This window comes from Rhipicephalus microplus, chromosome 5 (genome assembly GCF_043290135.1).
Source record: "Rhipicephalus microplus isolate Deutch F79 chromosome 5, USDA_Rmic, whole genome shotgun sequence".
Taxonomy (NCBI): Eukaryota; Metazoa; Arthropoda; class Arachnida; order Ixodida; family Ixodidae; genus Rhipicephalus; species Rhipicephalus microplus.
The window spans coordinates 48,068,347-48,123,954 of record NC_134704.1 but is presented as its reverse complement, the minus strand read 5'-3'; the positions used below and the strand labels follow the sequence as shown (position 1 = coordinate 48,123,954).

The 55,608-nt window shown below is 44.0% G+C and overlaps 3 protein-coding genes across 4 annotated transcripts; 2 read left to right on the top strand and 1 right to left on the bottom strand.

The window, feature by feature from the left end:
* The first annotated feature begins 1,283 nt into the window (after window positions 1–1,283).
* On the top strand, window positions 1,284–31,202 carry pont (RuvB-like helicase pontin). The gene is made up of 11 exons (XM_037425581.2): window positions 1,284–1,538; window positions 2,116–2,202; window positions 8,080–8,212; window positions 20,520–20,603; window positions 21,503–21,660; window positions 23,756–23,800; window positions 25,968–26,136; window positions 26,756–26,954; window positions 29,506–29,608; window positions 29,699–29,790; window positions 30,946–31,202. Exons 1-11 carry the CDS (start codon window positions 1,398–1,400, stop codon window positions 31,103–31,105), a joined length of 1,371 nt encoding a protein of 456 aa, XP_037281478.1. The 5' UTR covers window positions 1,284–1,397; the 3' UTR covers window positions 31,106–31,202.
* Window positions 31,203–36,143: 4,941 nt separating this feature from the next.
* Nf-YB (nuclear factor Y-box B) lies at window positions 36,144–44,196 on the bottom strand. 2 transcript variants are annotated; one of them, XM_037425582.2, is made up of 9 exons: window positions 43,937–44,196; window positions 41,893–41,975; window positions 38,795–38,895; window positions 38,615–38,680; window positions 38,264–38,331; window positions 37,400–37,532; window positions 37,251–37,329; window positions 36,349–36,416; window positions 36,144–36,262 (listed from the first exon to the last, which is right to left on the bottom strand). In XM_037425582.2, the coding sequence occupies exons 2-9, from the start codon at window positions 41,972–41,974 to the stop codon at window positions 36,248–36,250; spliced, it is 612 nt and encodes a 203-aa protein (XP_037281479.1). In that variant the 5' UTR covers window position 41,975; window positions 43,937–44,196; the 3' UTR covers window positions 36,144–36,247. The 2 variants fall into 2 exon arrangements, with proteins under 2 accessions (XP_037281479.1, XP_037281480.1); XM_037425583.2 differs by having other exon boundaries at window positions 37,403–37,532.
* A 307-nt stretch (window positions 44,197–44,503) lies between these two features.
* Window positions 44,504–54,039, top strand: Sec61alpha (SEC61 translocon subunit alpha). Its single transcript, XM_037425584.2, has 11 exons — window positions 44,504–44,638; window positions 45,508–45,575; window positions 45,683–45,748; window positions 47,126–47,336; window positions 48,051–48,314; window positions 49,108–49,268; window positions 49,802–49,942; window positions 50,630–50,686; window positions 51,142–51,333; window positions 52,171–52,318; window positions 53,451–54,039. Exons 1-11 carry the CDS (start codon window positions 44,632–44,634, stop codon window positions 53,564–53,566), a joined length of 1,431 nt encoding a protein of 476 aa, XP_037281481.1. The 5' UTR covers window positions 44,504–44,631; the 3' UTR covers window positions 53,567–54,039.
* Window positions 54,040–55,608: the final 1,569 nt, after the last annotated feature.

Genomic DNA, 55,608 nt, shown 5'->3' with positions numbered 1-55,608 from the left:
TTGTGTGTGTTTATTATGTTATCCTTTTCAAGTTTTTTTTTTCATTTAGGAATCCAGCACCTTTAAATTATTACCTATATTACCTAATGAATTCAACCCTTCTTTTCAAGAAGTGAATTAATTTAAAAGCAAGGCACCGTCCCATTCATGGCCTATCCCCCTATATAGGTGGGTTGCCCCAAGTTGTTGAGGAACCAACCAAGCAACCAACGTGGCGGGCGGCTTCTTGTCTAGTCCAGTGTCCTCAAGGAAGCGAAGAACCACCTTGAAGACCTGGGTGTGGTGCCGTGCAGGAAAGAGAAGGTCCCTCTGTGTAGCCGTGGGCAGACCGTGGTGACGGAGTGCGGCGAGTAAGGCGCCGCGCTGTGTGTGAAGCGCTGGGATAACACACAACAGGTATGGTGGCTAGAGGGGGCCACCATACAACAGGTGCTCGATGGTTTTATCTGCCCCGCACGCAGTGCACGCCGGGGACGAGGCTCTGCCAAGCCGATGACGCCGGGCCGCAGGCCAGGAGCAGTTGATGCGTAAGCGAAGTAGCAGGGACCTCTCCCTGCTGGTGAAACGTTGATAGTTCCATCCTTGTTACACGATCGTCAGAGTGGCAGCGCAGCAACAGCCTCCTCAATGTGAGCCTCGAGATCTGAGGCGGCCACGGTACGACACACAGGGACGGCGGATTGATGCGATTCTTTCGTCAGGGCGTCAGCCTGCTCGTTTCCCTGGATTCCCACATTAAATGGGACCCAGTGCAGAGAAACATCGACGCCACTTGCAAGGAGCACATGCAGTTTGGTGACGAGCACCTGCGTTGCGAAGCCTGCCCGTTCCGGCTTTGCCAAGGCCAGCAACGCAGCTCTTGAGTCGCACGCGAAGGGCTAGACACGGAATGCAGTGCGTGTGGAGAGGAGGAAGAAACTGCCAAACACCTGATAATGTGCTGCAAAGGGCTTCACCCTGTAGTTCAGGATGATGGCGCAGAGTTTTTGGAAGCACTGGGGCTTAGGTGAAGTTCCTGGGACAGGGAGGGCAAAATAGATTTTAAGCGGATGGAATTAACTAGAAGGAGGTTGTTTGATTGGTGGCTAAAATCAAGGCACGAGTGAAAATCAAATCCTTCACTACAGAGTACCAGTCCTCAACTTCACTATTTAAAGGGGGAAAAAAAAAACGATATATCTAATTGTTGTTTCACCAAATACTACGGCTAGGTGGCGCTAGCCGCCACCCAATCTAAAGAGAACAGCCATATCAATCCATTTATTTATTCATCCATATCCAGCTTCGCTTCAAATTCTCTCGGGAACGTCGAACATCCCTCTATTGTTGTATCGATTGCGGTGCATTTGTGCATGGCGTTGAACTTGTGTACTCTTTGAGCCTTAAAATCTTCAACAATGAAGATAGAAGAAGTTAAGAGTAACACGAAGACTCAGCGTATCGCAGCCCACAGTCATGTCAAAGGGCTCGGGATTGACGAAAATGGCATGGCAATTCCTGTTGCCTGCGGCTTGGTCGGCCAGGAACAAGCGCGGGAGGTGAGCTGCCGTCGCGTGGTCTCGACACGCCGCAACGCGCACATCATCGCATCTTGCAGAAATGCAGTGTTTTCGACCCTCAAGCACGTTTTGACGCATATATTGCACAATCGCCCCCTCACAATAACGTTGCATGCCTTCCGCGTTGTGTTTCTACTTAATCAAGTTGTGGTAAACCCATCCCAACTACTACTACTAAATGTAAACGCACGAGTTTTGACGGGTTTTACTATCGACTCACTGTGTTAAAGTGCCAGTGGTGATCCGTTCTGCCGTCACGTGTGAGATTTTCAGCGCGTGTATCGCGTTGTCGGTTACGTTCAAGACTGTATTACTGTATGTGCGTGGCAGCGTTTCTAGTTAAGAGCTGCACCCGTGCTCGTTTGTGGGCTAATCGAAAACTCGTGGCTTTCGGTGGGTCTAGAGGTCCAAAATGCCAGTTGACCCATTTTACGTGTATGTGCTTTTTTACTGTCGCGATTTGCTTATCGGCTGTGATTGAAATGTAGTCGTTGCAATCATTGTGCTCGGTTTGATGGCACTAGTTTTGTCAGCTGCCGCATTTTTCGTCGAACAGGCGGCGGGAATCGTTGTGGAGATGATAAAGTCTAAGAAGATGGCTGGCAGGGCCGTTCTTCTGGCAGGACCTCCAGGCACTGGAAAGGTGAGGTTTTTTAAAACGTATATAGTACTGCAAGACTTACAAGCATAGGTCGACACTTTGAGAGACTACTCACTCACCACAATTTTTTCAGCCTTCACTCTCACTCATGTTCAAACTCACTTCTACTCACACTGAAAGTACTCACTCACGTTCATACTCACTCCTACTCACACTCATGAGTACTCACTCACGTTCAAACTTACGCCAACTCACACTCTAGGCCCTCACTCACGTTCATACGACTACTCACACTGATGAGTACTCACTCATTTCATACTCACGACTACTGACACTTGTGAGTACTCACTCACGTTCATACTCATACCAGCTAGCACTCATAGGCCCTCACTCACGTTCATACTCACGACTACTCACAATGATGAGTACTCACTTATGTTCATACTCACGCCATCTCACAGTCACTCACGTTCATACTCACGACTACTCACACTCTTAGAGAAACACGGACTGCTGGGAGAATTGGTAATTCATTTTAACTGAGGTGCGCGAAAAATTGAAGTGCAAAAGGAAGACACCTCGAGACAGAGTGCCCTGTCCAGGTGTCTGTCTCCTTTTTGTACTTCAAATTTTCGTGCACCTCAATTAAGACTCATAGTTACTCACTCACCTTCATACTCACACCTGCTCAAGATCATAGGCCCTCACTCACCTCCGCACTCAGATAAGAATTCACCTTCATACTTACGCCTACCTATACTCAGGCGCACTCACTCACGTACCTTTACATTCACATAATCATAAGCAGGACAAAGGCCTCTCCCCTGTTCCGCCAATCAACTGGGTCCTTTGCTTGCTGTTGCCATTTCATACCCGCAAACTTCCTAATCTCATCTGCCCACCAAACTTTGTCTCGCCTTTTTCCGGCTTTCTTTCTCTTGGAATCTACAAAATAACCGGCAGAAAACGAAAGTAATCAACAACGACCTCGAAAGAAAACAGCTCTTCGAGATAGGTGGCAGTGTACTTGAAGTTGGAAAAGGTATATACGTCTACTTAGGACAGGTAGTACCTGCGGAGCTGAGCCACAAAACTGAAGTAACTAGAAGAATATAAGAGTGGGGTGGAGAAGATTGGGAAAGGATTCTCAGCTCATGGCTGGTAGATTGTCACTATCCCCTCAAGACGAAGGTATATAACAGCTGCATCTTGCCGGTACTTACCTACTGAGCAGAAACCTGGAGGCTTACAAAGAGGGTTCAGCTTAAATTGAGGACGACACAGAGAGCGATGGAAAAGAAAATAGTAGTTCTAACCTGAAGAGTCAAGAAGAGAGCAGAGTGGATCAGGGAACAAACCGGGGTTAAGGATATCGAAGTTGAAATCAAGAAGAAGAAATGGACATGGGCCGGGCATGTAGCGCGTAGGCAGGATAACAGCTGGTCATTAAGCATAACTGACTGGATTTCCAGAGAAAGCAAACTGGTTAGGTGGAGACAGTAAGTTAGGTGGGCAGATTAGATTAGGAAGTTCGCGGGTACATAAATGGCAGAAGCAAACACAGGACCGAGCTTAGTGGCGGATCATGGGAGAGGCCTTTGTCCTGCAGTGGACATTGTCAGGCCGATGATGAATAATAACATTGAGGTACCGTTACGTGTACTAAGGTTACTCAAGAAACAATCGAGCTGAACAATTGTCGCTTTCTTTAAGGGTCGGTAGGCTCTACAAACAGGCAATGACTCAGCGCAATTACGATGCACCTGTACATTCATTTGTGTGCCATGATGCGTAGGAGACGCTGAGACATCGTTTAGAATCTCAGTAATGTGTTACAAGCACTCAAAACGCGCTTTCGTAGGCTACGACGCATGCGCGCGAAATAGAGACGCTCTCGACAGCTTCAGTATATTACACGGCCGCCGCTATGATTACCCGCCAGAACCCAAGACGTTGCCATGCCATCCGGCTCGGCCGCTTCGTTCGTTCCACTGCCCATAGCCCCTTCTGACTGCACTAGTGGGACAGGCGGGCCTCGGCGCCGCGGCCACTGGTAGGTGTCCTGTGGCCCGGCGCGACCGTCGAGATGGCGCCTCCCCTCTCTGCCTAGCCTTTAGATGGAATGCGTTGCGTACGGCAGTTTTGCATTCGAGAAATTGTGCGCATCTTCAGAGATGTTTTCCTTCCTCTGTGGGTCGCGTTCACGTGGAGACTTCGTTGGCTCCGTGCCGGCACTGACGATTGCAGGGGGCCTTATTTATGGATCTGCAGACGCGGTTAACGTTCATTGGCAGTATGTGTATGCAGGGTTATCGCGGACAGCCTAATGAAATGGTAATTAAATAGTTGCGTTATGTGTGTTTTTGTACTAGCCCGCGTTATGTGCATTATAGAATTAATTATCAAGGGTGATTGGGCACTTATTGCACATTGTGTCTGCACTGCTGAAGGCATAATAAGCCGTCGAAAAGTAAAGCGATTGTATAGGTTGAAACGGCGATGCGAACAAGGTCCAATTACGCTATCGCATACTATACTATTGATGGCGAAACTCAACCATCCTCCAAGCTTTCATTTTTTTTTTTTTCTTGATGGGGCACTGAGAAGGCGAAGTTTGCACACAGCTTCCTGCTTGAGAAATCATGAGATCACTTAAGATTTTCGTTCAAGGCAACCTTCACTTGAAGGACAAGGCAGAGATAGAAACTGCAAAATCACTGCGCACACAATGTGCGTTGGGCACACAATGTGCTTTCTCTCGCGAGCCATTTCGGCGTTTTCTTTTCTTTCTTTTTTTTTTTTTTTTGCCGTTTGCGCAGTGCATTTCTTTTTTCTGAACCGGCTCGCGCGGCGATTTTTGTTAAAGGGCTTCTCAAGACCTTGTTGTTTTATATGTATTATCAGCGTGTTGCGTAGACTGAAGGCACAAGAGGTAAGTGCAGCAAGAACGGTAGCTATAGGGACAGGCACTTTGAAAGTTATTCAGCCTAGAAAATTCAAATTACAATAAAATGGACGGCTACCCTCAACTCGATTTGCTGTGCGGTCACCTCGCCCCCCCCCATCTGTTGTAGGATGGCTCCCCCAGTTTCCAAACTAACTGAAGGCTTTTACGTACAGGAAGCTTGCATGCCATAGTGTCCGTTATTTCCAACGTATTGAGGACGCCGTTGCGATGGTTCTAAATATTCATCACACTCATAGTAACTAACTCATGTTCCTACTCGTTGCTGCTCACACTCACAGCAATTCACTCACCTTCGCAGTCAAGTCTACTCACACTCATGAGTACTCACCCACGTTCGTACTTACTCCTACTCACATTCATGAGCTTTCACTCACTGCTAATCACACTCATGAATACTCGCTCACGTTCAAACTAACGAATACTCACACTCATCAGTACTCACTCATGTTCAAACTCACTTCTACTCACACTCATGAGTACTCACTCACGTTCAAACTAACGAATACTCACACTCATCAGTACTCACTCACGTTCAAACTCACTTCTACTCACACTCATGAGTACTCACTCACGTTAATACTCTCTCCTTCTCACACTCAGTGTACTCCCTCACGTTCATACTCACTCCTACTCACACTCACAAGCTCTCACTCATTCCTACTCACACTGATGAATACTCACTCACGTTCATACTCACGGATACTCACCCTGATGACTACTCACTCACGTTCAAATTCACATCTACTCACACTCATGAGTACTCACTCACGTTCAAATTCACTCATACTCACACTCAAAGTACTCACTCACATTCATACTCACTCTTACTCATACTAACAATACTCACTCACGTTCATACTCAATTCTACTCACACTCAGAGTACTCACTCACATTCATACTCACTTATACTCACACTCAGAGTAGTCACTCATGTTCATACTCACTCCTATTCACACTCAGAATACTCATTCACGTTCATACTCACACTCATGAGCACCCACTCACGTTCATACTCACTTCTACTCACACTGAAAGTACTCATTCACGTCCATACTCACTCTTACTCACACTCACCATGTTCAAATGAGTATGAATGAGTGTGAGTGAGTGTACTCATGAGTGAGTATGCCGAGCTATGCTTACGAGAGGCGAAGTTTGCGTGTGTTCACGCCTTTAGTCGAAGGAGCACGTTCGAAAGTCCACACTTGCACACTTGGACATCAAAGTTCTCCAGATGAGGTCGTGTACCTGCACCATTTATGTGAAAGTAATGTGCGAGGTTGTTTTTATGGAGTCGCGCACTAATTTCCAATACCAGTCTTATGACATAAGTGGCTGTGCTCCACTGGGACATAGAAAAATACAAAATTACACAAATTCAGGTGCTCTGTATTGTCGTATATTTTCGAATTATAGCTCCACTAGTTCCCGTTACAGGCACCCAAAGTGGCATGTAGCGAGTAGTTCACATGACAATGTGCTTAATTTACAGTCATCTATACTCAGCAACTGTTTGTCAAACTTGAATATTCCTCAGAATTTAAATAGTGGTGTTCTTGTGATACACAGCAATCTGGCCATGTTAGGGGCTCTGCACGTCTTGTCTAGGATACCACGTTTTGACAATAATATGACAGTGGGAGTTGCATGAAATGTTCTGTATTTTAAATGTTATTTAGACATTGTTTTTTAAGCTAGCATCAATAAACTTAGGATGCGATTTGCACTGTTGACATTTACAATGCTGTCGCATATCAGCAGTCGCATATCGGCTGTAACATATCATCATAAGCAAGCTTTGACAAGGTTATTATGTGTTTTGTAGCTACTCAAGCAACTGCTTGTGCATTTGTTTCAGTTGTGAGGCAACAAAAGAATAGTTCAAAAACCGTGTAGCCCCAGTAAGGCTAATTCTTGTTGCATGTCACTCTATCAAGTGATTTCCCGGGAGTCTGGCTTTTGTGGAATGGTGTGCGTTGCTTTCACTGATCACCTCAATATACTGTTGCCCGCCTGAAATTATTCACGCGAAGACAACTCGACCGGCTTGTCCTGCGGCCTTTTTCTGCGGAGAGGGGAATGTTGCTCATATGAAAGTAGACAATGAAGACCACGGCGAGCGTGCTTGCCACTTCAGGTTAGAAGGGAAAAAGAGGATCAAGTGGATCTTTAACTAGTCCGGCACTCCTGAGCTCCCCCTCAAGATGTAATAAACGGCCACTCTCAGCCTTTGATGGTCTGCCTCAAGCGTAACAATACATTCCGTTCCCGATGTGTTAACGTTTACCTAGCATGGATTCCTCATGGTGCCAAGTCACTCTTCCCAACAAAGAGCCTAGTAAAAATTCTAACTAGCGACCTAATGTGATATCTCTCACATTTGATGCACATTCTACATTAGAAGATCCTTGCGGCCTTCTTAAGTGACATGTTTGCTTCTTAATAGGCAGATTCCAGCAATTTAGCTTTAATAAATTTTAGTCTGCAGAGATTCACTCGCCGTGGTAGCTTGCCAGGTAAGGTGTTTCTCTGCTAAGTTCAAGGATGTGGGAGGGATTCCCTGTTGCAGCTGCCAAAGTTTGATAAGGGAATGCAAGAACGTAAACTTATTTCCACGTTAAAAAACCTCAGGTGGTCAGAATCAGTCTGGAGTTTCCCATTACGGGTGCCTTACAAACAGTTTGTGGCTTCGGAACAAGTTACAACCAGAAATTATTTCTTCAGATAATGATGCTTAAAGAAATAAATCAAGATTGGAAAAAAAAAGCTTTGCGAGCTAATGAATAGCACAAATGTAACTTGTATTGTGTGTAAGTATGCTAGCTCCTAATAAAGATAACTTCTCGACGTCCAGATGTCCGATTCTTCAATGCTGTGCGTTTAAGCATGCATGAGCAGATGAATAAGCATGCCTGAATGAGTTTCGGACACTTATTACTGTTGTTTTCAGACCGCCATTGCCCTTGCAATATCCCAAGAGCTGGGAAACAAAGTGCCATTCTGTCCTATGGTTGGCAGCGAAGTGTATTCATCCGAGGTGAAGAAAACTGAAGTGCTGATGGAAAACTTCAGACGGGCCATCGGTAAGTACGAACATTTCCTTAAAGCAACAGCTTTTGTGTGGCAACCTCACAGAGGTCAGTATGCAATGCATTCCACTTTTTAAAGAAAACACATTCACAGTACAGTCAATCCCCGATATATCGCACTCGAAGGGGATCCCGAAATAGTTTGATATATCAAGAATTTGAAATAATAAATAGGCATATTTAAGGCCTAAATTGAAGAATTTCGGGCCTCAGAAATCGTTACAAGAGCTAACATAACGATTCGCTCAAAAACAAGGTGCGAACCGCAGGTTACCCCACTTTATTTAGGCCACAAACTTGCCTTGCTTCTTGCACGCCGCCAACTTCCAGTCATCCTTAATATCATTGAAACTTTTCAAATGAGCGAACTTAGCTCCTTTGGCCACAACGTTCATTGATGCAGAACGCCGGCCGGTGCAAGCTTTCTAGCGGGGCAAAAGCTTGGTTAGTGGCATAAGCGAAGACGTTGACACATTCATAGCCGCACGGCTACACTTCCACGGCATCGGCAACGGCAGCCAAAAAAACTCAGCATCGATGCAGTCAGAAACGTCTTCATCTGTACTGATTAAGTCGCTACCGTCTGAGATGGTGCCCGGAAACGCTGATAAGTCGCAGAATTAACTGAGGCATCGTACGCCGTTGTCAGCGGTCATGATGCACCCGAAGTCGCGGTCATGATGCACCCGAAGTCGTCACCTGGCCTGCAAGGAACGTTTACGACAGTGTTTTACTTGACGTCGCTCAAAGCGCCAGTCATAATTTTTATCACTACCTGCGGGTCACTGTTCAGTTCAACTCCCGAATGAGGAACGAGGTGATGTAGGGGGCCTGCCCAGAGGATCGGAGCCAGCCACCAAAGTCTCTGGGAGATGTCGAGGAGAGGAGCCCGGAGCTGTTAACAGTAACGTTTAATTACATTATTTACAGGTAGCGTGTTGCTACATGATGGGGTTGGCATCATGGAAGCCTTCGAGCTTCTGTGAGCTTGTGAGAGCTTGTCAGGAGCACCTCGGCGCTCGCGTTTTATGTCCTGGCCTTCCCAGGATTCGCTGCAGGAAAAAAACAATGGGGGCCAGGACAGTCCAATGAAGTTTGTCATCTTCACCTCCACCCCCGAAAGGGGAAGGTGAAACGCCACCTCTTTCCGAACCTACGAAAGGGGGAAGAGGCACGCTTAGTTCAGCCCATGGCGAGGGAGAAAACACTGCGCACAGGACAACACGAAGACTTTGAGTCTGTTGACGTCAATTTCGTAGTCTGTTGCAGTGATAGGTATGCGGCGCCAGGCAGACCACAAATTGTGGAAACAGCGGCATCAAGGCACCATGGAGAACGTAAAAAATGCATCCGCAGACGATTCTCAGACGCTGGGCCTTTTGCCCGGGGGCACCTTGACGACAATGCAAGCCCCCTCGACAGCCAACAACTCTTCCTACGGTCGAAACCCGCAATAGCGAAACCCCGCGAGTACGAAATCCCCGCGGCAACGAAATATTTCCGGATCCCCGGCGAACGATCATAGAAGTCCATGTATTATGTATCTCGCGGCAACGAAATGTTTTTGGACAGTGATCCCGCATTAACGAATTTTCTACCACGGTGTGGGCCTTATTTTACCCTCCCGTCAAAGGTTAGCTGTCGAAAATATGCTCTTATGCGTGTTATGCGCACTCAAAATTTGTAAACATCTGCTTTTGCTGCACTAGCATGGGTACCGCCGTTTTTGTTCACTTAGATCGGGGATGGTGTCTGTGTCAGGCAACATGCCTGGCCACGCTGCAGCAGGCGATGGCAAATGATCATGCTGCGATGGCAAATGATCACGCGGACTTCACCACCACCATGCAAGCATCACGCACGGATTGCACTTCGGCCTCACCAGACGAAGATTTGGACAAAGGCGCACTTGACGGCGAGAGTGGTGGCAGTGCAGTGCCTCTATCCCTGATAAACGTTTGGGGGGGAACTTCGAGCCATTGACATAGTCATCCTAGATGAACTGACCGTTGATGCGTTCGTTCGCACCGATGATGACGTAGTCATGTACGAGGAAGTGACCGACGAGGCCGTTATCGAAAGCGTGCGCGAAGCTGACGACACCGAGGACCAAGAAGAGACGCACGTGGAGAAACCCAACCCGTGGGTTGTTTTGGATGCGCTGGATACCCTTCGCTCCTTCTCCGGCGCACATGACGACGACGTAGCAATGGACCACTTTTTCCAGTTCGAAGGGAGAGCTTTGAAGTTGTTGCATGGCAAGGGTCGGCAAAGTAAGTTGACCGACTTCTGGCAATAAATTATTGTTCTGCTGGCCATATCACTGTTTTTATGTCTCACACTCGCGGCAAAGAAATTCTCGCGAAAACAAAATTTTTGGTTTCCCCGGCGATTTCGTTATTGCGGGTTTCGACTGTAATCCGTCAGTCCGTCAGGCATGTCCAAAGGGTTTTACGAGGGCGCCGACAACCTGGGATAACCAGAAGAAGGATTTCTCTGCTGTCGCCACTCTTGGTGCATCTCTGGGAGCGCTGACTTGGAAGAAATCAGGGTAGGCTCAGCAACAATGTCTGATGCGTCAAAGCGGCGTCAAGCCAGGCAGGCCGATAATAACAGCGTGTTCACCGCCACAGAAGGTCTCTAAGGGGTTGCAGCACCAAAGCACTCCGCAGAGACCATAGATCTGCTCCCTTGTAGACGTTGACGCAGGCTGTACCAATCTCTGTACTTGAGCCATGGCCAGCAAACACCAGATACAAACCACGCAAGACCCGAGGCCCAACAAACAGAGAGCACTCAACAGACCTCGAGTAATGCCAGGTTACAGTTGTGGTAAAACTCCTTAAAAAATTCTATTGGTGCGCTCACTCGTGAAAATCAAGAATTACATAACTAAGCCATAGCAAACTCAGACCTACTACGTGCGAAGCAAATCAACAGCCTAACGTTTTGTTTCATTTCCTAGTGAGATTCACAGCGTTTCAGGCACGCAGGTGCTACGGGGGAAACAAAAACGAAAGGAAGGAATTAATCGAAAACGCTTCTCACGGCATAAGTAAATCTCATAATCAAACTCGCATGTATATTATAAAACGGGGAAACAAAAAACCTACACTACACTGGTGTGCATACCAACAAGTATGCTGCAAAATACACAAGGTTTATACAGAGGCTTTTACATTCAGCCTAAATCTCCTATTAAAATCAACTTGCACGTCAGGCATAAAATAAACAGAGAAAGAAAAACATATACTACATTGCAAAAACAGGTTTATACAGAGGCTTTTAGTCAGCCTTCTTCTCTGTTTAACTCAGTGCAAAAGCCCTCTTCCTGAGCGCAAGTATTTGCTAAATGTAAGCAAACCAATAAATCTCGCATTATCTGCTGTTAAGATGAGGAGGAAAATAAAACTTTCGAAAATTGACATACTCCTTGTTCATCGGCAGACATACAACCATTAAAAGTAAAACAATTCAAAACTGGATACAAGAGAAATCCTTGGCATCCTTACACTGTCCGAAACATGGGGAACCCTTTGAGATGGACTCAGGGCGGACACGCATACGACAGCTGTCGATAAGCCAGATCCCTACGGAGGGACATATAGCCAGCCAGTCCGAAACTACCGAAGCACTCAGTGGCGGCGACCTTTGTTTCGCGGCCCCCTAACTCGGACAAAGAGGCATACGAACGCTTTAGATTCCTTGTTGTAGGCCTCCGAGAAAAGTGGTCACTTTTTCACGAAGGTGGGGGACGGCTTCTGTCGTTAGAGCTGCGTATGCCCCACCTCGCTTCGCTCCTACAGATAGTCAGCACAACATATGATGAAACCGGGCGACCACTTTGGCGTCTCAATTTCCTTGCCTGCTTGACACGCTTCATGCCAAATCTCGCTTTCAGGGGGACCGTCAACTTTTGACTTGCAGCCCGCTTTCTCAGGATTTCTAGCCTCCGCTCGAGGCAACTTCAACCCTTTGCGTTCCTTCTACGTTTTCGCCGGCGCCTTTTTTCGGGGCGGCACTGAACGCTCACTGACCCGGCAGTAATACTCGGAAGTACACTGCTCAAAACTCCAGGCGGCTCGACTGGTTTATCCTCGGCGTTATTTCTAGCTGTGTGCTGTTTGCACTTTCGAAAGAACGCTACAATTGACACTTGCTAAAGCAGACGGCTCGCCATCAGATGTCTCTCCTTGATGAGAGTCATCACCTCGCGCTAATCTAAGCACTTTATCACCTCGCGCTATGTTAAACACCTCTCCCTCTCGTGATAAGCTAGGCGCTTCATCATCTAGACTATTACAGTCTACTTTCCACGAATTCACGCTTTCTGCTGCCTGAATCTCAGGAGCCGACTCAGAGGCCATCGGGTGCGTCAGAGCTGTCGCTGATTCCTCACCAAAACAAAGGCCTCTCAAAAGCATATCCTCGTCATTCTGAGAAGGATAATGCCTAGGCAGGTTTTGGGACACCACAGTTTCCGTTCCGAGCAGTCTGTACGGTCCCTCACTCTCAAATCGGGCTAATGGCAAGCACACACTTTTATTTTCAAGTACTTGCCGTGCACACTCGCGTTCTCCAGTGGCCACCTCATTTTTCACGGAGTAGGGATCAACATCATTGAGTGCTGTGGCTGAGTCCCGCGGTACGTTTTCCTGAACTAATTCTTGAATATGGGGTTTCAATTGCTCCCGCTTACTGTCGCTGCTGTCCACCATAAAGAGAACACTCTTAGGCTTACGGCAGCCAATCGCTATGTGACGAGGCTCTTTGAAACGGTGGCATACGACCGGGCTCTCTAGCCTTAAGCATCTCCCGTTTATAGGGATGTTCTGAGCGGCTCACTGTAGATGTTGACTTGGCAGGACTGCATTTTCTTGTTGGAGGATGCTATCCCATTAATCAGGTTGTTTGAGGCCTGATAAATTGCTAAAGCCAATCGTAGTTTCTCGTTTATCCTGTCTTCTTCAGCCCATCTTTAGTTCTTTTCAACCTCCTCCCAGCTTTTCTCAATTTCATCACTCTCCGCACTGCATTCCTCAATAGCCTTAATCAGCTGCGACTCTCTCTCTTCTCTCCCAACCTTAATTCCCTGCTCTTCACACAGTAGTAAGAGGTCTGGTTTCTGTAGCTTCGTTACCAAATCCATGGTATTCACGAGTGAGGACCGTCTATTCGCCGTGACGTTAGGTAGCAAACAAGCGAAGTCTAGACGCACGGTAATACTGCTACCAGCTTTAGATTATGAAAGCTAAAATTTTGGTGAAAAGCTGCAACGTATGGTAGCGGTACAACGAAGCCTATACGCACAGAAGATTACTCACAAATTTAGAAAACTTCAAAAGCTAAAATCTGGCAAAACTCTAAAGAAAGTCAGGCACTCACCATATTGCTGAGGCCCGAGTCAAGCATGGGCCATCCCATTGCTGCTAACCAGTTGATGTGTTCCGGTTGTCAGCAGCATCACACCGCTGCCATCCAGTCGATGTAGTCGGGGGTGTGCCCATAGGAACGGAGCCAGCCAGAGTCTCGGGAAGATGTCGAGGAGAGGAGCCCGGAGCTGTTAACAGTAACTTTTAATTACATAACAGGTGGCGTGTTGCTACATGATGGGGCTAGCATCATGGAAGCCCTCGAGCTTCTGTGAGCTTGTGAGAACTTGTCAGGAGCGCCTCGGCGCTCGCGTTTTATGTCCTGGCCTTCCCAGGATTCGCTGCAGGAAAAAATAATGGAGGCCAGGACAGTCCAATGAAGTTTGTCATCTTCACCTCCGCCCTCGAAAGGGAAAGGTGAACCGCCGCCTCCTTCCTAACCCACGAAAGGAGGAAGAGGTACGCCCAGTTCAGCCCATGGCGAGGGAAAAAACACTGCACACTGCGCACGACACAGGACAGCACGAAGACTTCGAGTCTGTTGATGTCAATTTCGTAGTCTGTTGCAGTGATTGGTATGCGGCACCAGGCAGACCACAAATTGTGGAAACAGCGGCATGAAGGCGCCACGGAGAATGTGGAAAATGCATCCGCAGACGATTCTCAGACGCTGGGCCTTTTGCCCGGGGCACCTTGACGACAAAGCAAGCCGCCTCAACGGCTAACAACTCTTCTTAATCCGTCAGTCGGTCAGGCGTGTCCAAAGGGTTTTACGAGGCGCCGACAACCTGGGATAACTAGAAGAACGATTTCTCTGTTGTCGCTGCTCTTGGTGCACCTCTGGGAGCGCTGACTCGGAAGAAATCAGGGTAGGCTCAGCCACAATGTCTCGTACGTCAAAGCGGCGTCAAGCCAGGGAGGCCGATCATAACAGAGGTGAGAAGGCAAAAGACGCAACGCCGAGTTCGTCGGAGTTCTCACTGTCGGCATGTTGGCGATATCGATGTCACTGCGACTTTGTAGCTGGCAGCTGCTGCTTTTAGCGTCTTTGATGCAAAAGGATATAAAAAAAAACGTAGCCTCCGAGACGCGCATTGTTGCACAAGGTTTACACATCTTGAAGGCCACGCTTTTCAGTCTTGCATGCCATTGTGCGCTAACAAACAAGGATGGGAATGCGAACCACATGCGACACCGAGTCACCTCGTATTCTTTCAGTGCCCTCGGCAATGGGTCTTTCGGAAAACACCATGCCCACGCAGTAAGACCTGTAGATCATGCATAAAACGCACCGATGTACACGCAAGTGCCGCTCAACGAACCAGATCAGTGTAATAAAATGACACTGTTTTTTCGTCGCCTGCGCGCGAAGAAGGATCTGAGCTTGTTAGAATGTGGCCTAAAATTGATCAATATTTGCTAAAAAAATGCACTTTCAGGGCTTCGGCGCAGCGTTCGATATAGCAGATGTCTCGCTGTGCGGGAGTTCGATATACGGGCGCACCGGTCCGATACTTTTGCATGGGAAATTCAAGGGGATTTCTCAACTGTTCGATGTAGCCAATAATTCTATATATCCGAGTTTGATATATGCGGGATCAACTGTATCACATCATCAATCACAGCTGAAATGTGGCGCAAGTCCAGCTGACAATTTTTTTCCACGGTGACAGCTGTAATCAACTCGCTTCCCTGGACCCTATAAGATTTGTTGGGGCAGAACGTGAGAGGACTATTGCGGTGCTTTGCAACAATTCTGTGAAGTTTCTATAATTCATGATGATTAAAAATCCTAGCCCTAGATTGACAATCAAAATGTTCAACTTTCATATCTATTCATCATATGCCACAATATAAGTGGGGTACTATGCCTGCCCTCTTGAGTACTACTCAATGAAATGGTGGGCTAGTACTCGTCTTGGTAGCTTGTCACTCAACCATCACTACGGCAGACAAACTTCAAGTCGGAATATGTGTGTCGGGTAAAACTTAAATGCCTCATCGGAGATGTAGTCAGTGAAATTGGCGATCATCTCCCGCTCGGACCATGATGCAGCGGTAGCGTGGAGCTCGAACAGGTCAAACCAGTCCTGTACAGGTCCATCGTCTGCTGCTCCGGTGTACTTGGGGATGGGAAGGTCAGTCGATGGTTTTCTTATGATGCCGGTAACTGCATGCGCCTGAGATCACCTCTTCTGTGGTCGATATTCAGGTGAGGCGTATTGCCGTTCGCTTCGTGAATGATTTGAGGCTGATGAGTGCCGGCCAAGTCTTCATCCTGTCGACTCGTGTGACGCTATGATGAATGGAAGACTTGGGCCGGCTCATACGCCATGTTTATTCCATTCTGCACTTCTTCCTTCTCTGCTTCTACGAACCATCGCTTCATATGTCACACACACACACACACACACACACACACACAATTGCGCTATTGCGTCACAAAAAATTAATAACCTGAGTCAGGATTTTGATAGTGAAAGGCACTTCATAAACGAATTGAACTAAACGTATACTATTCTCACGAACCTGTAGATACTCAGATGAATTTTGTTTCCCACAAAGCTAATTACTTAATTATATTTAATTACCAATTTTTCAAAATTATTCGTTAAAAAACGAGAATATACCCATTGAGCTGTAGAGCACTGTCAGAAACCACCGGCTCAATTGTTTTCTGTACGATATACGTGTCCCGCTGTTATTAATATTGGTTTTTTTTGGCGTTGTAAAGAAGACACGATAAAGCTGAAAATCCGCGTGACGGATGGCGAGCATGCTTTTGGTGGCTTTTTCACAACATGGAAAAAATAACAGCGTAACACATATCATGCAGGAAACGATGGAGTCGGTGGTTTCTGAAAGGGTCCTACAGCTCAGACATCATATTTTAGGGTTTCAGTAAATAATTAATTTTTGGTAATTAATTAATTAGCTTAGAGGAAAATAAAAAATAGTCCAAGTATCTACAGGCTAGTGCGAATAGTATACATTCGATTCAGTTCGCCTCTGAAATGCCTTTAATTTTCAAAATCTTGGCTCAAGTTGCAGCACAGACTATATATATGAAGTGTTACTATGAATCCATTTTTGGTGCCATCGAATAACGTTATATTTTTCGTGTACAAAGAGCAATGCACATATCTCTCGTATCTTCGAATTTTCTTTGAAAGGTATTTTCTCAGAATAGCCGTTCCATCTCTGTGACTAAGTTGTCTATATGGTGACGAAGCAGATCACAGGATTTCAGAGATAAAACAATGGAAGCCACACCCGGAACGCACGTTATCTATTCTAGAAAAACTGCTTTTTACGGCATATTCAGTTGTTAATTGTGGTGAGATGATTCCGTCTACAATTAATAAATCTAGTAAATTGTAAATACGATTGTGGTATTTTGTGTCAAAGGAAGGATGCATTCCAACATAAAACATAACTGTTTAACATAAAACAAAACTGTAGCAAGTGGCCGTGTCACGCTGGGCTAGATAGTGACGAGACGGAGGCTGCGCAAGATTGTGCGCAGTGGTTGCCACATCATCCCCCGCGGAGTGCAGAGGTCGCAGGGTCTGTAGAAATCAGGGAGGCGTACCAGTTTTCCAGAGCGTGTCGAAGAAAAGAGCAGGCTGTGACGTCAGCGGCTGCAGAAGGAAGGAATGGCACTGCCCAGTTTGTTCGCAGCAAAGTATGCGTGCTTGAGCCGGTCAATCGAGACTGTTCATGTGCAGAGGGAAGTTCTTGTCGTCGCGATGGACGACTGCCTTGAAAACGAGCTGGTTTGGTCGTGCGCTGCACGTGTTTTGTACGTGTTTTTGCAGGTGTCATGGCACACGAGGCGTGCTAAGAAGATCCACCTAATTGAGGGCTCCTTTCTTTTCTGCATTTTGGTGAAGAAGCAGCGCATACTCAGCCTTGTGGGAGATGGGGAATAGGTGATAGCAGACGGGGAGTGGCATTCAAAACGCCGAAGAACAAGAGGCCGAATTATTACAAGGCCGAATGTCAGAATGACGAAAAATTGGAATGTCAAAAAATATAAATGCAGAAAACTTAAAATGCTGAAAAATCGAAATGCCAAAACATCAACACACCGAAAATACCAGCACCTTGCTATAGTAGAAGATAGTGTTTAGCCGTGATTGAGCATCCCCTGGCTTGTGTGCTTTTGCTCTCGCTTTCATCCTCTTTTCTAATGGCCATGAACTCCCTTCGCATATGGGTCAAGCCTTCGAAAACAAGAAAAATATATTCCCTTGTTTATTCAATTTCATACAGATAAATTTAGTGCAATGCCTCGCAGAAAACTTAGAGCATCCACAATCTTCCGATTGGGCAGCGCAGCTACCAAACGATCTTGGACAACTGATGTTTCATCACTTCTGCGAAGATTAATCGCCAAAGAGATATTATTGGAAAAGTGGATGACGGAACCTTTATGTTGCCCATATACTTTATCTTCCACCATAGCTAGGCGATGGGGTCTTCATGTTTCGGCATTTTAACGTTTCGGGGTTGCGATTTTTCAGTATTTAAATTTTCGGCACCTAAATTTTTCGGCGTTCTTACGTTCGCCTTCTAATGATTCGGCGTCTTGATTTTCGGCGTTTTGATAGGGACGCTAGCAGACGACATCATCCTGTTCTTGCCCCGCCGTGGTGGTTGGCTGCTGGCCTGCAGGTCGCGGCTGCTCACCACTACGGCGGGGCAAGGTACTCGGCTGCTGACCCGCAAGTCGCGGGATCAAATCTCTGCTGCGGCAGCTGCATTTCCAATGAAGGTGGAAATGTTGTAGGCCCGTGTGCTCAGATTTCGGTGCACGTTAAAGAACCCCAGGTGGTCGAAATTTCCTGAGCCCTCCACAATGGCGTCTCTCATAATCATATGGTGGTTTTGGGACGTTAAACCCCACATATCAATCAATCAATCAATCGTCCTGTTCTTGATGAAGTACTTTTGCATAACGAAATGTTTGTGGTGGAACTGAGAACGAGGAAGAAAAACGAAAGAAAGCAGGGCAGGGAATTAGACTGGCTACATTTATCCTAAGAGACAGGTTTGAGCTGTTTCCCATAAAGTATGTTTGCTATAAATCCTTGTCGCCTCTGCTGGCTGCCGTGCATTTCCATCGGCACTGCCCAAATAGACAAAATATATCACCGTACAACAGAAACTCGACACCTGTGCACACGCTTTTCGATAGCGCATTCTCAATGATACAAAATAATGGCAGTAGTCTAAATATGGGATGGTACATACTTAGTCAACTAACATATATCAGATTTCTTTCGTTTATACAGCATAATGAAAACCAACGGATAAAAGCCATGGAAGATACAGAGGATGTAAATTTTACTGTTTTAACTGCATTGTAGTAATTGTGATATATATTGAAAAAAAGTATAATGTACGAAAACACAATTAAAAAGCTTTCCTTTCGTAGAAGACAGGCAGACGAATTTTAAAATAAGTTTATTAATTTATTCTATCATCCAGTTTACTGTTTTCACATTTGGATCGCAATGACTGCGATACAGGGAAAGCTGTACAATTCAAGCCCATTCCACATTCCTTGGCTTCACCTGTTCGTTTTTATTGAAGTAACATTTTAAGTAGGCATATATTATATATGGAAGCACGAAAACTTTAGTGTCTATTAATATGACCAATTGTGTCACTTAGCATCACCATCTGGAATTCTATCAACAAATTGAATTATGTAAGTTGGCTCTGCGCCACACTGTATATAGTTTATTTTTAGTTAAAAAAGAGGGGAAGTTGAATGCACTGTAGTAATTTCTCGGGCGTGTATCACCCAGTAACTCGATTGATCAGCACAGTTGTAAACAGGAATGAACTATGGTTATGTTCAGTGCCTCGTACAGATACTCATTTTTGCTGCACACTGACCTTTGACCACGCACTGCTAGCTCAGCGTACATCAGATATCCGCCCAGTCATCTGGCATTTATTCGAGTGTAAACAGAATTTTACTGGTGGAATCAATCGCTTCGTGTTTACAATACTGCTCTAGCATTTCAACAAGTCCCCTGTCGGGGTGAATTCACAGAACGAAGAGTGTTCCGAGCAGTGACCTTGTCCACCATGCATTCGTCATACCAGAACTGAAGGCGCTGATCCTTGTCCCCATAGCCTGAGGAAGCAAATAGCACCTTCTTTCATCTTCTTGAAAAGGCTGCTGAAAATGTGGGACAACCTCTCAGGCAGCAGACAGCTGTCAAGGCACATAATTGGCTTTGTTGAAGCTACAGGTGTGGTGTGACAAAAGCGAGAAATCAAAGGATCGCCAGGCTGTAAATAGTTTTGACCCCGCGGCATCATTCGCTACGGTTCAGGCAGAAAAATTTGGAATGTTCTCAGACAAAGTGGTCACCGCGTTATCAAGTAGTGCCTGCCGGGCAAGTTTTCAGCAACGGTACTTTCACATGCGGAGTGACATTTCATTGTCCTGGTTAGATTTAGACACCTAGAGCGTGCTCAAACTTCCCACTTTCTTATAGTGTGTAAGTGCTGTCATCTATCAACACAAAAAAATCAAATCTGACTTTTGCTGGTGACTCCCCTTAACGCACAAAAAAAAAACTTCCTTTTGTTGAAAAGTGGACTCCAAAGGTTACGAATCATTGTGCATAATAATTTGCTCCCACCATCTCATTCTGGCTCCAAATTAAAAACATGGGCATGTCTATAAAGCCTGCTATCAGCAGTTTATTTTTTATAAATATGAATAAACATTGAATTATGTTTTACTTGTTCACTGCCACTAATGGAGTTCGCTTCTGGGAGAGAACAGTATTGTATAGCTTGCTTTGATTTTAATTCACTTCTTAATATCAATGTTTAACAACAATGTAACTGTGCCATACATACTATATGTTACTGTTTATATTAACTGAATGAACTTGTTACAGGTTTACGGATCAAGGAAACCAAGGAAGTGTACGAAGGTGAAGTAACAGAACTGACACCGTGCGAGACTGAGAATCCTATGGGCGGTAGGTTATTTTCAGCACCTGATCCTTATTGGTGCTTAGAAATTATCGATAGTGGTTCTGAATAGGTGTGCGATTGGCCGGGACAAGTCATTTGTTCTGAGCAAAAAGTCCTGACATACACAGAGACAACTAGTCCATCAACAAGCAGTTAAATTATAGATGAACGTCAACGCCACTTCTGGGCACGCACTTAATGAAAAAAAGATAAGGAAACATCATTTTCGATATTCTGTATACTCAAATAGACAATGACACCCAATGTTTGATCGTAATGGGGGCTGTGTTGGTTGATCCTTGCGCGTTCACAATCAAGCTGGCTAAATTTCAATGAATTAGCTCGAGCACTTAATCAAGAACTGCATATATTTGTGTAAGCAAGCAAGGGTCGGCCAACACTGGCCCTCTTAGAAACCGCGACATAGTGCAAGTCTGCTTGCTGTGCAGGCATGCGAATTCTGGTGAACGATTTTGCTACATGGTTTGTTGCTTGTTCATTTGAGCTATTTCAGCTTTGTTCAACTTTCCGTTGGAAATACAGTTTTTAGCAGCTGAAACGATTCCACCGCAGCGCAGCAGTAATGCGTTGACTTAGCTCATTTGGTAGAAGACAATGACTCTGCTCCATGGAGTGAATGGTGTCACGCATGCCATGGCAAAACAGCTATTGCCTGCGATGGGTGGGGTTTAGAGCCGGTGACTTATAGGGCTTATTTTGCACTGAAATATTCTTTTTCAATCCATTTATATACATGCATGGCCATAATAGACCTTCTATTTCTATTTTTCGCTGAAAGCCGCAAGTTATTATTTGATCGTGTCGTGTAACTTTTAAAGAAAAATTTCCCACGTATCTGAATTGCTTCGTTACGTTCCTGAGTTGTTTTCCGTCTCCTCTTCAGGTTATGGCAAGACTGTCAGTCACGTCATAATTGGCCTCAAGACTGCCAAGGGCACCAAGCAGCTGAAGTTGGACCCTACAATTTACGAGAGTCTGCAGCGCGAGAAGGTTGAGGTCGGCGATGTCATCTACATTGAGGCTAACAGCGGGGCTGTCAAGGTGAGGTTCAATGCCTAACGGGATGTCCAGTTTTCTTGTTGGTCTATTTGTTGAGTTCTTGTTTCTCTAGGATCTCTGTGACTTTTTTTTGGTATAGCAGCAGCGTGAGAATATCCTCCCAGGTGGTACCATGGTTATGACGTCCAGCCATAATCCCAGCCGGAGTGGTCCTATTCCAGTGTAGGCGAAACACGAGGCCCATGTACTGTGTGAAGTCGGTGCACATTAAAGAACGCCAGATGGTCCCAGATTTCCGGAACCCTTCACTACGGTGCTCCTCATAGTCATATTGTAGTTTTGGCATGCAAAACACAAGATATTATTACAAAATCAGCATGACAAAAGCTCTATTCAAAAACATAAGTAGTAACTGCGAACCCCAGTCGAAGGTGCAGTGGACTGGTGCTAAGAAGACGCAGTAACGCTTTATTGGTGCAGATGCTGTTTGCCCTTCAGCCTGTTACCACCATACGTGTGGAAAATTCAAATTTTTGAACTGGTTTCTCTCTAAGTGTCAGCAGCCGATGATATTGCTGCTCTATTCTAGCACTGCAGAGCGAATGATTAGAGTGCCTCATTGTCAAAAACCAACAAATCTTGAAATTCATGAGCCTTGGCACCTATCACCAAGAGTCATTAAATTGGCTTTGTGCCTCTCCCGCTTGCCAATCTTCCAATCTCGGTATAAATTTATTTCACTTCAAAAATTTATACTTTCATAAAGTTTATTTGGCATAGATTTATTAACAGTATCCTCAAGTTTATTAAAGTCCCATGCTTTTCATTTTCAATGCTAGCACCATGGGCACCCTACCCTAATTTATAGGTTCAAACTAAGAGGGCTGCTTTGCATTCTGCATCTTTGCAGCTGCAATAATTTCTTATTAAATGCTTACACATTAGTCTGGTAACCATACTTGATACGCTTTACAAGTTAATTTCTTAAACTTAAGTTTCGGGTCACCGTGTACAGTGCAGGACTAGATTTCATAGCATTCCCCCCTCTGAAACGTTTAACTTTTCATCAGGGTTTGTTATTGTAGATGATCTGATTAACAGACAATATTACACTAGGAACTGCAGTGTCACTATTAAATGAGACATTATTATAATTGAAATTAAGCTCATTAGTGATTTTATTAGTGTAATTCATATTGGAAAGAATGAATAGTTATTGGGTTTTTAACATTTTCCGCTGCGGGATAGTTCGTGTAGTTTTTGTCAAATTAAGTCCATTGGTGAAAGGGTTTTATTTATTTTTTCCCAGCATGTGAAAGACACCTGATCCTTGTGATTGCATCTTTGCCCATATTCTGTGTGCACCATAGATGAGAGCCAGGGCTCACGCTTGCTGTAGTGTTCCCGTCTTGAAGAAGGAGTTTCGTGTTCCAGCTTCTGGATGCCACACTGAAGTCTACACATAGCCAATTACCAACCGGCCGGCATCGTATCGTTAAAATATATTTGCACGTCAGGGTGCCTCTAGAGTGTTCAAGAGGGAGCGACCACAACAGAAAAAGCCGCAGTGGCTCTAAGAAAGACTTTTCGCAAAGATAATCAATATTGTTAGATGAAGCAGGCCACGCAAAGCACCCAGTTTTTGCCACGTAGCCGACGAGCCAGTGTAGGAGACGAGTTCTCACATTTTGCAGCTGTAATCAATTTCTAGCAGCAGTTTTCGTAAACAGGACAGAAAACCGACAAAAATCTTGTGCTTTTCTCGGTATTTAACCACGACATGGCTTGTCGGAACCATTTTTTGCTTTGCACTGCTTCTAACAAAGTGCGCACCAGCAAACACATGCCGACAACTGTGGTTGGCGTGACTGTCAGTGCCTAACACAAAATTAAGTGTCCGACAACAGTACCATCACACTTTAATTATGTTGGAGCACTGTGATAGGTTTATAGGCTTAGTGTGAAGATGTGAGAGCACACATTCGCAGTCAGAAGTGATCATAACTTTAATTAGACCATCAACACTTTTTTATTTACCCCATTAAAGGGATGTTTCAGCTTGTCCTAGCAGTGTTTGCCGGGCTAAGCTTTTAACTCTATGCTCACCAATTCCTACGCTTCTGCTTTCCACTTTCAGAGACAAGGAAGATCTGATGCTTATGCTACAGAGTTTGATCTTGAGGTGAGTTGGACAAATTCATTTTATGCTTAGTTTTACCGTAGTGCCACCACAAAGCATCATTACTGCATCTTTCTTACTTGTGAAATTATGGTGATCATTGCAACACTGTCTTACCCATATAATGTATGTCAATGATGTCATGCCTAACGACTCGAGAGACAGTTTTCATGTAAAGTATGTAATGTTAGACTAGACAGATGTCCATTCACTGTACAGTGGCACAAAAACTATAATTAGATATCTACTTGATGGCATTTACTTAGTGAACAGCTGTCCGGCTGCTTGCTGGTTGGATGGTTTGTGTATGTTTTCAACATGCCTCTAAGTACTCGCATTTATTGTCACCGCAGCTTTGTTTAATTATGGGAATGTTAGTTCCAGCCTTGCATTCAAATATTGTAGTGTTTTTTTTTTGTGTGTGTGTATGTTGCAAATATTAATAGACATTTGGTATCGAAATAGTTACAGTGAAGGAAGAACATAGACAGTTGAAGCACTGTTGCCTTTCATGTCCTCTATTCTGTCTTTTTTTTTTTTTTTTTTTGCTGTAACTGTTTCAACGTAAACAATCAGCTCGCCCAAAGAATTGCTCTCCAAATCTATTTTATTTGTGACATTGCAGGCTGCTGGATGTGATTATGAACATTACATTTACCTTACTGGATAAATTGTCTGTAGGGCACAGGCTGCATAAAATTTTTCTACTGGCAGGAAAAACATGAGCACACAGTGAATGGCGGTAGTCTTGTGACACCTAGTCCTCTGCGTGCACCTGTAGTGAATAGCCTGACAGCAGCCAATTCGACAGTTAGTCCGCTTTCTGCTGAAGATTAAAAACTGTGTGATCCACAAAAAGCTACAGCATGGTCGCACTTCAGCATAAATGTGGCTCGGCATTTTGCTTTATATATTTCACAGCCCGTAGATACCAAGCTTAGGCAGAGGAATGAGACCAAATGTGTGCATTTGTTGTTTATAGTGCTGCCATTTCTCTAGTGAAATCTTTCAAGGATTCCGCTTGCAGTCGCTGCCTTTGGGATCCTTGTCTGCATGTTTTTTTGTATCGATCGTTGTAAGTTGAACTGTAATGATCGAAAACTGAAACCTAGAACACGACTACAATTATCATTAGCAGCATGTGATGATCATTCTTGGTTCTTCTTTCAAACTAGGTATGTGTGTCTGATGTTATTATTAGCAGAAACAATGTACTCGTGGCCCTTAAAAAAGTGAGCCTGCAGAAATGCATCTCCCGCATAATCATTGTGATGCCAATATCGGCCCTGAACTTCTTAGTGAGGTGTTGGTTCTTTGGTGTGGGTGTGGTATTTCACTCGTGAAAATTGATGCTTTCGTGACAGTGTATCTAGTTGCTCATAGTTATCATGACACCTCTTCAAATCAGCAGCCATGACTTAGGCTGCCTAGCCATGCGTATTGCGGCCACCAGTGTGTTGATACCATCTGTACTCTATTACTACTTAGGCAAAAGATGTTAGCTCTGCACACAGCCATCGCTGTGCTTCCCATGGGAGAATTTACACAGGTATCACTTAGTCGTTTTTGTGACGTGGAGCACTCGGATGTTACAGATAGCCGACTTTTCCATGAAGAGACAGGATTGTGTTGAATGCTTTAGATTAGAAACTTGAATGTCCTGTTAAACATCTACAGCGATTTTGACATCACTTCTCACCCAAACATAATGTTTTAGATTGTAACGCAGAACCTGTAACGAAAAACACGGCGCAGAGCGCTTTTCCTGTGTCCCCCTCGTTTCTTGCGCCGTGTTTTTTACTGTGGTTTGCTAACGGGCCCAAATTCACGCTATTGTAAAAAATGTTTGACTATTAATGTGCATGCTGCGGCTTTCTGTGGGTAAAGTTGCCATTTTTTTCTTAGTTTGTATCTGAGCAATGTTGCCTTATGTTCACGTACAGTTCTTGCATTCCACAGGGCTACACAAAAGCGTCTGTTGTGAATGAGAGCTTTGTTGTAAGCTTTGTAATCCCTACCAGAGAAATAAAGTAACAAGAGAAAGCAGAGCACCATTGTTGCCACTGCTGTCAGCAGGCGTAATTCTGATGGGCCAGAAGCGGCAGTTTTTATTGCGAACCCCACTTTATGAACAGCCATCGCAACCATATTTTCGGTGTAACCATTGCAGGCAGAAGAGTACGTGCCACTACCCAAGGGAGACGTTCACAAGAAGAAGGACGTCATACAGGATGTGACGTTGCACGACCTGGATGTTGCCAACGCCAGGCCCCAGGGTGGCCAGGATATCTTGTCCATGATGGGCCAACTGATCAAGCCTCGCAAGACAGAAATCACTGGTGCGCGAGTTTGAACATATCGCTGCTTTTCGTGTGCGTGTTTTCGAGGCCCGCACATTGATTTTTTCGACACTTGAGATATGAGAGTGTAACTCGCATTGCGGCCATCACGAATCACCATCTCGCCAAACTGGCCGTCCTGTCATTTGGTTGATTTGCTTACAATGTAGTAGCAGTGACATTGCACGACACGGTTCGGCATTGTTTAATGCTGCTAACTTTCATACCACATTTCGCTGAAATGCATCCTAAGGCGGAAATGGGTTTTTCAACTCGAGCCTACTCTGTGTAAAACAAGCTTCAATGTTTTCATAAGCCGAAAATTCGCAGCAGAGCAAGAACACTCAAACTTCAAGCAAATGCTAGCTGACACAGCTCTCTTGTATACATGAATTTTATGTGCACCATAGTCTTGTGGGCAGAGCTTGTATCGAATTCTTAGGGTAATGATCAAGTACAGTTATCTGATGTCTCGTAAAAGTTAGTAGATATTCCCGAACCGATAAAGAATGAGCTAAATGTATAAGGTTCCAGAAGATTAGTTTAGCATTAGCAAACTGTGATGTGAGCACGACGAACACTGTTTTTTCAATTGCCACGGGCCATTTCTTGCCTGCAGATAAGCTGCGCAAGGAGATCAACAAGGTGGTGAACAAGTACATCGATCAGGGCATCGCTGAGTTGGTGCCTGGAGTGCTCTTTGTGGACGAGGTCCACATGTTGGACATTGAGTGCTTCACCTACCTCCACCGGGCCCTCGAGTCCTCCATAGCACCCATTGTCATCTTTGCAACCAACCGTGGCCGTTGCACTATTCGGTAAGCCGGGTGCTTTTTTTTTGTTACAAGCAAGATTGCTGTAGTTGTCTTTTTTTTCTCTCTTTTAAACAGTCTGGTTCTAAATCTGCTGTTAAATTTTAAGTGCAGTTTTGTTATTACAGCTATGCAATGAGAAAAAAATTGAGAGCATAGCAAGAACGCTCAAACTTGAAGCAGACACCAGCTGACACAACTCTCTTGTGTACAGGAGGAATATAACAGAAAAAGTCACTGCGTGCACTGGCCTGTAGAATTCTTTCAGTTTAGTGCTTGTTTTTTGACCTGGTGCGTCACTATTACGGTAAGAAAAAGCAGATAGCAGCTGTAGTGCTGTTGTTATCTATGTTGTACGCAGAATTGATTTAATGCAAATTGTTTATGCTTGACGTGTAGTGTTCTGTTGTATGCTATGGCTTGAAGAAGGGCACACTAGAAACTACAGTCGAACCCTCGTGTAGCAGCTCCACTTAAAATTAACTTTCACTTAAAATGAAATATTACTGTGTCACCATAGAAATATACATTAGGTATTTCATGAATGGCACAAAATCGCTCTGACAACGAACCTCTCTGAGCACCACCAGTCAGTTGGCGAATGGAGCACCACCACAATGCGATTCTTTGACCTTTGCGCGGGCAGGCCACTCTGCCAGGTTTTCCTACACCTGAGTTGCGTGTTTTGTAGACCTTTCAAGCATGCTACCCTGCCTGCATTTTTCCCACGTGTTTTGGTCTTCAAGGTCGCCTCCCCGCTGCCCTACACTTCTCTCTCTTCACTCTATCACAAGTCCTTCGCCTGCCTCTTGCAGGTCTGCTCTTCTTCACAGTCCCTACCACTCCGCGGCGCCAGCCACGCTGGCTCGAATTCAGAAGTTTGTTTTTCTGGCTAGAAACTGGCTCAAAGGATTTCCACACATCCTGGCATGTATTTTGCGCATGCGCGTTTTACTCGCTGTTGGTGCAAGCGTGGGATCAGGATGGCAGACGGGAGGCCTTTTACGCCTTTTCCTGCCGCTAAAACAACGTCGAATGTGCAACCGCACGGCTTATTATAGGCGCCATGTTGTGTAGCGCTTGCTCATAACTCTACACCGCCCAGTAGCCAACTTGCCGCTTTGGGTGTCACTGTATTCAGCTGTGGAGCTGGTGAAGACTTCTTGGGTGGAGGTAATGGCTACATGTGTGCACAACTGTTCTCGCCAGGGTGACTTGTCGACGTCGGACCCCATGCCGAGCCTGAAGCTTCTGAACAGGACCACTCTGGCAACAATTCGTGGCAGCGCGTCGTACACTCTGACATGAGAGGGCTGGACATATTCTGGGTTGATATCATTACTGCTGATGATACCGGCACTGCAGTACCGGTTGATGGATGAGGGCATTGTGAATGAAATGTGCAGCAAGAGCAATTAGGAAGAATCGGATGACGACGATGACAAAACTTTGGAGCCAGTGCCCACGAGCGTGCTTGTAGCAACAGGCTACGCTTATAGCCTCAGGCAGCTCGTATATGCCAAAGGCCTCGGAAAAGAGCACATAGCCACTTTAAATAAACTGAAGACCTCTATTGCCAAAAAAGAAAAATTTGTTTTCGCTTGCAACCTGTGTTTCATTTACTATAAACTTCGGCATGCAGCGAACGGGTGCCACGTCGCGCTCAGGTTCATTATAAGTGTGCTCGGCTGTATAAGTGGATCACCAATAAAAGATGGGTTGGAAGTGCATGGCTTTAGTGCGGCATAAAAGCAACTGCTTGTCTTGATTTCAAACATGCACTCATATTGGAATAAAAAGCCTTGCCAAAACATACTATTTTGAGTACATTGTATTTTTTTTCTATTCGACTCATTCATGCTAAATTGTTCCAAAAGTCAAGTGAATTCATGATTCCAAATGATTTACTCTGATTTAACACAGGAAGTCAGAGTAAAGTAACTAAATAAGCGGATGTTTCACCACTTGTGCAGGTGGCAAAACATCTTCCTTATTTTGTTAGTACTTTTAAGTTGGACGAAATCTTGTCGAATCTAAACTCATAGTGTATGTCTACTGAGCTGCAGTGGGTGGTGTAAATTAGTAAGCTGCCACAGTTTAAGAAGCAATGGTACAGCATGCAGTTGTTTAATTTCGCAGATAAAATCTGTCTTTCATGGCCCTAGCCAAGAGTCAAGAAACTTGAAAAGCACTGACTGTGCTCTGAGCACAGTCATCACAAATAAGAAAAAAGAGAGACAGTGGAGAAGCACAACATTTTGACAAGCAGGTGTTGTCTGCAAGAGGAACCTGGTTGGATAAACAACCAAAAAATCTAGGGCATTTTGTTTAAAAGTAAACACTGTACGTTACCCAGAAGCAATATCTTGCCTGCACTGAAATGCTGCTATTCAAGTTTGTTATAGATTGTACAGATTCGGTGTACAAGCTTTTTTTTTTTTTTTTTTTTTCCTTCCTTGGGTACCGAGATGTTTGTGGCCAAAATTTTTAGCACATTACAGTGATAACTCTGGTATCGTATGGCGTTGTGCTGAAATGTTCGCTGCTCACGTTCCAGGGGAACTGAAGACGTCGTTTCACCCCATGGTATCCCCTTGGACTTATTGGATCGGCTGTTGATTGTGAGGACAATGCCGTACACGAGAGAAGAAATGGTTCAGGTTAGATTAGTTTTTTTTTTTTACTTCCCTTTTTGACCGCGACTGTCGTGGCATCAAATTCTTTCGCTCAATGCTCTTTCTCACTTACAGATTCTCAGGATAAGGGCACAGACAGAAGGCATAGAGATTGACGAGGAGTCCCTGCAGGAACTGGGAGAAATCGGAACACGCACAACACTCAGGTACACGTCGCTTGACGTCATCATATCTGTGTTAGATGATGTGTGAAGGCAGAGAAGTGAAAAGGAATGTGTCAGTATCAAAACTTCGGTGTCGATGCACCGATGTCAGAAATAACCCATAATATGCTTAGTGCCATCTACTACCTTCTCCTCCTTAGCCTTACACAAATCGCTCGTGCACAAGATTTGATTCTTTTCACATAAAAAATAGAACATGACTGACTGCAGAATATATCTATTTATAATTTCACACTAATCATGATTTTTCACTTGAACTTGCACAAAGCAGCATCTAAACTCCTTTCTTGGATGGAATATGGGAATGTAATATCGGGGGGGGGGGGGGGGGGGGGGGGTTCGGAATTGTGCTCTGATAATCGGACGCATTTGAACACACACTCAGTCATATTTCATGCCTGAGGCCCACTGCACGGTAACTGTAAATAGGGACACATTGATCCAAGCATCCTACCTGTTTCCTGTCAACGATTCAACAATGGAAGCTCTCTGTGGCTATCTGCAGGATGTCGCCAGGAGATGGCCGTTTGTAGTTGCACTGCAGCTCTCTATTCAAAAAGGTGGTACTGGTACAACACTGTGCTCTCCTTGCGAATGTCGCAAGTTGAGCATGGCCTCAATGTTTACTCGAAGAGGTTCACAGCTCCATTTTTGTCTGTGGAATGCGATTTCGGCAGTTATAACTCAACCTGTAACAAATAAGTTGTGTTGTGTTTCTAAGCAGTTGTAGCATTGAAAGAAAACATGCTTTCGTCGGAAGGCTCAGCTGCCCTCGGCAAGTGACTCAAACTGCCCATTACTGAATTCTCAGAGTTCATTTTGAGTAATGGTGCGGTCTAGACCCTGCGTCGAGAAATGGCCCAAAGAGGCGTACTGTATAGAAGAAAACTGGATTTTGTATGGAGGCTTAAAATGCTGTAGGCCCATGTGCTCGGATTTGGCCGCACGTTTAAAAAACCCCAGGTAGTCAAAATTTCCGGAGCCTTCCATATGGTGGTTTTGGGACGTTAAACCCCACATATCTATCTATCTACTTGCATAGAACCTTTCTATAGAATTGTGCTCAAAACGTTTCAAACATTACACATTCGTAGCACCACTTGATACCAACATTGTGAAAAACTCTCATTATTGCAGATATGCAGCGCAGCTCCTGAGTCCGTCAAGCCTACTCGCCAAGGTAAATGGTCGGACATCCATCCGAAAAGACGACGTCAAGGAGGTCAACGACCTCTTCCACGATGCCAAGTCCTCCGCCAAGATTCTGGCAGAAAACAACGACAAATACATGAAGTGAAGAGCCCGTCACAGCGTTTGATGCTCTGCGAGCACCGTCAGCACTACCACCACCGTTTCTTGTGTTTAAAGCCATTAAAACCTGCATCACCTCCTCATCTGCTTGCAAATGTTTAGTCCCCAGAAATGCAGGTATCGTGGTGAGATGCATGCCTTCGCAGATGCCCATTTGGCATTTCAAGTTTAAATCCGTAAATACGCTTTGTGCTGTTCATAACTGTACAGCAAGTACTGTCAGCAATAACGAGTCGCTTTCTAAAACTCCTCAGATGTAGGAAACTCTTGCACTTTGTTTGTGAGCATTGAAAAGTATTAAAAAGAGCCCTTGAAACCATATAAATGTTTCCTTAGATAGTAGAAAGATGCTCACTTTATATAGTTCATAGCCGCTGTTTGTTTTCCATTGGACTGCAAATTTTACTCATAGCAGGTATTAGACATCTAATGACATAGTCGCTTAAAAACATGCTTAAACGTTCAATTTTTATGTTACTTTGTGGGAAAAAAAAAAAGGTGGTTGCAAAATAAATTGCGAAGTAAGATGAAAATTAAGATGAAGAGGTGCGAACACTTCGTTTCAGCACAAGTTAGTCTCTGGAGTCTAGATATCCATGCCACGTCTGTCTGTGGCTTAACTCGAACTTCCCTGCACTGAGAAATGACTTAATATCACCTAGCTAAAGCATAGCTACAACCTAGAAGCAACAAAATTACATTTCAGAATCGTCTGTTTTGTTGTTGAAAAGCTTGTGCGATTTAGTACAAGCTTTGCTCCCCCCCCCCCCCCTTTTTTCGTCACATCGCAATAATATGAATAAACGGCCGAATGTAAAAATTCACATCTACTCAAGAACACGGGGGCAACCGCTGGTTTCTGGTATACAATTTCAATACCTATTCTTATTGCATGGTTCTCAGCTCCAGAGCAATGTTGTATTGAAATGCGTTTTGCAGTGATTCGATTGTGCTATGTCCCCTTATTATTGACTGTAGGCTATGCAAAACATTTTTTTTAGCTGCAGCAGCTGAAGCTTTCCTTTTGCAAGCCTGCTCTGACAGCCCAGTGTCAGTGGTCTGCAACAAAACACATGGTTGAAGGTTCGTATTCCAACCACATTGGCTTCATTCTAGGAGGGCCAGAATGATGAAAAATCGCAGCATATCCACAAACTGAATGATGATGAGTGGAGCTAAGCTTCCGTTCATGCGTTTGTCCATTCATCTAGCTGTCCGTTCTTGTTTCAGTCTGTCCGCCAGTTCACACCTGCTGAGTGAGTCATCGAACTAGGCAGTCACAAACCACGATGAGCTAGGAGGGACAAAGCCATGGCTCAAGGAGCTTCGCCCCTAAAAATTCACGCAAAATTGTTTTAGGGATTTGTCTTAAATTATGCATAAGCATATGTGTTTATCACACGAAAGTTCGTGGGCGCAGTTTCTCCTGGAATACTTTTTTTGAGCAGCATTGGTGTATGGAAGGCCCATCATTCTTCAGTGTCTGGAAGGCCCAATCAAAAGCATCCAATTTTTGCAGTCAGACTTCCGTAATATATGTACGTAGAAAGATCCACTGAGCTTTGCGTTTTCCTTCAAAGGGCTTTCGTTTCACCACGTTTCACCACGTAATAATTTAATGCAGCCTTCATATAAAATGTTCTTTAACATTTGCCTTTATTTGTATTGCTCCTACAACACATTGATTTGGTTGATATAAGACATTCTTGAGGCGCCAGTGTGTAGCCTAATTGGCAAGACACGCTTCTTGAAAAATGTGGGGCCCTCATTTTCAAATTTAGTTTTGCTAAGAATCTGCCTTTTCCATTAGCTTTTGTTACGCTCTGGCGTTTTGGTAGGGGCCAGGAGAACCGTTATTGCTAGAACGAAGGCCTCCAAGATCAGGAGTCATTTTGTGAGTGACTTTTCCGATAGGGAAAAGTGCATGAGTTGCGGCATCGTGGAAAAGGATGGATTGTTTTTGCTATGTAGTTCTTTTATACACAGAGACAGTTTTCTCGTAGCGTTTCCTAGGAAATGCTTAAGCTTTCTTAAAAGTTGTCATGATTAGCTGCCTGAGATTGAAACCAATCTGGAGCCTGTAATTACAGAATCTTGCAAAATCACATGCCTTATGCGCTTGGTTTGGAAAGTTATTCTTTAATTTTATTATTTTTATTATTTAAGTTCATTATTTGATTTCATTGAATGCAATGTATTTTAAGTCGTCCAGCTTTCTGGGTGCTGGGCCAAGTCTCATCTGTACAGTGCATGCACAAAGGAGCCCTGGAATATTTTTTAAGCATGGTCAGAAAACTCCGATCGGTAGGTTGAGGCAGTAGAGGCTCCTGAGGACATGTGAGCCAAATGTGCTGCACTTGACCTGGCACTTGCAATTAATTTTCCAAGTCTGCTAGAAATTGTTCCCTTTTCTTTCTACAAAAGAAGCCATATACCTAAATGATCACGCCATATCCCCTTGAGGCACAAATTATGATGCATTTTCTATGAAATTTGTCAAACTCGTGTACCATATTTGTGAGGCACTCATTATTACAACCCAAGAAAAAAAGAGAAACAGTGTTTTTTTTTTCTGGGAGTTTCGGTAATTGTAATTAGCATGTAATCAAAAGTCATTATTCAACAGTCCATTGTGCTCCATTTCGATATGAAAAAATGTAATCATAGGCTCCAAATGTACGCACAATTAGTTTTTTGTTTGCATTCGCAATGAGGAAAGAAAAGTGATGCTGTTCACGTTGTAGTGTCTTCGACAAAGTGGACGGCTACAGTCATACGCAGCACACTGAGTCAGGTCAAGACATAGACTACACTGAAGGTTAAATTTGTCCAATGACAATTGTATATTGCTCTCCTTTGGCCACAAGTTGAAACAGCTAGCATAAAAAATTGTACACTAGCATAGCCACCGAAGGGGATGTTGCACTGAAGAGGATATTCGGCAACTAGCCTTTATTGTTTTTTTGCTTACTTTCATTTTTGTCATTATTTATTCATTGCCATTTAGGAAGCAGTATGGAATATACTGAGGTAGCAGCGCGCAAACCTCATTATCAAGCTCTCGGGTGCCATCTATGTTTTTGAAATGTGCTCATCTGAAATGTCTGTTGACAAGCTACATTTACATTGAATTCCAATGACAGATCGCAAGCGTTCGGCTGAATCGTGTAGATCCGAGCGAGATTGCTATCGCAAAATCTGCGTTTGGGTCTCATACGCCTCGACCGGAGCAGTCTGTACACAGAAATCTTGCGAAGGGCATTGGAGGAGAGGGGCGAAGCATTGTTCTACTAGTCCATGGCTGCCCGTGACTTCAAACACCTAGTCATGAGGGGGTGAAAGGCGGGCGCATAGACTACGTCACGCAACTTCCAGTAAAATCTTCCGGTTTCGGCAAAGCACAAGAATGCTTGCTCCACGGAGCGATCCGAAATCTGTGGTTGCTCACAACATGCCATTGGAACACAGAATTTGGGCTCCCATTCTGCCACTGGAATATGATTGCTCCACTCGGAGCAGAAGAAGTGGATCTGGATCTGCCATTGGAATTCAACATTGGAAAGTGTGTTTCGTGAATCACTTTCAGGGATAAGAACCAGTCACTCGGAAGGATATGTCCCTCTTACACTACATTTCACCATGTTGAAATACCCCTTAAAGTTTATGGCAGGGAATACAGGCTTCAATTTATAGCTGCAGTGCTTTCCAATCTCAAAATTATTGTGGGAAGATTGTTCCTCCTCTGTTTATTTACATTGCATTTACAGGACAAGCATTGACCATTGATATTTTTCATTGGAGCAATAAATATAAAGTGGAAAACACAATCGAATAACTGTGCAGGTGCACATATGTTGCAAAGCCCATCTATGCCAGATTAGAGGACTTTTCATCAAGTTAGGTGATCGACTATGCGCTCACTCACGTACCGGTTTTTTGTGCTGCTGGTATGAACATATACAACCTTGTCTGTACCGTAACACATCTACAGTGATAGACTCCGATTAAATAAAAGGTCACGTGTGCTTTTAATGTTCTTCTCCTACGGCTAGGATTCAAACCCATTTTTTTTAATACCTTAGATGTGTTCTTACATCTTAGTCTGCTAATATATCAGTTTGCACTAGCCTACTATAAATTTGTAGTTATTAATTTGGGCAAATTGGTCGCCCAATATATTGAACGAGCCATTGAGAGGTTATTAATGCAACTACATGCAATAATTTTAGCAGCACAAGCTCCTTTAGATATCAAAGTACGTCTCTCGGAAGATAACCAGTGCGAAACCTCTGCAAAAGGTCATAACCCGGTCATCCAAAACGATCGCCGGGCAGTCTCGGGAATGATGGTGCCTAGTGCGTTGCTACAGTAGATGATGTCTGCAAAATATATTGTGTTCAAACTTAAAGGCAAATAAGTTGACACGCATTGTTAAAATGTTCCATAAATTGTTTGTTTTTTTGCCAAAAAAATGCTTAGGTTGAAACACAATCGCACCTTATACAATGGCTCATCAGCACAATTCAAACCGCCTGCCTACAAAAATGGTGTTGCATGTGCTATACCTGCGCCTTATTCACTTCACTACCAGACAGCCGGAGCTGTAGCACTGTAGAGCAAAACCATGGCAAACACGAAATTTGTGTCATTCTGGGTAATATCAAGTTCCTTCATGCGTAAATAAAACTGAAATGCACTAGTTGCTTCTTTTTCAGTTTTGTAACGTACTTTTCTATTGTGGGTGGCTCGGATACTTGTGATTGGATGGACTGAGACCCTGCTATGTCATCGGGACAGTGAGTCAGAACGTCCCACTCACTGCGCAAATAATGTCTTACATTTACCTTAATTTCTCGATTACAAAACACTACTGTGTATAACACTAGACGTTCCGAAGCACCGACCCCTCACTCCGAGACCACTTGTTATTTGCCTTGAGTGTCTGAACTTTATAATGTACCTTTTTCAGTGCACGAAGTTTCCAATACGCTCTTATAGATATAGTAATCACACGCACACAATAATTCACATAAGGATGTGTGGAATTCTTTGTTACAACTATTTACAAAATGGGAAGGGTGCATCGAACATGGCCCTGCAGATGATCACCAAGGTAGGCTACAGCAACTCAGAAAGTAAGGTCCTGTAGAAAGGAAGAAAACATTTGATTAAAGCACATAACATCCCAGAACTTGGCACAAAGTGTCGAAGTGTGCTACAGGCACTTGCCTGGTTTCCAGGAAAAGTCGTGAAAATGACGTTCTGTTGTGTTGTCGGCTCCTGGGCAAGGATGTTGGCTGCAAGCACCAAGATATGTTTGTGCATTAAAAGAAAGTTTATTTACTCACACTAAGTAAAGAGGAAAGAAAATGTACGTAACACTATCGTACACAATCCATTCACCATCTTTCACATCACATGTTTCAGTTTGCAAGGTTACAGTGCAGCGATGTGTTATAAAATGTGTTAATTCCTACTGTAAAAGTTGAATCTACTAGTTCTAAACTATATTGTACTACACTTGTCTATAGTACAAGTACATTAGCATGCTCAGGACTACAGTGCTTTCAATGTAATGATAGCTAAAACAAGCAAAGCAGCATAGCATCTACTGTAAAAGCTGAATCTAGTGCAGCCATTACAAGGTCATTATAATCCTACGGAGTCTTTGCTACCCGTATAGTTTCTCTGGATGTAATGGTGCTCAACGTCATCACAGAAGCTGAAGAATAGATGTAGTGCTACAAAAAAAAAGGAAAAGAAAGTGCTCAAGGCATCCAAAAAATCCCTCAAACTTCATCACACTCAAACTTCATCATAACAAAGTTGCATCTTACACGAAAGCAAGTTAATTAAATATAAAAATTTGTTATTAAGGTTTATTCTTGACACTATGCCTATTGCGATATTCATTTACTTATTTATAACCGATTTTTTTTGCTATACCTGGGTTCGTTATATAGAGTTTTGAGTGTTCTTGAAGGATTGTCAACATTTTTGCGGCACTCAATTCATGAGGTAATATTAACCCCTGTAATGAAGTCATTTGATGATCACTTGAAAATGTGTTGCAAGGTTTCTTTATGTCTTCCAGTGTGAACAGTAAAGCTCCGTAACAGACAGGCACTCACGGAATGTGTCATCTGCAAGCTCCTCCAACGAGGTTTCAGATGCAGATGCAGTTCCAAGGTTCTTCTCCCCTTTCATGGCCTGTGCAATAAAAGCAGATGAACAGGACACATCAGTGGTGTGTGTGCAATTAGGAATGGCTTCAACTCACCACCTCACGATACTTTTGTAGGTAGAGCTTCAGCGGCTCGATGTAGTTGTCAAATCCCAGGGTTGACATGGCAAAGAGGATGTCTTCTCCGTTGATGGTTTTCCTCTTCTCTTGGTGGCAACGGTCGCTGGCTCTGGTACAGCGAGCTAAGGAATTCTGTGTCTACCAAATTGTACTTGTGCAGGGCTTGCTTATGGGAACACTAAAAGAATGTCCTCAGATTGCATCGCACCATTCTCACCTTAATTAATACAACACAAAGCTCAGTGTTAAAGCTTGCTAAAACGACATACTGCAGCCCTCAAGACGCCTTGCAGTGTTACCTCTTCAAGAAAAATAAAACTTATAGGGAATAATGCTAGTATATATATTATTTAGGGGTAACATTAGCAGCCTTTCAAATTCCCACCTACCACGTGAAAATAATGTGGGAGCAGCTGCAGGTGATCAGTTCAAGAAACAGTGCTTTAAAACTGCTTAGATATTGTATTTAGCTTCTCATGGGATAATGAAAATTACAGTGTTGATAATAAAATTATTCGCTTAGTTTGAAGCTAAAATTTGAATTCACTTCGTTAGGGAGTGCAGCCAAAATACAATGGATGACATTGTGTTACACAAAGGAAGCAAATGGCATGTTAGCTGCGACTATCATATCCTACGTTTATGCAATTTCGCCCCCAAAAAGTTGAAACTCCCTACTTGGAGAAAATTATGCCTAACATTTTGTTGCAAATTACCTCAAATCCCGAGTCGAATTCATTTTTAAAAGAACGGACATGGCTTGAGTTAAATTAGTAAAATGTTAATAACCAGGCTGCCCAAATAGCATCAGCGTGAACATGGGCGTGCAAAAAAGGATACTCGCTTGTGATGAAACTGACAAACTCGGAAACGCATTCTTGTACACACTCCTTCGCATCTTTGGCAATCTGGCGAGAAAGAAAAATAGAGAACACTCAAAATGCAGAAGGTGTCCAATTGATGGAACCTCTGTTTAACAACAGCTGGTATACAAAGCGCACTGCCTACCACTGATAGTATAGTTGATATTTTACTGGTGAAACTTTAGCAGATGTTACAAGAAGCAATGTTAAGGAAAAAAAATGTAGGCACTGAACCAGTCTACGAAAATTCCAGAACATATAAATGGGAAAGACCAAAACAGCAGTGTTTCAAGAACGACTTTTCAGGAGCGCAGTAGATGAATCTTACCTTTCCGCTTTTAGGAATGGCATTCTTCATTATTCGAGCGACGTTAGCAATAGGGAGAAAGCGATCCTGCAAGTGAGACAAAACGGGACAGCCATCAAAGACTACCAATGCATGGGTTTGCACGCTCAAACGTAGTGTGAATCAAAACGTAGTGTGAATCGATGAAAGTAGCATTCGTACCTGTTCCCGTAAAGGTTCAGTGTCTTTCTGACTGTCACCTTCGTCAGAGCCATCACCAGCAATTCCAAGACCGTCCTCGCCCTCTGTGCCAGACAGGGAGCCTGATGAGGTTGAAAGACAAGCAATTCAGTGTACGAAAAAGAAAATGCTGACAAAAAGAAAACATTGCAAGAGAAGCGAGTTTTTCTAAAGCTAAAGCGCTAAACAGCTAAAGCGCCCACCAATTTTGCGCTGAACTGGTAAAGTGTTTGGTGATGCACTCTTACCAACTATTTTAGCTCATAAAATACATAAACTAGTTTCATAGTGTACTTGATCATATGACAGGTTGCTTTAGGCCTAGTTCACACTGAAACATCCGCTTTTTACAGCGACCGAAATTCCCCTGTCGTCGAAACGCAGCGTTGTTCGCACTGAACGCGCCCCGAGCCGCCGAATATGCCATCTACCACCGGGCGAACACGGGGTGGATGCGCTGTCACCCAGTTGTTATCGTGGCTCGCAAACATCACTACGATATCCGGTGGTGTATACTTCGATGATTCTCGTACGCAGGAAGCAAGAAAAGACAGTACTGCTTAAGTTGCTGGCAAGTGGCCGTCTTGTAATGCACGAAGAGCAGAAAAAACCACCGACGCCACTGGCGTTAGCGGGTTCGTTTTGCTCTGAAAGACCGCAACAAGCTCGGTCACGCCAACAGCAAGCTTGGTCACCTTTTCCACGAAATACGGACGCGAAGTAGGCACAGAGTAGGTTAAACTCTCGTTGGTTTCAACATTCAGTTATGTGCACTGCGGCATAACAAGTAAGTAGGGCTTGGCCGCCATTTTTCAAAATTCCTTGACTAGCGCTCCTATTGGTCCGAGAGCGATCAGCGCGGAGAGGGCCCTTTCGGCGGATCTCGCCGCCACCGAACCGGATTCGGAGCACTCTCGGCGGCCGGAATGCTCAGTGTGAACGCGGCCTTAGAGGTCCTTTCCAGTGCCACGAAAGCCACAGAAGCAAACTTTAAAGCCATGTTACAACAATAAAGGGATGGGCTTAGCAGTATAACTACGGGAATTAACAATAACCACTGTGGTCTTCTTTTAGGCTTTTAGTACCCAGTCTTTAAATACCTTTGCTGTGTTGTTTAATGTTTTTTTCTACTTCATGTGCTTCTATATGCGAGTGCCAAGGGTGACAGCGATGATGTCTTAGTTCATGGCTAAGTCATGGTCGCTAGCTTGTGCAACCATTATCTCGGCAAATATTTTTTTTTTTTTCTGTGCAAACAAATGACCTCAAGAAGAACACAAGACCAGGGCAGGTGCCCCTCTCTCTCATGCTTTCGTTTTGGTCGCTTGTTCGGGCACTTGGATATGTTTGCGAAGCTGCACCAACTCGCTCAACAGCAACTTCTTCTAAACTTTATATATTGTACTACACTTGTCTATAGACCAACTCGCTCAACAGCAACTTCTTCTAAACTTTATATATTGTACTACACTTGTCTATAGTACAAGCACATTAGCATCCTCAGGACTACAGTGCTGTCAGTGTAATGATAGCTAAAACAAGCAAAGTGACATGGCATCTGCTACCATACAGGGTGGTACAACGCAAAGAGGAACGTATGAAAAACTCACGATAAAGCAGAGAGGAGAATTGATGCTATCTCTGCAAAGAGGAGCACTCAGAGGTTCATTCCTAACAAGTGACAAGGTGGTCTCTCATTAGAGAATGCGTCATCCAACATATCCATTTCTGAACAAAATTGTCTGGGACGTGGTCAAGGAATCGCGCATGTATATAGTTTTCATGCATGCTTTTTTTTTATGTAGCTAGGGACAGCGGTATATACACACATACACGAGCACTCTAGTTTCACGATGAACTCTTTAGCTGCGACCAAATCTCTGGTTTTTATAACCAACCCTGTCTGGGACGTGGTCAAGGAATCGCGCATGTATATAGTTTTCATGCATGCTTTTTTTTATGTAGCTAGGGACAGCGGTATATACACACATACACGAGCACTCTAGTTTCATGATGAACTCTTTAGCTGCGACCAAATCTCTGGTTTTTATAACCAACCCTGCACTATTGCAACAGTTAAACAATAAAAATAGCTGCGAAAAAACATTCAGCACAGACAACACATGCTAGCAGATGACTATATCACACTACTTTATAGATACGTACTGCTAATTATAATATCTGGTGTTTCACATCTCAAAACCACAAGGTGATTGAGAGACGCTGTAGTGTAGGGCTCAGAAAATGTTGACGAGCTGGGCTTCTTTAGCATGCACCTAAATCATGGGCCTCGGGCATTTTGCCTTCATTGAAATGCAGCCACAGCGGCCAGGATTTGATCCCGCAACCTTCAGGTCGGCAGCCGAGTACCGTAACCGCTAGGCCTCGGGTCATAGATACGTACAGACAGGTACACTGTTAAAGGGAACACCTGCATGAGCAGGATGTTTAGATTTCGCTATCTTACGGGATCATAGCAGCTTAGATATGCATGAGACTACTGGTGGTTGAAAGTTCCGACTCCTTTAGACAGACTATTGACTTGCATGAAGAATGTTTAATCCACTTGCTCTTAGAGGGCCAGGAATATTGATGATGTGCATTCGAGTGTTCCCTTTAACCGTGGACCATACTGTACATCAAGGATGGTAATGGGGGCGCATCTGACATTTTTACTACGCGCGATTGGTTGAGGCTCATATATATGTCTCCAAAATGCGATCTAAACACAAGCCCTAGCCAATCGCATGCACCAGAAACTGTAAAGGCGAACTATCCCAGCCAAAAAGGGAGTTTTATTTGTGCTGAGTAATTGAGACATGTTGGCAAGAGGGGCCACAACTAAAATATCCTGCCATGTCCCTTCACGATTTAGGACAACAGCATGGAACAGACGGTGGTCAACTTGCCGCCAACACATTTACGCCAGCAGACGAATGGGAAAAATTCCCCATTTGCTTTCAACCGAGCATCTATACACTGCAGTCTGCAACTCTGTAACACTCCCTGGTTGCAATATCCTGTTATTCTGGGACACAGCTGCGTTAGTACGCTGATTGAAATAGTCCAAACTTCCATACCTTCTGCATGTACTATGTACTGGCCACTCTCCGTGAGGAATGAATCGGTAATGTTGCCACCATCGTTATCGCCGTTTTCCATCCTGAGAAAAAAAAAATGGTTTGGGATAAGGGCAAATTTCGCCTAAACATTATACAGCAGTAAAAGATGAGCACAATCAGTATTTACAATTTATTTTTATGCTCACATGGGGTGCCACCTCAAATAGACAGTAATGTTTGCCAGTATGTTCACCGAGACTGGCTGACAAGGTAGTGCCCAAGTGGCAGAATAAATTGGGCACTGCACTATTTGTGTGTGGATCATTACGCTGCGCAAACCAAACCCCTATGTTACAAATGTGTTAATTATGAAATTTAATGACCTAGCAGATTGGGCCAAAATATGCACAGAATGTTCACTTATGTGTGATGAAACAGTTTTAATTAAGTCAATGAGGGTGACGATTTGGGCTTGTTGGTACGGTAGCACGATAATATATGGTAGCGCAGACAAAGGACACTGACAAGGGAAGGTACATTCAAGACAACACAGCACTACGTTGTGTTGTCTTGAATGTGCCTTCTCTTGTCTGTGTCCTTTGTCTGCGCTACCATGTACTATCAGTTCTAATGAAGCTCACAAAATCTACGTGCTTAAAAGGTGCGGACTGTAACCATTGCTTCCAGGCAAGTTTTATGATGCAATGAATTATGTGATGCATACTTTAAAAAGAGTGCTTAATTGTTCGATGTTGAGTAGAGCCTTATGCGGTAATTTAAGATATCCGAGTTATGTTAATCAGGTTTGCCCAATAAATATAAAGGTACTTGATGATGCCTAAAGAGGTGTCAGTCACACAAACACACACCAAGAGAGAGACAAACCTGACAACGCTAAATCTCATCTCCGTGCATTTATTACCGATCCGCGTGCAGCACCAAATAGGGAGCTTTCGAATAGGGGCCCCAAAGAAATAGCGTCAAGGCCACTGCGCAAGCGCAACACCCAAACCGCGTTTGGGATGCTACTTCTCAAATTTAGCAGGAGCCCCAAAGCCTGCCTCAAAAACTTTGCGCCACAAAGACGTGATGGCATCCACTGCAGTGACATGACCGAGACTTCGGAGAGTATCCAAAACGCCGCAGACCCTATTCGAAAACTCTTCGTTCCTGCTTGACGCAGAGCGTGCATACGCAAAATGCAAAAAAAAAAAAAAAAAAAAAAACTCATAACGTCGCGCGGTGATGATCACGCCATCAAAGCTCACTTGCTTTGAAGTTTCTCCAAGATTACGCCAATCTAGACGAGATTGAGTGCATATCTTCTTGTCTGTCTCTATATTAATTTTTTGTTTTGTTTTTTCCCTCAGCTGGAGATCCATTATCAGCCTGTTGAGGTACAAGTGTAGCACGCGCTATCAATGATTCGTTTTACTCCTTCCGCATTGCAAATCGCGATACATAATCACGCCTGGTCAAGCACAGTCGAACAAGATGTGCACATGACACGAAGCTTTACTCGGGGAATTTGACAGTTCGAGCTTAAAATAGATCCCGGAAGAATGAGCGCGGTAACCCAGCAAAAGGGGGCCAGCAGTATGCGAATGAACCCTGCCATTGTAGCAGTGCAGTGCGCAAAACAACGAAAAAAAAAAAAGGGGGGGGGGGGGGGGCTTTCTTAAAAAGCAGCCCACCGACGACATGGCTAGGCCTTTTTCCTTCGTCTCCGTACCAAATCCTCGTAAAAATCGCTACAAGTCCGGGAACAAATACCTCGATTAAGGAGGTATAATCGAAAACAACGTCGACAACTGCCCGCAAATGCCCCGCGTCGGCAAATGCTAACAGCCTAGTTCGCCTCGACATTTTATGCGCTGCTCCACGAAAGATCGCAAGCTGGCATGATGACGAAGAAAAAAAAAATTTCGTTGAATTCGCAGCAGTTTGCGTATCGCATCGCACGTGCTTCGAAGGTATCGCGGGCGATGTTTTAATTCGTCAGCTTCGAATGACGAACCCAGAGAGAACCTATTGGTCAAAGTGACGATAAAAAAGGACAAACCTGGGAAGCGACAGCCACTTGGTTGGTCAGCGCAGAACCAGTAAGCGACGAGCGCACAAAGGCTTCGTTAGAACTTGGCTAATCGCAAGGGACGGCACCGTCGACGCTCGTGAGACGGCCACATGGAACTATTATTTTTTCGTCTTGCAAAACACACCGCTAACTGCAGTGCCGCGTCTCAAAATTTTGCCGCAAGCACGACCGCTACGCAGCAATAAACAAATTCTCCGCACGACGCACCAATGCAATGGCTACTGCTGCCGCAAGTGGAATTGTGAGAAGGAGAGTAAACGCAATCAGTTTCGAAACCAGTCTTTTTTTTTTTGTTTAACTTGTTTTTAATATTGCAAACCCATCACTACAACTACTCTACATTTTAAGAAATCTCGGTTTTAAGAATTTTATAATTATAGCACACCAGTGACAACGTTGACGTGTTGTGTTTTTTTAATGATATTCTTGGCAGCATCAGTTTACACAACGTCGGCTGCAAAACGCACGCATGCTCTGCACAATGTGCGGCTGCAACGTCATGCGCAACGCTGGCGACGTGGTCAGTTCTTTTGCTCCGGTGTACGCTACGCTATCCGGTTGTTAGCTGCCGCTGGCAGCCGTGTGCGTGTGTGTGGTTGGACAGTTCGTCGTAGTCGGCCGTCGCATACACTACTCGGCGAGTGGTCTCTCAAGTGAACAACATGGGGAGTAAGTAGAGCGATTTCGCAGCATTTTTATTACATAGCCCGGCGTGCTAGGCAGTGTTTACAACAGCCGATCCAACGTTCGATCGTTGGGATTGACGCGACAGTGGAAAAGGTTTTGACGCGGATTTTTCATGCCGGCATTCTTGGGTGTTCGCGTTGGTTGGCTTCCGTAGGGGCACCACTCGACGTCTTTCAGTGGATGTCTCACGAATTGGAGATTTGTACACGAGCACTGCTTTTGTCATTCGTTCCGTACGATGATCCAGCGGGGTTTTTTCGGCAGTGGGGATTGCGTCGAAGTTGGCTGGTTTTTCTTTCGGGGTCACCGTGAAAGCCGCCTTGAGTGTCAACCTGGTGACGTTGACACGTTGTCAGGGACGTAACAGCCGGTCCTACGTGACTTGTTCACAAACAGTTTTCATACTTGAGTGTTATTTTACTGTACTATCACCCAAAGCCTCGTTCGTGGCATATCCCATCTAGGTCATTATACGGAGGGTCATCAGTTCATGTTCATGACCGTGAAAGTTCCGGGCGCGAGCGAGCGCTAGTCACTTGTGGTTCGTTCCTCGCGAAATGTTTAAAAGTTCTCAAGCAGCTAAAGTTACCGCTACATTCCGCATCCTATCGCTTGTGCACTAGTGTCGCATGTATCTGCACAATTTTCCTTCTCGGGACGTGCATAGATATCCAACCAGTCTTGCAAAGTCTAATCATCAAAAGTGTCTTACCTCTTTCTCATTACAATGCGGTCACCTTGGTGTGACGACGAAGCCCGCTGAAACTTCGTTAACATATGATGTATGAATTGGTGTTGCTGATGTGGCGAGCTTGCTGTCATATAATGTTATCGTGTTTTTATCTTTGCAGTAAAATTCTTAGAAGTTATCAAACCATTTTGTGGAATCCTCCCCGAAGTCGCAAAGCCAGAACGAAAAGTAAGCAATACGTTGGGTATTTCTGTCGTAAACATGTCTAGGCTCCCTGTTTCTTACAGTCAAACTATACTTATGGCACTACCTTCTATGTTCTCCTGTAATTCCAGATTCAGTTTCGAGAAAAGGTGCTATGGACTGCGATCACCCTATTCATCTTCCTCGTTTGTTGCCAGGTAAGACTAAAAGCACCTACTTGACCTCGATACATTTCAAGTGGGTTGTGCTGCTTAACGAATGGCATCGGATGGAGAGTAGATGCTCACTTGCAGCATATGGATTAGCGCTTACTAAGAATCGTGTTTGTTGGCAGCATCAAAAGGCAGAATTAACCCAAAAAGAAGTTACTGTTCTAGGCATGTTTCGTGCTGTTTGTTTGACAGGTGGAGTTTGGTCGGTTTTGCAGTATGTGAATAAACGGGGGGGTTTGCGCAGATAGCAGAAACATATGATGATATTGTTTCGTTTGTTTGTGTAATTGAACAGTACAGTGGTGTCCGTGGTTATGAAACGGTGCAACGAAAAACGCACAACACTGACGAGGAACACAAGCACCGGACTCTCAACTGGCCCAACTATTAGTGTTACTGAACACGAGTTTCATAGAGCTTAGCCAGACAGTGCTGATGCATTGTTAATTCTGAGACTTGGAACTCCAAAGGTACAGAACATGGCAAAAAAGCAAGAACTGATTATAGGACCGCCGAAACGTGCGAAGCTGCCCTAGCTCGATAATGGGGTAGTTGTTTATTTATATAGGCACCAGCTGCAATGTCATACCCCTGATCTGGCCACTATGATCGTCACTGTCGTGTCATAACGTTGGGTTTTAATGCATCTCACATTCAAAGAAATAAGCAAGACTGCATCTGACGTTTGATTACTTGAGTGAGATGTCCAGTTGCAAGTAGTTATGGGCGAATGTATTTGGACCTTTAATGGAAGCATCTGTGAATTAACACCCCAATCTCATGTAAAGCGGCAAATGTAGAGAAGAATTTTTTTTTTTTTCTGGTAAGGACGTCAATGTCCATTGTGACTCTCGTTATCAGTGCAGGTGCATTCATGTAATGGAAATCTTTAATTTGATTTCTCATTATATTGGAGATGAGAATATATTGCACATCTTAACCAGTCATAAGCACATTACCTGTAAAATACACAGTGGTGTACAGTACAGTTACACGGAGCCAGAGAGTAGTATACTAAGGTTACTGTAGGTCAGATATTGTTATTTTGCTGCTTCTGTAAAACAGCAAATGGCACTACTAAGTACTGTGTTTAAATTTATGTGGCAAAAAAATTCCAGCTTTCTGTAATAAACTCCTGTGTCAGCTTTATCTAGCCCAATTTATTTAGCACATTGTCAATCATATGCGTTTCAGTAGTTGTGATAGTGTAATGTTACTGTCGTATATATAACAGTGCTTCGGTTAAAAGTTGCTCGAACTAAAAAGCAACAAGTTACAGGTTGAAGTTACCTATCATAAAAGCTGCCTCGTAAAGTGCTTCTACTAAGTGACATTTTTTTCTCGCGCTCTCTCTCTCTGCAGATCCCACTTTTTGGGATTATGTCTTCAGACTCTGCAGACCCTTTCTACTGGATGCGAGTCATTCTTGCCTCAAACCGAGGCACCCTCATGGAGCTGGGCATCTCGCCCATCGTCACATCAGGTCTCATCATGCAGCTTCTTGCGGGCGCGAAGATCATTGAGGTTGGGGACACACCAAAAGACAGGGCACTCTTCAACGGAGCACAGAAGCGTAAGTGTCGCAAAGCGTTGCGCGAAGTGCATTTTGCAGGGTTCTAAAAGGATACACATACTATGATGAGATGTCAAAGCGAATGAAAATGTTATCGAAAAATAGGTAGTCGAGCTCATATATGTGTGAGTATGAATTTACGAGGACAATTAGGCAAAGAAAACACGAAATGCTATGCCATTACTTGGAGAGCACCGTGAAACGAAAAATGCTATATAACCTGCTGATCATGTGACTGTATAAGTTTTCTGAGGTATACAGGGAATTTATGTCAATATTTTTGGGGTAGAATTTAGTGTTTAAAAAAATTAAAAAAGACTTGCATATGCTAAAGCTACAATTCACAAACAAACGTCCCTTTGAAGAAGAAATGAAACGCAAGCATTTATTCGTTTGCCAGGGCATTTTACCAACTTGCACAGTTTTTAATGTTGCATCATGTTCAATTCGCATTACTTTTTCTTTTTGAACTTGGCTTGAACAAAACTTTATTTCCGTAATCAGGTTGATTTTGTTGTTGTAGAGTAACTTCAGGGCTAGATTTAGAATTGGCTACTCTCCCACAATTCCTGCAAGGCTAGATTCATTGTTCATCAAACACCAACTCGCAATTTTCAAACAAGGTGCAACGCATGGGAGGATGTCTTTACAATCCGAAGACACCCATAGGTGCTGTCGTTTCACCGAATCATTGCCTTCCATATTGTTTTGCAGTGTTCGGTATGGTGATCACAATCGGCCAGGCAATCGTGTACGTCATGACGGGCATGTACGGTGACCCTGCCGACATCGGCGCTGGCGTCTGCTTCCTCATCATCATCCAGTTGTTTGTGGCGGGTCTCATCGTGCTCTTGTTGGACGAGCTGCTACAGAAGGGCTATGGATTGGGCTCCGGTATTTCCCTCTTCATTGCCACCAACATCTGTGAGACCATCGTCTGGAAGGCCTTCAGTCCGGCAACTGTCAACACTGGCCGAGGTAAGTGGTGAGAAAAATGTGTGCTTGGTTTGGTGCGGAGGGTGGCAGCGAGTTTTGTTGTTTCACTCTGGCCTCCCTAGAACGACGTCTCATGTGATACAGAAATAGCTTCTCTGTATTTGAAAGTTTTTATAAGGGTATATTGTAACACTGTACACTCAAACCACATTATAAGCAAGGTGCATCTTACATAAAAATAAATGTTATATCCCACAATTTGTTATAAAGATTGCAAGACTATTCTTCATTTACATTGTTATAACCGATATTTCATTAAATCTGGGTGCGTTTTATCAAAATTTGAGTACTATGACAAGATCATTGTTCTTTTTATTTGTTATAAGTGATGATATTTCGTTACATTGAGGTTCAAGTGTATCAGTTTATGCCCCCATATGTGTTTTGCTGATGGGTCATGTTCCGATGTAATAAACAGCAACACTTCTCGTCAAGTTGGCGACCGATCCTGATTATGGTTGTAATTTTGACTACCTTATTTACATTATTGTAGGTGGACCCGTTTTATCTGAATTTCAAATCTGAAGTTGGGTGGGGGGACGACGTAAAATTAAAATCTAGTTTCAGTTGTCTCTCTAAAAAAAATTCTCGCGTAATCTTGCAAAGCTAGTTTTTCTGCATGGCTTTTAAGCACTGCCATGAAGCCACCTTAGCACACCGGTACTAGATAGTTTTTTTCAGAGACTTCATAAGTAAATTTTTTAATGAAATGGGCTCATGCTCCTGAAACTCATTGAAGTGCTATAGAGGGGCTTTCACGGGTTGCTCCGTGCAGGCACTGAATTTGAGGGTGCCATCATCGCGCTCTTCCACCTGCTGGCCACCCGGTCGGACAAGGTGCGCGCCCTGCGAGAGGCCTTCTACCGTGCCAACCTGCCGAACCTCATGAACCTGCTGGCCACAGTGCTAGTCTTCGCCATAGTCATATACTTTCAGGTACAGTGCTCGCTGACTTCTTGTCATTGCTAGTTATCCTTAATAAGCCTTGCCGTGTTGTGAAAGGGCTGCTGAACAACCTGGGAAATCCAGAAGTCTGTTCACACGACTTTGTGAGAAAGCGAGCTCTCCGTTAGGCCGTATGCGTGAAATATCTGTTGTGAAGGGTTTCCTACCCTACTTTGCCATGTAGACAGACACAAGCCTTTTCTGGCCTGTCTCGCATGGCTATTATGTGCAATCAACCACTTCCGCTTCTTTTTTGTGCTTTTTCGACTGCGCAAGCGGAGATGACTGCATGTACTCAAGAAGCGCAAAAGCCTGATTGGCTCAACACTTAGTGCTGATGTTTTTCTACGTTTTTAATATTGTAATAAGTGATGAGGAGGAGTAATACCTGTTAGGAGGGTAGTGAATGTGGGAAAAAAAGCACGTTCTTGTCTTGGAAGTCAAAGGCGTTTAGAGATCTCAATGAGAAATGTTAAAAATTAGTAGACAATTCATTAGACTGACGCAAAATCTTCTCTCTTCAGGGCTTCCGTGTGGATCTTCCCATCAAGTCTGCCCGCTACCGTGGGCAGTACAGCTCATACCCCATCAAGCTCTTCTACACGTCCAACATCCCCATCATTCTGCAGTCCGCACTCGTCTCCAACCTCTACGTCATCTCTCAGGTGAGCCAACTGTGCGATCCCTTTTCACGGGCCATCGTGGTTCAAGTGCCTGTTTAGCATGCACTGATGTCGTACCTTGCGAGCTCAATTCTTGGCTGCCACTCTCTTGTTTCAGTCTGAAGCACTGTATAGGAAAGTGAAAAGATTAGAATTGATGCTTGTGTCATGCTTGTGACGTTACTGTCGTTTTCTTGAGACCTCAGGTGTAAAAATTTTGCTTATATGCAAACTCGTCTACCTGTAGGTTTGACTATCATGACTACCGTGAATGCATCCGTTTCGTTATCAACCTAAATGCGTGCTACACTATTGAGAAAGTTGCTTAGTCAGAGCATACTGTGTAAATTAAGCTTAAAATACTGTTATGTGTCCTTTATGTAATACAATTCATTGCATATAGTACAGAGCCCTGTGGCAAGGAGTTGCTCATACGCTGGCTTCCTGCAATGCAATATGGGCCTTTAAGCAGTAAAGCAGTACTCTCAGTACAGTTCATGTGTGCGTTTCATGCGTGCATGAATATGTCTCTTTGTTTTTTTAAGTGCACTTCTTCATCAATATTGATGCCTTGTCATTAGCATGCTAAAAATATTCAAAAGAACTTATAAGAAGTGTCGAATGTTCTGTTCTTTAAGTATGTATGTTCTAATTTCACTTCCTACCTTTCGTACTTTTTTTCCCCCCCAGATGCTTGCTGTGAAGTTCAGTGGAAATGTTTTCGTCAACCTTTTGGGAGTCTGGGCGGTGAGTGTCTCTACAGATTTGTCCGTCTTTCATGGACACCCGTGCATTCATTGGCGTGACAGGTGTTTTTCGCTTGCTGTTGTTCAGCAGAGACATTTGTGCTGTCGCCGACCCTTTACTCAGACTCTACTAGAACCGTCGAAAAATCTGAATGATTGGTAGTACGAAAAAAAAGGATGGACTCGAAAAAAAAAAGCACCTTTATTGGCCTAGTGGCTGGAAAAAGCTATTCATGTTCATCTGCACACACTCGCACTTATCTGCGACCAAGTCCACCTGTATGTCGGCGTATAATAAGCGGGGTTTAACGAAGCTCTAGCTACTTTTAAAAAGTTGTTGTAAAATTCATTTCTACCTCGCTGGAATACAGTGACACAATTATAAAAGGATCCACATTCTCTTTCACGAATTTTGGCGAATCTGCTGTTCTTGTATTTGCTCGTTTCTCTGTTTAGGACGTCGGCGGTGCGGGTCCAGCCAGGGCGTACCCCATTGGAGGCCTATGTTACTACCTCTCGCCGCCCGAGAACTTGGCTCACATATTGGAAGATCCCGTTCACGCGGTGCTGTACATTGTGTTCATGCTGGGCTCCTGCGCTTTCTTCTCCAAGACGTGGATCGAGGTGTCTGGCTCTAGTGCCAAGGATGTAAGTGAACAATGTTCTCGGTGTTCAGCTGTGCTTTTAGGCCAACAAAGGGGGTAAATTTCTCTTTAGAAGTTTTTTTTTTTTTTATCTGTGATGAAATTTGCCGAGTTTTACTTTTGTTTGCCGATTTCAACGATGCGACTATTTTTCTATTTACTATTTTTCTATTTTCTATTTACTATTTTTCTGCTGCATCAGGTCGATTTTGGAATATTGAACACTTCGTGTGTGTGTGTGTGTTTTTTTGTTTTTTTTTTTTTTTTTGAGAGCAAGATTTTCTCCTGAACCAAGGAAGTTGCGAAGTTAACATTCAATAATCTGAAGGAAAACTGTATGCAATAGGCCAAAAGTGGGTGTTTTTGATCTGTTGATCGAAAGTTGTGACAGCTCTAAACATGATCGAGTGAGTTAATGTCAAGTTGAAATCTAAATCGTGAATGCTCAACATACCATAACTTCGATCAAACTGACTTAGAAAGTTACTTATTGTTTTCTTGCATGCAGTTCTCATTTGAGATAATTTCGATATGCTCGTTTACTTTGTGACTTTGTCAGTGCTGAAAAAAAATCTTAGATTCGTGGATATTTTATAAATTGCACATTGCATTAGAAAAGCAACTGCATATTTGAAAACAGTACATAAATTTACATATTCTAAGCAAGCTTTAAAGTGGAGTGTACCTCTTAAATGGAAAAACAAAAGAGTTCGTTAAGAGACACCCTGCGATGCTTCCAAGCGCACTTCTTGCACAGTGAAGGTGGCAGCATTATGGCGCGACAATCTTACGCTCGGTTTTGTGATGGACGCTGCGTACAATTGCATCTCTTGTCTTTCAGGTTGCCAAGCAGCTAAAGGAACAACAGATGGTCATGCGTGGTCACAGAGAGAAGTCTATGATTCACGAGCTGAACAGGTACATCCCCACCGCAGCTGCATTCGGGGGCTTGTGCATCGGGGCCCTGTCAGTGCTGGCCGACTTCCTGGGTGAGTAGCAAGAGTCATCTTCTCCAAATGCAGTACTAGACTCTATGATAGAATACACATGCTGTATCCTCTTCCAGGCACAAGTTACTATTTCTTGTCGACTAATGCATTGCAATTACAATTTATTGCATGGTGCTGGCTAATTGCATGGAGTTTCTAAGAACTCATTGTGAGGCACTGAGACTGTTGCTAGAAGCTGTTAGAACAGTTTGTGTCGCATTCAGCACGTTGAACACCAAAATGTGTTCATTGAACACATTTTCGTGCACAGTGATCATTAAAGGGTAATCAAGTTGCTACTTATTGTGCTGTCAGTCACGTTGAATTTTTGCATAATATAACTGCATCACTAACTAAAAGCATGTATGCAAGGTATTAGCTTCAAGTCGAAGATAATGAGGGAGAAATTTTTCTTTAACATTTGCAGTAATTAGGACTACATCAAATGTGAAGCATCTCTGCAAATGATCAAAATGGGTGCGGAGGCGGGTCAGAAACATTTGTTGATAGTGTGAATACTGGCTGTTTGCTTTAAATATTTGGTCAACTAGAATACTGTTCAATATTTGAATATTGATAATTGACAATCAACCACTCTGGAGTACAAAGCCGAAAGAAAATCTATTAGAATTCTCGGGGAAAAAAGCCTCTGCAGAGAAAAATTTGCCCTCATTCAGGAATTGAATCCGAGACCAAGTCCTCTCTGGGGTAGTCTTCCTACCAATTCAGCTTGCCAGGATTCTAGCAATCGGTAGCATGAGGGCAACTAGCCAAAAACTTGAAGCATATGGGTGCAGCATACTGAAGATAGGTCCTGCGGAATATTGCAAGGTGGCATGGCAGAACGTTTGTGAAAGGGTAGTACTTGACTAGCTGGCTTATAGTTGAAAAGATTGAATTGCTGCACAAACTTGAAGAAAAAAATAAGAGAGACAGGAAAGAGCGCAGGTGCGCTCTTTCCTGTCTCTCTTGTTTTTTTCTTCAAGTTTGTGCAGCAATTCAATCTTTTTAAGTATGAACCAACTAGTCTGCAAAAAAGTATTGCTGGCTTATAGGTTTGTTGAACTAACACATCCTGTATTGCAAGCATTATGTCTCCCTCTGAGCCTTGGCATTGCCTCCCTTCACGCAGGTGCCATCGGAAGCGGCACTGGTATTCTCCTCGCAGTCACAATCATCTATCAGTACTTCGAGATCTTCATCAAGGAACAGGGAGACATGGGTGGCATGAGCACACTGCTCTTCTAGGCTGTTCGAATGTTCTCTCTCCTGCGTTGTTGTTGTTTCTTTTCCTTTCCATTTTTTTTTTTAATCAGTGTACATGTATTTAAGGACATTCAAAGACTACCACCTTGTCAAGATGGCTGCAAGGCAAGTTCCCAAAACCTGGTGACATGGACGTCAGAAGAGTGTTGGGGTTGTGATGGCTTGCCTTACAAGAGAACTCAAGATGGAATGACTTGAAATGACAGATGCGTGCGTCTGTGACACCTGTGTTCCGCTAAGAAGTCTGCAAACGACATGGTCAAGAGCGAGTTCTTTCACGTGATTTTTTTTTTGCGTTAGCAGCTTCCACCTACGTCACAGCAAGCCTCCCTTTTTTTTCTCCTGTACTTACTGTCTTTCATGTATAACATGTGAAGACAGCATAGGGTGGATTTTTATTGTACATACTTACATTGTATTGTATATTTTTCTTTGAAAATGTCACACATGCATAAGCGTCTTGTCTCAAGTGCTTTTTGTTGGCGCTGTCCATTTGCTGCTGTATTGTTGCCACTACAATACAATTCAATGTTCACGGCATGAAGGGTAGCCACTGTCTCTTTTTCTTTTATTGCTAGGAAACATGGAAGATGTCATGCACACACCGGAGCTTTGTGAACATTTTTGTATGAACAATACCCAAACTGACCTTTTTTTGGCAGGTCATGGTAACATTTTGGATTGGCGAATCGATTTGTCGTGTATCATACATGTGTGACTTGCGCAAGAGGAAAAAAAAATAAAATAAAGGACCCTTCAGCAATAGTGGTGCTTTGTTGTATGTTTCGAGGGCTGATAAACGGGCTTGTGGCTCTTCATTCTGTTTACCTCCTTACAAGCTCACCCATTCATACAGAAGGCCGTAGCAATCGTGTTTTGTATCAAGTGCCACACAGATGCTTCATTTTGAAATAGCTCCACTAAAGAGCCTATATGCATTCTAACTTCATTAAAATAAAGAAGCATTGGCCATGAAAGTACTTTGTCATATCCAAAAAGTCATTATACTTAACATATATTCTTAACGCTGTATCAATGACAGACCTGTTCTTCACTTACTTCCTTATACCGTGGTTTGAGTGTATACGGGGTGGCAGGTTAACTGTTGTGCAGCGCGAGCAGTAATTTCTATTGCGATAGCAATGATATGAACAGTCTCTGCTGGTTTTTGCCGTCGCCGCCACCGTCATTACCGTGTATATATATATCGATGCGCTAGCCTTCTCTTTCTGTGGTGCGAACATTGCCTTTACGGCCGAAGGTCGTCTGCGCGTGCGCTTATCTCGTGAGCGAAAGGGGGGGGGGGGGGGGCGCTTATGGTTGCCGCGGTAGCGCGGCTCTTGCCCCCACAGCAGGCGGGAGCTTCTACGGCCTGCGCTCTCAGCACACACACAAGAAGGTTCAAAAGGTGTATTAGAAGCTACACGTAACAAACTGCCACCAGCGGCCACACACGACGTATAGCCCTTGGTACCAGCACGCGCTGCCCATGAGAGGCGTTTTATCAACGCCGTCATTATGCACGAGCCTTGTGGTCATCTACTGTGGCCGCGCCGCAAGAAACTTGGTTACTTATCAAGCGCATGTATACTACATTTAATAATACTCCTAAAAGTGCTAGCCTTGCTTTGTAAAACATTCGAATATGTTGCTATAATATTCATTGCTCCGTCTTTCTGGTAAAACTGTGATTTTTTTTTTATTAGAGAAACTAGCAGACACTGCGAGGATTCAGGAGATGTGCGCAAAGCGAAATGAACCGTCGCAACAGCAGACAATGCACACAGCAACACTAAGGTGCCCCTAAAATTGTGCACCTGTCCTACTTCTCTTCGCCCGCTCATAGACAACATTGCGGTGCTCCGAGCCGTTTAATTGCTTGAACTATGAAATTGCTCCTTGGCCCTGTGGTGGTGCAGTTTTGGTCGCTCAAATGTTGAAAGTACATAATCATTTAAGAAGTTCACCATCAGCGTTTGTAGCCTCGCAATTTGTTTGCTGCACGAATCTGTAAGATTTGTCGA

Coding starts and splice junctions, on each gene's coding strand:
- Nf-YB (XM_037425582.2), bottom strand. CDS start 41,974: ATGGAAAACGGCGATAACGATGGTGGCAACATTACCGATTCATTCCTC. Junction 38,681..38,794: donor CTGAACCTTTACGGGAACAG/GTACGAATGCTA, acceptor TCTCACTTGCAG/GATCGCTTTCTCCCTATTGC. Junction 36,417..37,250: donor GCTTGCAGATGACACATTCC/GTGAGTGCCTGT, acceptor TGGTGCTTGCAG/CCAACATCCTTGCCCAGGAG.
- pont (XM_037425581.2), top strand. CDS start 1,398: ATGAAGATAGAAGAAGTTAAGAGTAACACGAAGACTCAGCGTATCGCA. Junction 8,213..20,519: donor AAACTTCAGACGGGCCATCG/GTAAGTACGAAC, acceptor AACTTGTTACAG/GTTTACGGATCAAGGAAACC. Junction 21,661..23,755: donor CTAACAGCGGGGCTGTCAAG/GTGAGGTTCAAT, acceptor TTCCACTTTCAG/AGACAAGGAAGATCTGATGC.
- Sec61alpha (XM_037425584.2), top strand. Junction 47,337..48,050: donor CTTCAACGGAGCACAGAAGC/GTAAGTGTCGCA, acceptor ATTGTTTTGCAG/TGTTCGGTATGGTGATCACA. Junction 48,315..49,107: donor AACTGTCAACACTGGCCGAG/GTAAGTGGTGAG, acceptor TGCTCCGTGCAG/GCACTGAATTTGAGGGTGCC.